This window comes from Phycodurus eques, chromosome 14, assembly GCF_024500275.1.
Source record: "Phycodurus eques isolate BA_2022a chromosome 14, UOR_Pequ_1.1, whole genome shotgun sequence".
Classification (NCBI taxonomy): domain Eukaryota; kingdom Metazoa; phylum Chordata; class Actinopteri; order Syngnathiformes; family Syngnathidae; genus Phycodurus; species Phycodurus eques.
Window position 1 is genome coordinate 22,025,649 of NC_084538.1, and position 53,557 is coordinate 22,079,205.

The window sequence follows — 53,557 nt, forward strand, 5'->3', positions numbered from 1 at the left end:
ATTCACATTTCCATTGTTTATATGTTATGTAATACTTGCACGTAACTTCCAGCAAGTTTTCAATGATAGTTAAGTTAAAAATGAGGTTTTTATCACATGTATTGAGCAATCCCCGAACATACCCGAAGTTCAAGAAACCGGGGTGTGGTTACTCTATCCACCACAAGGGCTACCAGAAGTGATGTTGTAATTGCCAAACACAGTGCGCTACTCTCTATACGCAATGGCGAGCAACGTGTTGGAATATGTGGAGGAGGAGGATTTTGACGTACAGGAGCACCCAACCCCTCCTTGAGCCGTCACCTTGTCGTGGTGGAGGGGTTTGTGTGTCCCAGTGATCCTAGGAGCTAAATTGTCTGGGGCTTTATACCCCTGGCAGGGTCACCCATGACAAACAGGTCCGAGGTGAGGGACCAGACAAAGCACGGCTCAAAGACCCCTAATGATGACGACAAACAATGGACTTCGTTTTCCCTTGCCCGGACGCGGGTCACCGGGGCCCCCCCACTGGAGCCAGGCCTGGTGGTAGGGCTCGAAGACGAGCGCCTGGTGGCACAGCCCGAAAGGGTAACGTGGGTCCCCCTTCCCATGGGCTCACCACCTGTGGGAGGGGCCATAGTTGTCGGGTGCAGTGTGAGCTGGGCGGTGGCCGAAGGCGGGGACCTTGGCGATCCGATCCCCGGCTACAGAAGCTGGCTCTAGGGACGTGGAATGTCACCTCTGTGGCAGGGAAGGAGCCCGAGCTGGTGTGTGAGGTCGAGAAGTTCCGACTAGATATAATCGGACTCGCCTCCACACACAGCTTGGGCTCTGGTACCAGTCCTCTCAAGAGGGGTTGGACTCTTCCACTCTGGAGTTGCCCACGGTGAGAGGCGCCGAGCAGGTGTGGGTATACTTATTGCCCCTCGGCTCGGCGCCTGTACGTTGGGGTTCACCCCGGTGGACGAGAGGGTAGCCTCCCTCCGCCTTCGGGTGGGGGGACGGGTCCTGACTGTTGTTTGTGCCTATGCACCAAACAGCAGTTCAGAGTACCCACCCGTTTTGGAGTCCTTGGAGGGGGTGCTGGAGAGCGCTCCCGCTGGGGACTCCATTGTTCTGTTGGGGGACTTCAATGCTCACGTGGGCAATGACAGTGAGACCTGGAAGGGCGTGATTGGGAGGAACAGCCCCCCCGATCAGAACTCGAGCGGTGTACTGTTATCGGACTTCTGTCCTCGTCACAACGGACTTGCGGCCACATGTCTTGAACACTCTGGTGAAGAGAGGGGCGGAGTTGTCAACTGATCACCACCTGGTGCTGAGTTGGCTCCGATGGTGGGGGAAGATGCCGGTCCAACGTGGCAGACCCAAACGTATTGTGAGGGTCTGCTGGGAACGTCTGGCAGAATCCCCTGTCCGAAGGAGTTTCAACTCCCACCTCTGACAGCACTTTGCTCATGTTCCGGGAGAGGCGGGGGACATCGCGGCCGAGCGGAGCTGTGGCCGTAAGGTGGTCTGTGTCTGTCGTGGTGGCAATCCCCGAACCCGTTGGTGGACACCAACGGTGAGGGATGCCGTCAAGCTGAAGAAGGAGTCCTATCGGGCCTTTTTGGCCTGTGGGACTCCTGAGGAAGCTGATGGGTACCGGCTGGCCAAGCGGAATGCAGCTTTGGTGGTCACTGAAGCAAAAACTCGGGCATGGGAGGAGTTCGGTGAGGCCATGGAGAAAGACTACCGGACGGCTTCGAGGAAATTCTGGTCCACCATCCGGCGTCTCAGGAGGGGGAAGCAGTGCACCACCAACACGGTGTATAGTGGGGATGGGGCGCTGCTGACCTCGACTCGGGACGTTGTGAGTCGGTGGGGAGAATACTTCGAAGACCTCCTCAATTCCACCGACACGCCTTTCCATGAGGAAGCAGAGTGTGGGTTCTCTGAGGCAGGCTCTCCTATCTCTGGGTTTGAGGTCACTGAGGTAGTTAAAAAGCTCCTCGGTGGCAAGGCCCCGGGGGTGGATGAGATTCGCCCGGAGTTCCTAAAGGCTCTGGATGTTGTGGGGCTGTGCTGGTTGACACGCCTCTGCAACATCGCGTGGACATCGGGGACAGTGCCTCTGGATTGGCAGACTGGGGTGGTGGTCCCCCCTTTTTAAGAAGGGGGACCGGAGGGTGTGTTCCAACTACAGGGGGATCACACTGCTCAGCCTCCCTGGTAAAGTCTATTCAGGGAGGCTGGAGAGGAGGGTCCGTCGGGAAGTCGAATCTCAGGTTCAGGAGAAGCAGTGTGGTTTTCGTCCTGGCCGTGGAACAGTGGACCAGCTCTACACCCTCGGCAGGGTCCTCGAGGGTCCATGGGAGTTCGCCCAACAAGTCTACATGTGTTTTGTGGACTTGAAGAAGGCGTTCGACCGTGTCCCTCGGGAGTTTCCTGTGGAGGGTGCTTCGGGAGTATGGGGTACCGAACCCCCTGATACGGGCTGTTCGGTCCCTGTACGACCGGAGTCAGAGTTTGGTCCGCATATCCGGCAGTAAGTCGGACTCGTTCCCGGTGAGGGTTGGACTCCGCCAAGGCTGCCCTTTGTTGCCGATTCTGTTCATAACTTTTATGGAGAGAATTTCTAGGCGCAGCCAAGGCGGAGAGGGGGTCCTCAGTATTGCATCTCTGCTTTTTGCAGATGATGTGGTTCTGTTGGCGTCATCAAGCCGTGACCTCCAACTCTCACTGGAGCAGTTCGCAGCCGAGTGTGAAGCGGCTGGGATGAGAATCAGCACCTCCAAATCTGAGACCATGGTCCTCAGTCGGAAAAGGGTGGCGTGCCCTCTCCAGGTCGGGGATGAGATCCTGCCACAAGTGGAGGAGTTCAAGTATCTTGGGGTCTTTTTCACAAGTGAGGGAAGAATGGAACGGGAGATCGACAGGCGGATTGGTGCAGCGTCTGCAGTGATGCGGACTTTGTATTGGTCCGTTGTGGTAAAGAAGGAGCTAAGCCGAAAGGCGAAGCTCTCAATTTACCGGTCGATCTTCGTTCCTACCCTCACCTATGGTCATGAGATGTGGGTCGTGACCGAAAGAACAAGATCCCGGATACAAGCGGCCGAAATTAGTTTCCTCCGCAGGGTGTCCGGGCTCTCCCTTAGAGAGAGGGTGAGAAGCTCGGTCATCCGGGAGGATCTCGGAGTAGAGCCGCTGCTCCTCCGCATTGAGAGGAGCCAGATGAGGTGGCTGGGGCATCTGATTCGGGTGCCTCCTCGGTGAGGTGTTCCGGGCACGTCCCACCGGGAGGAGACCCCGGGGACGACCCAGAACACGCTGGAGAGACTACGTCCTTCGGCTGGCCTGGGAACGGCTCGGGATCCCCCTGGAAGAGCTGGATGAAGTGGCTGGGGAGAGGGACGTCTGGGCGTCCCTGCTAAAGCTACTGCCCCCGCGACCCGACCCGGATAACCGGTAGAAAATGGATGGATGGAAGGAGCACCCAACTGAACTTGGCATGGTCACACTGTACATGTTTGAGCCGATCAGAAGGTCGGAACCTGACAGTGACGACAACGAGCAGCCATGTAGCAGCTGTACAACCGAAAAAGAGAGTGGCCATTGGGTCCATGTGACGGTATGTTAAAAGCATGTCTTTTTATCCAGTCATGGCTTGAAATAATGCCACCCCAGGAATGCCAATATTTTTGATGCAGAGACAACATGACCTCGTGGGCAACTTGATACTAGTGAACGGGGCAGTGCCCACTCTCTTAACTACCTGGGCCCGCTGTCGTCAGGTGCCGTGTTCGGCTTTGACATTATGTCGACAACGAGGGTAAGTTGACTTTATTTATTTTTATTCATGATTATAGTCCACAATAACCATTCAATTTTGAAATTGAGCCTCCTAACGTGATTTGACATCATATAAGCTGTCACCCCCTCAGTATGTTTGGTTCCATTTGGCGCATCCATTTGACACGCCTACAGCATCTGAGAGCTGGGAGGTACCCCTTATTATTCAAGTTTTGAAGCTTGAGTTTATATACTTTGTGATTTTTTTTTTTCCCTTTTTTCTTCAAAAGTAGAAGGCTCATTAACATTACTCTTCTCTGTGGTGTGTCAAATTTACATGACATTTTTTGGGCCCGTTTAGTACCACTTTAAGTTGACTTTATTTATAACTAGATTTGTTTTAACTCCACCAGTCCACCAAAGGCTGCACTGTTGGAAATTGGTGGTGCTATATGGTGGTGCAGGTGCTATAGCTTTAAAAATGTAAAGGGTATAACATGTAACCCAATACTAATTCTGATACAACATATTCATACGCATGTGGAGGCAATGCACATTGACCCCAACTGTCAGCAGAGGGCATAGTGCCGTTACAAAGTGTTATCAGAAAGTCCTGATTCATAAATTCCTGATAAATAGTGTCATTGTTTTAGTTGTAATGCCTCAGTCATCATTATGAAATGATCTATTAAATACAGTATACTTAGTTGTTTCTTTTTAACCAAACTATTGTTGGCTTACATTCGCATTGGCATACAATAAATGCAAGTTTTCTTTTAGGGGGCAGTGAGTCTAACAAACAATCCATATGTGCAGACTCAAATGGCTAGTACAGGAAAGACTACTCGCAAGTACAGAAATGAAAGTGATAACATCTTGGAGCAACCACGCAGAAGTAGCCTTTAGTATTTTAAAAATCATCACAGGTGTGCTATTTGAGTAGAAGTCACTGATCGGTGCATTTTGAATATATCTGACTAGCCAGGACAGTATAAATTCAATCTGTCCGTTTATACTGTAGTCACATTGGCAGATAGCTGATTCATGTCTGTCAAAAGATCATAAAATTCCACAACTTGATGACAACTTCACAGATACGCAACTGGACAATCCACATGTGGGGGAAAAAACTGAATGGGGTCATTTGGACCATGTGGTGGATATGGAGTCGTAAAAGAGTGTTTTAAAATCAAATCTGTGCGTGTGTATTTCCCTGCTCCTTCTGCATTCCAGCCAGTGAGTTCCATGGCTGTACTGGTGCTTTCCAACACATACAGTGGTAAGTTCAACCAACTCATTATGGTCGACTTTAAAAACATTATCTATCCAGATCAACTATATTTGAATTATTTGTTCCATGGTCCTCTTCATAATATATATATATATATATATATATATATGCTATTTACTACTAATACTTAACTTTATTTCAGTAACATTTGTGGAACAGTATGACCATCTGCTAGAAGTTTGCCCAGTATCATCACACCATCCAACCACATTAATTCATCGAAACTGTGGGTTAAGTGTCTTGGCCAGGAACACAACAACATGCACCCGTGTGGTGATATGAACCGGTGCTCCTCCGAGTTGCAGGGCGTACATTTATCCTCTGCAACCCTGCCCACTTTTTTGAGTGAATCTGTTGGCTGTCTGACAGAAGTTTAACATTTAAGTTTGTTGTCATATAATAAACTTCAACGCTACATTTCTGCTGAGAAGGGAAACATGCAGATCACAGTGATTTTTCATTCAATAAATATTAAGTTTGACCCGCGACACCCCTGTTCTAGAACTTTCTCCCATCTCCTGACTGCATCTCTGAACCTCAGCCACAGTGATCTTTGGGTTCTTCTTTACCTCTCTCACCAAGGCTGTTCTTCGCCGATTGCTCAGTTTGGCCAGACAGCCAGCTCTAGGAAGCGTTCTGGTCCTCCCAAACATCTTCCATTTAAGGATTATGGAGGCCACTGTGCTCTTAGGAACCTTAAGTGCAGCAGACCTTAGCCAGATCTGTAACCTTAGCCAGATCTGTGCCTTGCCACAATTCTGTCTCTGACCTTTTCAGGCAGTTCCTTTGACCTCACGATTCTCATTTGCTCTGACATGCACTGTGAACTGTAAGGTCTTATATAGGCAGGTGTGTGACTTTCCTAATCAAGTCCAATCAGTATAATCAGACACCGCTGGAGTCCAATGAAGGTGTAGAACCATCTCAAGAATGATCAGAAGAAATGGACGGCACACGATTGAAATATGAGTGTCACAGCAAAGGGTCTGAATACTTACGGGTGTGTGATATTTTAGTTTTTCTTTTTTAATAAATCTGCAAAGATTTCAACAATTCCGTTTTTTTGTCAATATGGGGTGCAGTGTGTACATTAATGAGGACAAAAATTAACTTGAATGATTTTAGCAAATGGCTGCAATGTAACAAAGTGAAAAATTTAAGGGGGTTTGAATACTTTCTTTCTGCTGTACGGGGGGCGCAGGTGGTGTTACTTGTGACATCAAGGTGCATGGTGGAGGGGCGGAGGGCCGTGCAGGTACACCCCTCTGTGTGAGACTTTTCCTTCTCCTCTTTTTTTGTTTTGTTTTTTGCACTGTCTGCTGCAATTTGGAGGCGGCCACCAGTTGATAAAATCTGATCTGATATTTTGCCATTGCCAACACAAAGGCCTTGTTCTTGAAACGCATTTTTGTTTGTTTCACATTCTTTCCGCAGCTCCTGTTCTTTTGTTGCAAATATATATATATATATATATATATATATATATATATATATATATATATATATTTTTTTTTTTTGTTTGTTTTCTTTTTTTCCCTCCGTTTTCTGCAGGGTTCAAAACCCTGGTCGATCCGACGGTGGGAACCGCCTTAGTACTATCAGAATCAAAATCATCTTTATTTGCCAAGTATGTCCGAAAAACACACAAGGAATTTGTCTCCGGTAATTGGAGCCGCTCTAGTACGACAATAGACAGTCAATTGACAGAAAACACTTTTGAGACATACAGATATTGAGAAAAACAGTCACTGAGCAATAATGGGTTGCTAGTTATCTGGTAATGCCGGTACATTTAAAACATTTTTTTTTTTTTTGACAATTGTGCAAAAAGATGCAGAGTCCTCTAGTACTTAGAGCAGTTTGAATGACTAATATTGCAATAGTCCGGTGCCATGACCATTGTGCAAATGGAGCCGAGACTTCAAGCGAGTGGTACGATAGTCTGGGACAATGTTCATTGTGCAAATGTTGCAGATACTCCTCAGTCAGTGTGCAAATGGAGCAGATGCTACTCTGGCATGAGTGGCCAGTGTTGGTCAACAACAGATATGCAAATAGTGCAGCGTGGTGAGACTACTACAGTGAGTGCACGAGTAATATATAATTGGCCCGACAGAAATGTGACAACAAACTCAAGACAAAAAGACAAAGAAATTGCCAGCATGTTGCAATGGAATTGTAAGTTAGGTGTTTAAGAAGTTGATTGCAAGAGGGAAGAAGCTGTTGGAATGTCTGCTAGTTCTAGTTTGCATTGATTGGTAGCGCCTACCTGAGGGAAGGAGCTGGAAGAGCTGGTGACCGGGATGTGGAGGTTCCGAGAGGATTTTGCTCGCTCTTGTCTTAGTTCTGGCAGCGTGCAAGTCCTCAAGGGTGGGTAGGGGCGTACTGACAATCCTTTCACCAGTTTTGATTGTCCGTTGCAGTTGGACTTTGTCCTTTTTTGTGGCAGCACCAAACCAGACTGTGATGGAAGAACACAGGACTGATTTGATGACCGCTGTGTAGAACTGCCTTAGCAGCTCCTGTGACAGGCCGTGCTTTCTCAGAAGCTGCAGGAAGTACATCCTCTGTTGGGCCTTTTTGAGGACGGAGTTGATGTTGATCGCCCACTTCAGGTCCTCCTGAGAGACTGTAATTCCCAGGAACCTGAAGGTCTCGACGGTTGACACAAGGCAGCTTGACAGCGTGAGGGGCAGCTGTGGCGAAGGATGCCTCCTGAAGTCCACAATCATCTCGACAGTCTTGAGCATGTTCAGCTCCAGGTTGTGTCGGCCGCAACACAGCTCCAGCCGCTCCACTTCCTGTCAATATACAGACTCGTCACAGTCCTTGATGAGGCCGATGACATTGGTGTCATCTGTAAACTTCAGGAGTTTGACATCCGGGTGCATTGAGGTGCAGTCGTTCGTGTGGAGAGAGAAGAGCAGCAGAGAGAGGACACATCCTTGGGGCGCCTCAGTGCTGATGCTGCGTGTGGATGAGGTGGCCACCCCCAGCCTCACCTGCTGTGTCCTGCCCGTCAGGAAGCTGTAAATCCACTGGCAGATGGCAGGTGAGACGCTGAGCTGGAGAAGCTTGGAGGAAAGGAGTTCAGGGATGATGGTGTTGAACGCTGAGCTGAAGTCCACGAACAGGATCGTCGCGTAGGTCCCTGCACTGTCGAGGTGTTCTAGGATGAAGTGCAGTCCCATGTTGACTGCATCATCCGCAGACCTCTTTGCTCGGTAGGCAAACTGCAGGGGGTTCAGCAGGGGGCCTGTGACGCTCTTGAGGTGGTCCAGCATGCAACGTTCAAAGGCCTTCATGACCATAGATGTCAAGGCGACAGGCCTGTAGTCATTTAGACCCGAGATTGCAGGTTTCTTGGGGACTGGAATGATGGTGGAGCGTTTGAAACAGGATGGTACTTCGCACAGTTTCAGAGATCTATTGAAGACTGGAGCGAGCTGGTCCACGCAGACTTTGAGGCAGGATGGGGACACATTGTCTGGGCCTGCCGCTTTGTTAATCTTGTGTTGTTTGAAGATGCGTCTCACATCCTGTTTGCGGATGGTTAACGCAGAAGTCGGTGATGTGATAGTGGTCGGTGGTGCGGCTGGGTGGGTTTGGGGTGTGAAAGTGTCCTTTTCAAATCTTTTGTTTTGGTGACCCCACACCGTGATTAAAGTCACATTTGTTGGTTTGTAGTCCAGTCACAGCGCAATAACAGTCTCAAACATAAGTCTACGAAATTAGGATTTGACGTCCTTTGAGAGACAAAATTAGGCTACGTCACATAATAAAATATTCGCGCTGAATTACAGGAGTATTAAAAGCAGAAAAAAAAAAAGGTTTCAAATCCGAAGAATATAATTTACAGTGGGTACGGAAAGTATTCAGACCTCCTTAAAGTTTTCACTCTTTGTTATATTGCAGCCATTTGCTAAAATCATTCAAGTTAAGTTTTTTCCTCATTAATGTACACACTGTACCATATTGACAGAAAAAAACGGAATTGTTGAAATTTTTGTAGATTTATTAAAAATGAAAAACTGAAAGATCACACGGCCATAAGTATTCAGACCCTTTGCTGTGAGACTCAGGTGCTGCCCATTTCTTCTGATCATCCTTGAGATGGTTCGACACCTTCCTTGCAGTCCAGCTGTGTTTGATTATACTGACTGGACCTGATTAGGAAAGCCACACACCTGTCTTACATAAGACCTTACAGGTCACAGTGCATGTCAGACCAAATGAGAATCATGAGGTCAAAGGAACTGCCTTAAGAGCTCGGAGACAGAATTGTGGCAAGGCACAGAGCTGGCCAAGGTTAAAAAAAAAAAAACATCTGTTACACTTAAGGTTCCTAAGAGCACAGTGGTCTCCATAATCCTTAAATGGAAGCCGCTTGGGATGACCAGAACCCGACGGAAACCTCTCCTCAGTGCAAGACACATGAAAGGCCGCATGGGGTTTGCTAAAAAACACGTGAAGGACTCCAAAATAGTGAGAAACAAGATTCTCTGGTCTGATGAGACCAAGATAGAACTTGTTGGCCTTAATTCTAAGCGGTATGTGTGGAGAAAACCAGGCATTCCTCATCCCCTGTCCAATACAGTCCCAACAGTGAAGCATGGTGGTGGGAGCATCATGCTGTCGGTGTGCAGTGACAGGACGATTGGTTGCAATCGAAGGAAAGATGAATGCGCCCAAGTACAGGGATATCCCGGATGAAAACCTTCTCCAGAGTGCTCAGGACCTCAGACTGGGCCGAAGGTTCACCTTCCAACAAGACAATGACCCTAAGCACACAGCTAAAATAATGATATGATAATGATAATGGCTGTGTATTTCAGTTTTTATTTTTTCATAAATCTGCACAAATTTCAACAATTCTGTTTTTTTCTGTCAATATGGGGTGCTATGTGTGCATTAATGAGGAACAAAATTAACTTAAATGATTTTAGCAAATGGCTGCAATATAACAAAGAGTGAAAAATTTAAGTGGGTCTGAATACTTTCCGTACCCACTGTATTAATTTTCCAAAAACCAGCATAAAATCGTTAGAAGTCCAGCCATCCATCCATTTTCTGAGCCCCTTATCCTCACAAGTGTCGCGGGAGTGCAGGAGCCTATCCCAGCTATCATCGGGCAGGAGGCAGGGTTTACCCTGAACTGGTTGCCAGCCAATCGCATAAACATAAACAAACATTTAGTTTGTTTATGTTTAGAGTCTTCTTAGTTTGTTTATGTTTAGAGTCTTCAATTAACCTACCATGAATGTTTTTTGGGATGTGGGAGGAAACCAGAGTGCCCGCAGAAACCGGAGTGCCCGCAGAAAACCCACGCCGCAGGCATGGGGAGAACATGCAAACTCCACACATTCGGGGCCTGGGTTTGAACCCCGGTCCTCAGAACTGTGAGGCAGACGCTCTAACCAGTCTCTCACCGTGCCGCCTCGTTAGAAGTTGATAGACAATTAAAATAAATAATTAGGTCCTTACAGAAAGCAGAAAATAGGGGTTTTGTGAAATAGTGAGCGATATATATACTCACACATATTATACTCACATGTCCCGTTCGGGAGGTTGCGAGTGGCAGAGGAAGGGCCCTCCCTCGTCTCTCGGAACAAAAGCCCATGGACCCTTTTAACGGACGTGTGAAAAAATCACAGAAAGGGAAGGGGTGTACCACCCCTCCCCCGTACCAACGTGGGCTATATGCCCTAGTCATAGAAGTATTGACTCAGGCTGAAAATAAGAGCAGCAAATCAGCAAGTGCTAATCCATATTAAAGAAGGTGTCTAAGAGACTCATCTACAGACGTAGAGAAAGCCAGTGTAATTTTTAAAACTCTAGTGTGTGCAATAGAAGAGAGAAACAACACAGAAAAAGAAAAAATAGAAGAAAAGATAAGAAAATTAGAAGACAAACTTGTGAAAGAGACAGCAATATTGGCAGAAGAATTTAACCGAAAAACAGTGACAAATGGGGTTAAAGGGGAGAAGAAAAAACAGTGGCGGAGGGGAACAGTGAAGATAGCGAAGACAGCGTAAAGGAAAGGAGGGTTACAGTTGTTAGAAACAAGAAGGGACTAAGATCCAAAGCCCGTAATAACCCAGAATTAACAAACTATGCTACCAAAATGTATGATTTAAGATTACGTCCGAGAACGAATCCAAACTATGCAATGCCTCTCCGTAAGACTTCTCCGTAAGACCCATGACAAGGTTGGACAGGTAACACACCTATTCATTGACAATTTCTGCATTTTTTGGGAGCGCAGACATCTTTACAAGGCAGATGGTTTCTGTCTAAATAGACAAGGGGTTAAGTTATTGGCTGACAAAATTTTTTACTGTGTACGTCATTCGGCGGCCCAAAAAGAAAACACTGGCCTTGGTGACACAGCTGAAGGACAAAACGATACAGTTGTTCACAAACAATCGAAGGAACAGGAGAGAAGGTGACACGAGGCGCGGACGGATTCATCGGGGTCATCCAAACAATCGGAGGAGTGAATGACAAATGAAATGAGCCAGCACATTGAATCTCCCAAACCCATCCCTGCCCCATTCAAGCAAAGCCCAACGGAAAACTCACTCTACTAGCCTAAATTCTCTGCTAGGTGTGACGGACAGGATGAAGACGATTGTCAATATTGGAATCCAACGCACACCACGCCAAGATCTTCCTCCCATCCCCCCTTGCCTGAAACCACCGTCCACTAAGATGCGAAGGGCCCCTCCTCCACCCATGAAGCTCCGTATCTGTGAATCTGACTGATATCTGCGGGGTCTTTTCCAGAATAAGTCAGACCCCAATGGAAATCAGGCATTTTTCATCTCTGTAATTACAAGGGACAGAAAGTTGGTCAAAGAAATTTAGCAAAAAAAAAGTAGAACTACAAACTTAGTGAGGATAAAATCTTATCTATATTTGAATCTATAAAACCATTGTCTCCAGTTATCACTGCAAGACTAGCTCTTTTCAATATCAGGTCACGGTGTAGTAAATCAATGTTGATTAATGACATCATTACAACCTATGAGCTGGACTTTTTGTTACTAAATGAAACGTGGTTAACAGAAAGTAGCTGCAATACCGTTTTAAATGAGGCAACACCAGCAAATTTTTATTTTATGAACAAGTGTCGAATAGGGAAAAAGGGCGGTGGTATTGCTGTTATTTTTAAGTCATTATTTCAGTATAAAGAAATTATACTGGGTGATTTTTACCTCTTTTGAATATCTCTGTTTTATAGTTAAAGGTGACCCAAAGGTTATTGTTTTAATAATTTATAGGCCTCCAAGATACAATAGAAAATTTATGGAGGACTTTTCAGAACTGCTGCCAGTTATTTGTACTGACAACAACTATTTTGTCATAACGGGAGACTTTGACATTCATGTTGACAATAACATGGGAAAAAAAATCTAAAGAACTCTCTGCGATACAAGACAGATTTGACCTCTCTCAACATATTAAGAGTCCAACCCACACTCAAGGTCACATCTTAGACCTGGTCATCTGTAAGGATGTTGAAATTCTATCAATTGACATTAAGGATATGGCTATTTCTGACCATTTTTGTGTATTCTTTGAATTACAGATTCTTCCTAAAAGTCAGACAACCTCTATGTTTATTAAGAAAAGGTACATAAATGAGAGCACTGCCACTAAGTTTATAGAGACCATTGCTGTGACACAAACTGAATGCTGAGACAGTTGATGAACTTTTGGATAATTTCATCTGTAAAATCTCAAATGACACAAATGCTTTCGCTCCTATGAAAACTAAGACAGTCTTGAGGCGACATAGAACACAGTGGAGGAGCAGAATAATGGTAAAGACCTCTAAATCAAAGTTTAGGAAAGCAGAACGTAAGTGAAGAAAAACTAAACTCCAAATGTTTTAACCATGTGTATTTCATGTGTTTTATGAAATTGCATTGTCCCCTTTCAAATAAACTGATTAATAATAAATTGACTATGACCTCTACAGGCAAAGTAATTTTAACCAAGAGTTAGTCAGGGCTAGACAGCAACACTTCTGAAATCATCAGTAAGAACTTCAATACTCGCACTCTGTTTGCTATGGTTGACAAGCTCATAACCCCCCGAATCAGATAAAGAGCAGATAAATGCAATGAATTTGCTTATTTTAGTGAAAAAACACAATCCATCAGGTTAAATATTAGCACAAATCAGCAAAATAATGATACATCTGAAGCCACCCAGGAAAAACGCAATTACCATCTCAGAATTTGAAAAAGACTGTAGAGAAAACGGTTCAGAAGCTGAAACAATCTACGAGCTGTCTTGACTCAATACCATCAGACTTTTTCAAAGCTATTGCGAAGTCTGTGCTTGCTGATTTGCAGCAAATAATAAATTGCTCACTTCAATCAGGCGAGTTTCCTAAAGCTCTTAAAGTAGCTGCAATTAAGCCTCTGCTAAAAAAAAATAGAACGCTGGACGCTTCCATGTTAGCAAGCTATCGACCTATCTCAAATCTCCCTTTCATAGCCAAGATTGTTGAGAATGTTATTTTTAATCAACTCAGCAATTTCTTGAACTTAAATGGACTTTTTGACAAATCTCAATCAGGTTTCCGAACTCATCACGGTACAGAATCTGCTCTTATCAAAGTGCTAAATGATATAAGGTTGAATACTGACTCGGGAAAGGTGTGATATGGTAGATCATAATATACTGCTGAACAGGTTGGAAACGTGGGTAGGACTAAATGGAACAGTCCTTAAATGGTTCAGGTCCTACCTGGAGGAAATGAGTTATTTTCTAACCATTGGAAGTGTTCAATCTCATCGAATGGCAATGACCTATAGGGTCCCTCAAGGGTCAGTTCTTGGGCCCCTCCTGTTCAGTCTGTATATACTTCCCTTCGGTCAAATTCTTCAGAACTTTAATTTTGACTATCCTAGCTATTCAGATAACACACAGTTATATCTAGCAGTGTCTCCAGATGACTACAGTTCAATTGTGGTGTTGTGTCACTGTCTAAAACAGATCAATATCTGGATGAGCCCAAATTTTCTTCAATTAAACCACAACATAACTGAGATAATTGTTTTTGGCAATAAAGAAAAGAGAATTGCTGTTAGTAAATACCTGGAGTCACTCTCTTTCGATTCCGACCTGACTTTCAACAGTCATATCAATTACTAAACTGCCTTGTACCATCTGAGGAACATATCCAGAGTGAAGGCTTGCATGTGTCAAGCAGACCAGGAGAAGCTCATCCATGCTTTTATCTCAAGTAGACTTGACTATTGTAATGGTCTCCTGACTGGACTACCTAAAAAGAGCATTAAACAGCTGCAGCGCATTCAGAATGCTGCAGCTCGCTTTCTGACCAGAACAAAGAGGTCAGAGCATATTACTCCAATTCTAAAATCTTTTCACTGTCTTCCAGTCAGCTTTAGAATAGATTTTAAAGTTCTGCAACTGGTCTATAAATCACTAAACGGTTTAGGTCCTGAATACATGTAAAAAATGGAATATAAACCCAGAAGGGTATATTCAGGTCAAATAGTGGAGCACAGAGTCCAAAGCAAACATGGTGAAGCAGCATTGAGCTATTATGCTGCACACAAATGGAATAAGTCGCTAACGGAAGTGACGTCAGCCCCAAGTGTGCATGTTTTTAAGTCTAGGTTAAAAACTCTTCTTTTTCCCCCATACTTTTTAGAACATTTCTACTTTTAAATGTATGCTGTTTTAATTGTAGTTACATTTTATTTTTATTTTTTCTCTTTGTTTTAAATGTTTATAAGCTGTTTTTCTTTGTTTTAAAATTATTTTATTCATGTAAAGCACATTGAGTTACTTTGTGTATGAAATGCACTATATAAATAAATTTGCTTTGCTAAATGTCCACCCTCGTTTCATTTTCATCATCCTAGTAGATGGCTGCAGATTTTTCTCAAGAATGTCTCTGTACATTTGCCCATTCATCCTCCCTTCAATAATGTGAAGTTTACCAGTACCATTTGCTGAAAAGGAGCCCCACACCATCATGTTCCCACCTCTGAACCTCACTGTTGGAATGGTGTCTTTAGGGATATGTGCAGTGCCAAATGTGGTGTGTATTCTGGCATCCGTCCATCCATCCATCCTCTACCGCTTATCTAAGGTTGGGTCGCGGGGGCAGTAGCTTTAGCAGGGACGCCCTGACTTCCCTCTCCCCAGCCACTTCATCCAGCTCTTCCGGGAGTATTCAGAGGCGTTCCCAGGCCAGCCGAGAGACGTAGTCTCTCCAGTGTGTCCTGGGTCGTCCCCGGGGTCTCCTCCGAGTGGGACGTGCCCGGAACACCTCACAAGGGAGGCGTCCGGGAGGCATCCGAATCAGATGCCCCAACCACCTCATCTGACTCATCTCAACATGGAGGAGCAGTGGCTCTACTCTGAGCTCCTCCCGGATGACCGAGCTTATCAGATAGTACAAAGTACTCAGTACAGCCTGAAGTTAAGATTACATAACCATCGAATCAGTAACTGGTGGTACAAGTCCCAGTGTGTCAAAACCACACCACCGACAGAACAAACACTACGTGAGATTAGAGAACATATAGCGAGAATAAATGTCGGCTGACAAAATAAAGAAAGAATAAGAATAAAGAAAGCTGAGAAGATTCAGTCCCAACCTCAGTGGTGTGGATGTTAACAGATTCAGAGCCGTTTTCTTTTTATTTTTTTATTTATTATTTTTATTTTACCAAATTAGGGGTCAATTACCACCGGTTGCTTGATGAGGTATGAAACACAACACTTGAAAGCTAGAGACAATGTAATTAGAGTCCATAAAAATACGATTGTTGGAAAATCAACGGATGAATGCTTGAGAAAATATGGCAGCAGTGAAGAATTAAATTACACTCCAGGAACAGACCAAACCTTTCAATGAGACTTGTGTGATGTCCTTGACTGCAGCCATTATAGCTATCGGGCGGAAGAAATCTCTCTATGACTACGACCAATCAGATTGCGACGATTAGGATGCAGTGGTGGCTTACACAGGACCCTGGACACCGTGGAATGGTTGGAGGAAATTGTATACTTGGCAAGAGGTGAAATAGTAACGCCAACCAAACTCATCCGAGAATGGGACCAACCAGATGGTCAAGACACAGGATGGCTATAAGGCCGGCACGGAGGCACACTAGCTACTCGATGGGGCGGATGTTTCCGGTTCAGACCCTTTGGGCTTGATTAAGGTGAATATACAGAATTTGGCTCAAGGCAGACCAAACCTACCACCCCAAAGCCACCGAGTGAGGGTTTTTGAGACTTCTGAGGGTAGCCTCCAGACTCACCCAGAAAAACTCTTGGTTAAGAATGATGAGGACGGCAGCGCTTGATGCCAAAAGAACAAATTGTATAGTATGATGCACGTCCAGTAGACGAAACCTAGTACCGATCCCCACTGTGATAGAACAAAGGGGTATTTCCACTAATATGTCCGATGCCCTCACATGTTTGGTGCCTGTTATGTCCCAGGAAAACCCACCAGAGCAATGTTCTGGTTGGGACCAGATTTACCCTTTGGCCCCAAATGGTGATACACCCCCAATTTTCTCACCACACTTTAATCTTAACGTTACCTGCGTTTAAAAAAAAGATGCATCTACCTATCCATTTAATGTTGGCGAAATTAATTCAAAGAACTGTGTCTGAACCATTGATCTGTCAGCCCCCACTTCTGCCTCTCAATTGTGGCTAGAGCCGAAGTGTGGTGGTTCTGTGGAGGTCAATCGGCAGCCAATAACTTAACCCCTTGTCTATTTAGACAGAAACTGTGCAAAGATGTTTGCGTTACCAAAAAACGCAAAAATTGTCAATGAACTCATGGATAGTGCAGTACACACTCCTTTGAGCCACTTATTTAATTGACTGAGTCAACTGAAATGTTCATCTCCAAATCGTACCATTGGGAGAGGTCCACCTCAGCATCCAAACATTGCACTTTTGTTAGGAGATCAATGAAATCTTGCTTCAGTACCTCTGATTGCTGCTTGACAACATCCAGCCACCCTGTGTGTATAATGACAGATTTCACAGTTGGGTGCTCATTCGTGATCTCCAGGATTTTTTTTTAGATAGCAGACACCATGTCCTCGGTAAAACACAGTAGTTTGGTGTTCTTCTCACTGCAAAAACGTTTCACATTCTTGACAGCTCCATCACCAACTACTAATGTTTGGGGTGCCATTTTCTTTTTTGTCTGATTTAGTTTCATACCTTTCAGTGGTGGTGGTGGATGAGCATTATTGGCCAGGGTCTTGTAAAAGTGGCTCAAATCTATTTTTAAGTCTGACGTCAATGTTTTGCATTGACTTGCATCCTCTTTTCTTGCCCTTCGTTGTAGTCGGCTCGGGGTTGAAGAAGCACGCAACGCAGGCCAGCAGGATTCCTCGGTAATCTGCTGGTATTGTGTCCTCCCTTTTAGTCCCATATATTTGGGCTTTGCTTCCAGTAAATTCCACGGAGAACTGCTGGATGATCCATTTCCGTTTCCACAGTCCACATCTGTCCTCTTTGTTGAGCTAAGTGGCTGTCTGTTAGCACGCTTCTGCTCACCATTTTGAGACATCCGGAGACTGGTTTAATTCCCTGACTGTCTATTTACATCCACATACACTTCAAGACGGTGGTTTTCATTTTTGGGACCACCATCTTCTCTAGCAGTTTGTGATAGTATTCAGTGGAAAAGGGAGACATCTTGTTGCTGGTCTCGCTGCTAATAGCAGGCTTGTGCTAATTAGCAGGCAGCGCTCACGTAATTGTAAGGGAGTATAAAAACATATTTGAATATGGATACTGACTGTATCTACAAAAAAAAAGTGCAGTCCCACAAGTTAAAAAATATCCAGGAGGCGCTTCTTCTAATTTCTTTGGAAGAAGAAAAACAAGCTAATCAGCAAGGAAACTGTAAATAGAGGCGAAGCAAGCAGCGAGCAGAAAAGCGTCTTGACTGTATGAGAGTGTCTGTAGATATAAAAAGATAAAGATAAGATTAAAGATTAAGATGAAATACTGTTGATTATCTGAAAGAGGAAACCAAATAGTCTTTCATTAGTAATTGAGATGTCTCATTTTCTGTTGTGTATTCATAATTGCTCTTTAACCAAGCAAAAATACATTTATCCTTACTGTATATTTGAGTATTCCGACAGAATTGTCACCAGAACACCCGATTACTAATTGGAGCACTATTCATTCATTCATCTTCCGTTCCGCTTATCCTCACCAGGGTCGCGGGCGTGCTGGACGTAGGTATGAGTGTGAGTGCGAATGATTGTTTGTTTATATGTGCCCTGCAATTAGCTACTGGATGCAAATTCTTGTTTGTTACAGGTCTGTTTCATGTCACTACAGAAATGAAACGAGAAAAAGCAAGCATAGCATTTTCATAGAATAACTGAAAACGTACTATCGATCGGTTTTGAAGGGGCAATGAACTAAGCGCCTCTCTTAATGATTGGTTTTGAAGGTGCAAAAATCTTGTTCAGCCCCCTAGTTTTCTTATAAAGGTTCAATACTGCTGTTTATCAATAGGCTTTACACTATCAGGCGATTGTCGGTAACCCCCTACCCACCATTGAGGACTTGCACGCTGCCAGAACTAAGACAAGGGCGTGCAAAATCCTCTCGGACCGTCTGCACCCCGGTCACCAGCTCTTCCAGCTCCTTCCCTCAGGTAGGCGCTACCGATCAACGCTAACTAGAACTAGTAGACATTCCAACAGCTTCTTCCCTCTTGCGATCAACTTCTTAAACACCTAACCTATAATTCCATTACAACAAGCTGGCAATTTTTTGACTTGAGTTCGTTGTCACATTTCTGTGGGGCCAATTATTTATTTTATTTGAGTAGCATCTGCTCCATTTGCACACTGATTGAGGAGTATCTGTAACATTTGCACAACCGACATTGTCCCAGATGATCGCACTACTTGTCACTTTAAACCGCATACACTCCTTGAAGTCTCAGCGCCCTTTGCACAATGGTCATTGCACCGGACTATTGCAATATTAGTCGTTCGAACTGCTCTAAGTGCTAGAGGACTCTGCATCTTTTTGCACAATTGTTTTTTGTCAATGTCTTTATGTCCCCAAAGTGTTCTGTAAATTGACTGTTTGTTGTACTAGAGCGGCTCCAACTACCGGAGACAAATTCCTTGTGTGTTTTGGACATACTTGGCAAATAAAGATGATTCTGATTCTGATTCTGATCAGGATTTTTGGGGCCGATCACCGATCAGTGAGTTTAAAAAAACGATAACCGATCACCGATCCGATCACAAGATAGAGTAATGTGTCTATTTAAATGACTTTTTCATTCACTGTATATACTTGTGAACTGTATACTGAGTATCTTCAAAAGTATTCTCTATTCAGGTCATGTATTCTAATCAGTCAGGTCAAACCAACATTAGAACATGACAGAAATAATGGGTGCTAACCTACTGTAATGAAATTACTTCACACACACCACAACTTTAGAGTATGATTCGACAGAACGCCAGCATGTTTATGTAAAACCGTTAGTGCTAGCACTAGCTTGCTCGGCTACATAAAGTTTTGTTGCCTGCTTGCGAGGAGTATCGTATTGAAAGTATGTGAGCATACCTCTCGCAATCCTTTAATTAAAGTCCTCTCCCGGGCACCGGTGACCACCAGCACACGTTTTCCCCCAATTTGTTCTTATAATACACAGGACGCGATCCATTGTTGTTGTTGTCACCATGGTAACGAGTGCATCCGGTCGCGTTTGCGTTGACAAAATGAAACGCAGTGATCGTAAAAGGCGGGATGCGGTGGTATCGGAATACAAGATTTTATTGCAGTAGTCTGACAGTGCAATAGTGAAAGACCAAATTTGTCTTGTTGTCTGATCCGGGCATTACGTGTTGTCGGTCCCACACCCGCGACATGTTTTTTTTGTTTTTTTTAATACCCTTATTGGCGGTCAGATATTTACAGTACTACGTCAAAAAACACGCGACGAGGCTAAAAATAAAGTAGCTTTTGGATTCAAATATACTGGACACGACGCAGAGTAAAGTTTTTTTGCGGAGCTGATCAATGATGTCATTGACGGCGAATTGTGACATTAAAGCCAATCAGCTGATCAGCATAAAATGCTAATTATCAGCCGATACCGATCCAGCCGATCTCTCAAATTCGTTTTGATGAATAAATATGGATTTGAAAATATATTAAATATATAAATGCAGTATATAATATATACATCATAATTATTATGTATATATTATATTTAATTCTAATTAAACAAATATATATATTAAAATATATTTTTATTTTGTTGGTAAAATGCCTCGAAAGGACTGGAAACTCAAAGTGTAGAACTTGCGACTTGACTCGGGAGTTCAGGGCAATAGACTTACTTGTGATTTGCAAAGCAATGAGTTATTCCCACCTCTGGATCATGGATTGTATATTTAAAACAAGAAATATACAACTAATTAAAAGTATTTAAACACATTTTATTTACAAGATACATCCATGGTTCAATTATGTCATTCTCAGAGGTTTGTCCGGTATTCCAGCACTGGCTCGTGTCCCTCCAATCTTGATCGGGCAGTATCCTTCAGAAAGAATATCGCATCTAGATAACTATTAAATGCATTTCACACACAACCCTAAATGCTATTTTTTTATTCTTTTTTTTTTTTTTTTACAGGTTTTGACAGACATGAACAAGAAATAAAATTTAATACAAATAGACAAAAAAAGTTATGACTCAGTAATGTCATGAAGCATGGATATTTATAATTACATTATACATATTCGTACGTTATTATTTGTTGAGACAGCCATAAGATTGACATAAAACTCACCTTGGCCTCTGCTGCGTTGAGTTTGCAACACCTGAGTAGATCACAAGGCCTTAGTTGTTGTAATCTGCGACAGGCTATTGGTGGCAGAGAACCTGTAAATCCATTTTATTTTTATTAGTTTATTTGTAAGGGACAAGAACAAAGGCAAATTGATGTGTTGTACTGTACCTTTTGCTCCCTATCATACTCTGAATTTGTGAGCTTTACGGTAACAATTCCACCTCTGCAGTGGATCTGAGTAAAAAAATGGACAAAGAGTCAAGTAGTGTGCTCATACTGATGAACAACAGTTATTCAATTAACGCAGACTTACGAAGCCACAACGAGTTTAGGTGAACAAGTGAGCCGAGGACAAAAATCTATTTCACAAATATTTCTGGTCAGTTAACAAGTTTGCTGGCTTGTTTTTATAAAACACCAAACCACAGCGATATGTTGGTATATTTTTTAATTTAAATTTTTTTTTTTAAAAAAAAAACCCACATCTATTGGCAAACGTAATACATTATGTAATTGTCATTGCTGTTATTGCTGTTGCCCAATCCATGAACTCCATCTTCTGAGAAATCCTTATCTCTAAACATAATGTCAGAAGCAGCTTTTATGACATGGTACTTTTTTTTTTATCTTTAAAGAGCCATTTAGAATAGAAAAGACTCCAACACACAATCTAGCCTCCCTTTTTTCACTGATTATTTGAAATTCTTCTGTCTGGAATATTAAATAATTTGATGCAATTCAAAAGAAAAAAAATACACTTCTGCTTCCTTGCTTGACAGCAAAAATGTGTATATACACATGACAATTAGGAGATGATTTTTTTTTCCTTTTTACTCATAAGCAAGTATTTTAGACCAAAATGTTCTTGTTTGCATAGTTAGACAAATGTATTCTTTATATCTCAGTCCAATGGTGAAAGGGTTTAGTTTGAAAAATGAGATGATGAGAGACAGGACAGGGCTGTAGCAAGATTACTTGGACATGCTAGTTCACATGCAGGGCAAATCGATATTAATATTCACCATTGACCGGTGTGCGAGACTCTCTCCTGTAACAATTGTTGAAACCGCAGGAGACGGTGGTCTCAGGTAACTTTTTTTTTTTTTTTTTCCAAAGGCATTGGGCTTGATGGATTCTTGCACAACTACAAAACAAGCACAAAAACTAAAGTTAATCACAGAAGGAAAAAACTAATCTCGATATATCCTGTAACATACTGTAAATGAATATGTATCAGGAAAAATACATGAGAACGATCCCAAAATGATCTGTCATCAAAAATATGCCACGCTGACATTGTCAATATAATAATAATCCATTAGTCATGGAAGTGCTTTTAAATTTTTATTTGGAGCTGCACTTTGAAGTCAAAACAACTACAATGTGTTACATTTTCCAGCTGTGCAGAAGCAAGCAGTTTTGCAGCATCATCTGGGATTTTTAACCACACTTCCTCTACAACAAAGTGAAACATAGTTTGCAGCAATGTGGCTTTCAGACATGGCCCGAGTTAGCCTTGTTCACTTTTGCTTTGTCTCATCATAAAGTCAACGCATGTGGTGGATTTCCTGGTCTGTGTAGCACGCTCACCCAGACAAATGGCGCTTATGTCAAGCAGGAACAAAGGAATACTTCGACACACAGGCTTTTGGGCTAAATTAGGTTTATTGAGAAGCCTAAAGTAGCCCAAAAGCCAATGTCTCGAAGTATTCTTTTGTTCCTGTTCAACATAAGCACCGTTCGTCCAGGTGAGGGCGCTACACAGACCCGGAAATCCACCGCATTTAGCATCACGGACAGTTCTCTTTACTTTGCTTATTGTTTGTCTTTACTGCGGGGCCGTCTCGGATTTCATGCCGGCTATGAGGTGAGCATTTTCTCACATTTGAATCTGGCGGGGAGGCACGGTGGATGGCAACCAGTTCAGGGTGTACCCCGACTTCCTGCCCGATGATAGCTGGGATAGGCTCCGGCACGCCCGCGACCCTAGTGAGGAGAAGCGGCTCAGAAAATGGATGGATGGATGGATGAATCTGGCGGCCACGCAGTGTCCCCCCGAAAGCGGGAGCCATATGCGGTAGTGCATGGACGGTGCACGTGGAGTCTGTGAGTTGAGTGGGACTTTGGATACTTGAACTAAATTTGTTATTGTTAAGTTATAAGAATAAAAGGGGGGATTGGAGGCTCTCTTATTTTGAAATGAGGTGTTTGATGAGCATTCCTCAACTTTCTCACTCTTTTTTGCCACCTGTCCCAGCATTTTTGGAACGTGTTGCAGGCATAAAATTCTAAGTGAATGATTATTTGCTAAAAACAATCAAGTTTATCAGTTTGAACATGAAATATCTTGTCTTTGTAGTGTATTCAATTAAATATAGGTTGAACATGATTTGCATTATATATATATATGTATATATATATATACACACACACACACAGTGAGTACGGTAAGTATTCAGACCCCCTTAAATGTTCTACCTCTTTGTTACATTTCAACCATTTGCTAAAATCATTTAAGTTAATACTTTTTTTCTCATTAATGTAAACACAGCACCCCATATTGACAGAAAAAAACGTAATTGTTGAAATTTTTGCAGATTTATTAAAAAAGAAAAACTGAAATATCATACAGCCATAAGTATTCAGACCCTTTGCTGTGACACTCATATATTTAACTCGGGTGTTGTCTGATCATCATTAAAATGGTTTTGCACCTTCATCGGAGTCCAGCTGTGTTTGATTATACTGATTAGACTTGATTAGGAAAGCCACACCCCTGCCTATATAAGACCTTACAGCTCACAGTCCATATCAGAGCAAATGAGAATCATTAGGTCAAAAGGAACTGCCTAAAGAGCTCAGAGACAGAATTGTGGCAAGGCACAGATCTGGCCAAGGTTATAAAAAAAAAATTGTACAGTGGCCTCCATAATCCTTAATTGGAAGACGTTTGGGATGACCAGAACCCTTCCTTGAGCTGGCTGTCCGGCCAAACTGAGCAATCGGGGGAGAAGAGCCTTGGTGAGAGAGGTAAAGAAGAACCCAAAGATCACTGTGGCTGAGCTCCAGAGATGCAGTCGGGAGATAGGAGAAAGTTCTAGAAAGTCAACCATCACTACAGCCCTCCACCAGTCAGAGCTTGATGGCAGAGAAGCCCGACGGAAGCCTCTCCTCAGTGCAAGACACATTAAAGCCCACATGGAGTTTGCTAAAAAACACCTGAAGGACTCCTAGATGGTGAGAAATAATATTCTCTGTTCTGAATATACCAAGATAAAACTTTTTGGCCTTAATTCTAAGCGGTATGTGTGGAGAAAACCAGGCACTCCTCATCACCTGTCCAAGGTACACATTCTGTAATTTACATTTACTTCAAGAGCCATTTATTTTACATTACTTCAACATGGCATCGCATCTGCTGCAACATGACATTAAAACATCTAAAGCAAATATACACACAACATAACATGTTTTGTGCTTGAAAGTGCATTAAAGAACAAAAACAAAGTAGAGCTCCAGAAAGAGAAAAACAAAAAAGAATATTAAGAATCTAGTCATTCGCATACTGAAATGATAACCTAACTGTCCACATATTGAACACATGCTGAACACCCTTGGGCTAATAATGTATTTTTTCAATTGTTGCGGTGAACACTCTGGGCCTCATCTGGACGTGTTATGAAAAAGAAGGGTCTTTCTCATATGCGCAGGAACTCTGTGCTTCCATACTTCCTTCTGAGTTTTTGTTCTTGGGTAACATTTTGACTTCTCTGGCCTCACGGACAAACTATTGCACCGTTTTCGATATTTTTCTTTTTTCAGTTCAAGTTATTTCATCTTCAGATCAAGGGTCTTTATTTGTCTGTGGACACACATTGCAGAACGTCTCTTATTAGTCTCACTAGAAGTGTGGGGAAGGTGAAGAGGCGTGGGAGAAGACATGGCAGATGGTGTGTCAGATGGTGTGGGAGGTGGCGTGGAAGCCGTGCACAATCTCTCCAACTCTCTTTGAAACTACCAATAGCCTGTCTTTATCGCCATGATCTTCTGACCTACCTTTGCTTCCTGTCAGATAAATCACTGATGGAGTTGACATTTCCTTCTTCCTTTCGTTTCTGGTTTCGTTCTCTTTCCTCCTTTAAATATTCTTCGTACTTCTCTGGGTCTTTCCTCAATCTTTTTCTGTATTCTCTCACCCTCTCTGCTCCATTCTTTTTATGTTCTTTTGGCATTGCTGCTTGCTTTCTCCCAGCTTAGCTGTATAATGTCAAATATAAATCGACAATATCTTCATGTTTTATTATATCATACATTATTTAGCACTCTGAGATTCTTAAGAATGAAATGGGCTTTAAAATCAAATATAATATAATAACATTATTATTATGTTTTAAGAGTATAATGTAATAATAATGACCAAACATAGCCTTAAATATGTGGAACATTACATGTTGTCACTATCGTAATGATTATCACAACCGAAACGTTACAATTTGTTACGGTTGTGACATTTTAAGCTAATTCCTAGCATAACTCAAACATGCTAACAAGTAAATGGCTAGCAACAGATGTTTGAACAGTGGTACACACAACAAAACATACTATTTTGCTTTGAGCCCCCAAAGGTGCACTTACTTGCAGATAACATATGTACGGTTGTGACAATTATTAATGTAACATACTGATTTTCAGACTTTGGAACACATTTCCTTAAAAATGATGAGAGGTAATCACTCACCATGCAGCCATGAGGGACAGGAATGCAGTGTCAATTACTGGTCAGAAATGAAGGTGTGTGGCTAAAACCACCCATGTGGTAAAACGACTCGTGTTACGGTTGGGACATGAAAGTGTGGGAAAGCATTTTTTAAAGCATGTTTTGTAATTAAAAAAAAAAAAAAAAAAAACTTCTAAATGAATCTAAATATTTTACATTCTGTTTAAAATAAACAAATACAATTTAAAAGACACCAATGGAAAAAAAATGACAAAATTCTTTAAAGTATTATTTTCATGGATTGAAATTTAGGGCGTAGATATTGGGACAACTACTTCCCAATAGAAAGTACATAGGAAGGTGGCATAAATAATGATTTTATATATATTTAACTCAATTAGTTAAAGATCATAACATCTTAATCTTGAATAATATTGAAGGTCTGAAATCTTCTATTCTAAAAAAATCTATTTTATTGTGGGACAGCAATTTGCACAAATTCAGTAGAATGGCCCATACACACGCACACACACACACACACAGCGGGTGAAATAAGAATTTAACATGTCAGCATTTCTTTCATTAAATATATTTCCAAAGGTGCTATTGACATTTCACCAGATGTTGGGAACAACCCAAGTAATCCATACATACAAAGAAAGTAGAACTAATAACATCACAAATTAAGTTGTGTGTAATAATGTGACCCCTCCTTGAGCCGTCACCCTATCGTGGGGGAGGGGTTTGTGTATCCCAATGATTTTAGAGGTTCTGGGGCTTTATACATCCTGGCAGGGTCACCCTTATGAGCAGGGCTTAGATATTGGGCAGCCGTGGCCCAATGGTTAAGATCATTGCCTGCCACCGTGGGCGACCCAGGTTCAAGACCCCAACTGGACCATCCGCCAACATCCCCGGACTCACGGCTGTGGTGTCCTTGAGCAAGACACTGATACTCCAAAATGCTCCCCGGGTGCTTCAGCTGCCCCCTGCTCCTGTGTGTCCCACTAACATGTGTATGTGTTCACTGTGATGGGTTAAATGCAGAGAACAAATTTCATGTGTATTCATGACAATAAAAGGTGATTATTCTTCTTATTCTTAGGATGATGAAAAATATTGGATCTCGTTTTCCCTCGCCCGGACGCAGGTCACCGGGCCCCCCTTTTGGAGCCAGGCCTGGAGGTGGGGCTCGAAGGCAAGTGCCCGGTGGCCGAGCCAGCACCCACGGGGCCTGGCTGGACACAGCCCGAAAGGGTAACGTGGTTCCCCCTGCCCATGGGCTCACCACCTTTGGGAGGGGCCATAGGGGTCGGGTGCAATGTGAGCTGGGCGGTGGCTGAAGGTAGGGACCTTGGCGATCCTCGTGGACCATGTTCCGCACCTCCATTGCTGAGGCGGCCGTCTGGAGCTGTGGCTGTAAGGTGGTTGCTGGAGGGTCCCTCAGGAAGTAAAATCTCTGATTCAGGAGAAGCAATGTGGGTTTTGTCCTGGCTGTGGAACAGTGGACCAGCTCTACACCCTCAGTAGGGTCCTCGAGGGTGCATGGGAGTTCACCCAACCACTCTTCATGTGTTTTGTGGACTTGGAGAAGCCGTTGGACCGTGTCCCTCGGGGAGTCCTGTGGTGGGTGCTTCGGGAGTATGGGTACCGAACCCACTGATACGGGTTGTTCGGTACTTGAACGACCGGTGTTAGAGTTTGGGTCGCATTGCCGGGATTAAGTTGGATTCGTTTCCGGTGAGGGTTGGACTTTGCCAAGGCTGCCCTTTGTCACCGATTATGTTCATAACTTTATGGACAGAATCTCTAGGCTCAGCCAAGGCGTAGAGGGGGTCTGGTTTGGTGGCCTCAGTGTTGCATCTCTGCTTTTTGCAGATGATGTGGTCCTGTTGGCTTCATCAAGCCGTGACCTCCAACTCTCACTGGAGCGCTTCGCAGCCAACTGTGAAACGGTTGGGATGAAAATCAGCACCTCCAAATCTGAGACGATGGTCCTCAGTTGGGAAAAGGGTGGAGTGCCCTATCTGGGTCAGGGATCCTTCCCCAAGTGGAGGAGTTCAAGTATCTTGGGGTCTTGTTCACCAGTGAGGGAAGAATGGAACGGGAGCTCAACAGGCAGATCGATGCAGCATCTGCAGTGATCAGACTTTGTATCGGTCCATTGTGGTGATGAAGGAGCTAAGCCGAAAAGCAAAGCTCTCAATTTATCGGTCGATCTACGTTCCTACCCTCACCTACGGTCACATTCGCTGAAGAACATTTTGAGAAGCCAGTTAAATACTGGGAGAATATAGTCTCGTCTGATGGGAGCAAAATTGAACTCTGGATACCATAATGCACACCACATTTGGAGGAGAAATGGCACTGGACATCACCCTAAAATCACCATACCAACAGTAACATTTTCAGAACATGATGGTGTGGGGCTGCTTTTCAGCAACTGGTAATATTTAACTTGGCCATTCTTGACAAAATGGCCATTCTCGACAAAAATCTGCGGCCATCTACAAGGATGATGAAAATTAAACGAGGGTGGACAATTCAGCAGGATAATGATCCAAAACATACTGTAAAGGAAACTCTCAATAGGTTTCAAAGAAAAAAAATGAAGTTGCTAGAAGGGCCCAGTCGATCACCTGACTTGAATGCAATCAAAAATGTATGGAAAGAAACTCAAGGTCCATAACAGAAGCCCACGGAAGCCTCAAGATTTGCAGACTGCTTGTGTGGAGGAATAGGCCCAAATCACACCAGAGCAATGCATGTCACTAGTTTCTCCATACAGGAGGCGTCTTGAAGCTGTCATTGCAAACAGGTTTTTGTACAAACTGTTAAATAAATACCAATTGGCATGTTCAATAGTTTTTCCCTGTGTCATTTCACATTATGATATGGAACTTAATTTCTGATCTTATTTGTTCAAATTTCTTTGTATGTATGGATTACTTGGGTTGCTCCCAACATCTGGTAAGATTTTCGTCAATAGCACCTTTGGAAATATATTTAGTGAGAAAAATGGTGGCGTGTTAAATATTTCAGCCGCGGCATATATATAAAAAAATGTTAATCAGTTCTAAACTCAAATCACTGCCATCATAAAATCCTTATTAACTGTACATGGAATGCAACATAATATTGTTAACCATCGTACAAGTACAAAAGTTAACCACTTGTAAAACACCGTTAACCCTCACCAATCAATTTTGTGAGGCACAATAAAAGCATTGCTGAGCGTGCAGACAGAGGAAGGATATCAGTCACCTTGCATATACACAGGTGACATTATAGTGTATTTTCATTTCCTCCTTTATTATTATTGTTGACTTAGCCAAATATTTTCAGCAGTCTTTAACATGATTTGACAATAAAATACAATTTTGACAAGTCAAAAATGACAGAAGAGGTAATTGTATGCAGAAATGTGTGCACCTTTCAGTGTAATTTACATTAGATTTTTTATTGTTTCCTCAAATACAAAGTACCCACATACAGTTTTACAGTATATTATATTGCTACAAAGTCTGATTGTCAGACTAGAACACACTGAAGCCACTGCAGACAGTGGATGAACTCTTATCAAACTAAGCTCTTATGTAACATTATATAAGGTTATGCCACTTGCACGGCCTTACCCATTGTTACATATTTGCCAAGTCAAGGTTTTAGGTGATGAAGGCTGATGAAACAGGCTGGGACGCAGAGCCACATGTATTGATCCTGCATGTTATATTTTCAAAGTTTAGGATAAATAATAGATACTTCGTTTCTCCAGTGGAGTTTGTTCGCAAAACACCATATTACCATTGACTCAAGTAACTGGTGTATGTGTATATATATGTAATTTCACTTGGTAAATAAATGATGCAATAATTCTGTGCCATTATGTGCCACTCAGTAATATGTTGAAATGAATCAATGCTATCCCCCTCAAACTTCAGCATACTGATTTATTTTTGTGGCAGCCACAGCTTCAAGTTAACACTCTAAAAGGATTTCTGGGTCAGTAACTCATGTTTGAGTGTTAGACAAAATCTTCCACAAAACCACAAATCTGTGGAAGAAGACTACTGTTCAATCTTAAAATTTCTGTTTGATACTGGCATGGAAAAAAATGATGCTACCTTAATGATGGTACTTAATATTTTGTTGCACAACCTTTTGAGGAAATTACTGCCATCAAACAATTTTAACTCTCAGTGAGACTTCTCAACAAGTATTTCGGGCACCTTCTCATGAATGAACTTCTCCAACTATTTCAGGTTTGAAAGGTGCCTTCCCCAGTACAATACTATAATTAATTTAGATTAGGGTTTTTCAGATGTTTTGTTCTTAGCGATTTTTGGTATGTGTGTTTTGGTTCATTCTGTCCATTGCAAAATTGTTGGACAAACAATTTGAAATCAAACTCAGTGACGCACAGCCGATAGAACAAGCGGGTTTTCGTTTACAACGATTCTTCAAGTTCAATACAAATTGATGATGAAAGAGTGCCAATACGTCTAGGAAAAGGGGTCAGGCAAGGCGACACAGTTTCCGAAGCTATTTACAGTTTGCCTTGAAGAAATATTTAAAAAGCTCAATTGGGAAAAAGAAGGACTAAAAATTAACAGCGCTTATTTGTGCCATCTTCGTTTTGCAGACGACATCATTTTATTCCCCTACGAAACTGAACAACTACAGCGTCGTATTCAAGAATTAGACTTAGAAAGTGGTCGCCCAGGTCTCAAAATGAACAAAAACAAAACGGTCATGTTCTATCGTTACTGTCCACAAAAAGATGTCAAAATAGACGACTATGTCCTAGATGCCGTTGACAACTACATCTATTTAGGCCAACTTGTAACAATGAATGGAAATGGAAGCACTGAAGTTGAACGCTGCATAAAGCTTGCCTGGCAGGCTTATGTAAGGCTGAGTGTTATGGTAAATGGAGTGCACTTATATAGCGCTTTATCTACACCATCACAGTGCCCAAAGCGCTTTACAAAGCCTCACATTTACAAGAACAATCTTCCCACGTTATGCAAAGGCTCCGTGTAACCCAAAAGGAACGTGGAACGCCAAATGTTGAAAATAAGTATTCGCGTCAAGAAAAGATGCAGTTGGATAAGACAGCAGATGTGAGTTACCGACATCGTTCAAAAAATAAAAGCCTGAAATGGAAATGGACTGGCCACGTTGCCCGAACAGCTGACAAAAGGTGGACCACAGAAACTATCAATTGGATACCACTGGACACAAAGCGACCACGGCGAAGACCTAAAAGTAGATGGATAGATGAAATTATTAAACACACCGGAATACACTGGCAACAAAAGCCAAACTGCAGTAGTAGTAGGAAACGTGAAGAAGAGGACTTCATCCTGCACTGGATAGAAAATGGCTGCTGCTGATGATGATATATACAGAGGTGGGTACTAACACGCTACATTTATTCCGTTAAATTTACTCAAGTAACATTTTTGATAAACTGTACTTGTTAGAGTACTTTAAATGCACCGTACTTTTTACTTTTACATAAGTATTTTTGTGAAGGATTGATACTTTTACTCTGTTACAATGATCGACATGCCGTTCGCTCCTTTTATTTATTCATTCTTGCGCGTACGCATCTAATTTTAGACTCCATCTTCGACCGCCGCATAGGGCGCCCGTCACGTCAATGACTAATGTCATCATAATCAGACGACACAAGCCAGTCACATGACCACGCATGATGCTTTCGCGAGCCAATAAAAATTACTAATTTAAAAAAAACAAAAAAACAGCAGCTCGTGTGTTTACATACTCCAAAACACAACAGCTCTGTCATGTAGTTCTCAAATTGTGACTGCCCAAATTTGGATATTTCAGCCCACTTCTAACTTGAGAAAACACCTTGTGGTAAGTTGCAGATGTTTCTATTGTTGTATTGGCAGTGATGTGGCAAAATTAGCCATGTCATATGGTGTCGCACACGCATACACGATCACTAAGTCCGTTTGCCAACGGCTTCTTCATCAAGTCATTTCGGGGAATAAAGCAAATAATGTTTCTGTATGGCCCAATGCATGTGTTGTTGGTTTTTGGGCAGTTAAAAATTTTAATGGTGGCAGGTCCGTGTCGACTCCCATATATTATTATTTTATTTTATTTTATTGGATGCTCATGCTCTGATTTAAAAAAATAATAATAATAATAAATCAGAAGTTACTCATAAGGTACTCCTTGAGTATTTTTTTTCATTGACTACTTTCTCAAGTAAATATTTGGATGACTACTTTTTACTTTGGTCATATTATTCTAAAGAAACAGTATTCGTACTTGAGTACAATATTTGGCTACTCTACCCACCTATGGATATATATAATATACACAGTATATACACAGTATATACAGTATATATGTGGAACTTTTCAAAAATCCAAAGAAGCAAAAATAAAAATATTCCACACTTTTATTCCATCATTGTGAAATGCACTGACAGGCACATGACAAGTATGGTAAGTTGGGTAAAAATGCCGCGATAAATTAATTGTGGTTACTTTTTTTTTTTTTTTTTTTTTTATACAGAGGAGAAAACTATATCCTCCCTTCAAAATGCATCATAAATGAAAAGAAAGATATGAGGCTGAACCATTAGTTTATGAAATGATGACCTATCGCAGGAAGGCGTAGCCATGGTTAGGTGCTGAACCTAAATGTCACCCTGGTGGTCGGGCTGGGAAATAGCTTGTCCTGGACCATTGTCTCTCATTTTTTTGATGTGCCAAAGCTAAACTTGTTTGACACAGTGCATCGGATGTGTGACACAATCCTGTCATCCCTGAACAGAGTGGTCTACTTCCCACGCTGGCACAGGGTGCATTTGTTGGCCACGGTTCTCAATACCTTGCCAACAGCCCGGCTTTCAGCCACTATTTGTGAGCCATGCATTGATGCCATGTCTGCAATATGGCTCTCCATAGTCCACTTGCACAAGAATACACAAACAGGAAACCTCTACTTTCCGGCTTCGGGAACTCCGAGACTGAACGTAAATATCGGGGGATATACTATTTGGTTCAGATCAGCGGTTGTCAAGCTTAAATACCCAAAGAGCCATTTGGATTATCTCCCACAGAAAAAAAAAAAACCAAAACCCACTTGAAGACACAAAACACTTTTGACATTTAAAGTGAGCATAAAACTGTGTATGTTCTTTTTCTTTTTACTTGTATGTATAAATACTATAGTGTTTTGCATTTATGAAATCCCTTAACTGCTAAAGAGAACACCAAAATTGTATTTCTGCATGTAATACAAACTCTGTAAAAAGACGCTTGGTTGAAGCTTACTTTCAATGTTTATTTGAGTTTTCCTTGGACAGTATTTATGAAATTATGCTTCTGTGTTAGCTCATCATTTTATCACGTATAGTAGGGCTGGGCATTGTTAAGAATCTGACGATTCCATTTAATTAGCTTGTGATTCTATTCAATATAAATTCTTTAGGGTTGCAGTTCAATTTAATATAGATTTAAATGCTCCGATATTGATTCAGTAAGAAGTAGAAATGCACAAATAAGAGTATATTTTGACGATTTTGAAATTTGTATTTTTGATGCCATTAGGGCTTTGAAAAAAAAAATGGCTACCTCGGCTAATTTGACCACAAATATTTGGTTGACTCAAAACGTTCTGCCTCGAGGCAATAAAACGTATTAATACAGCATAAGCATATTTGCACCGACCAGAACCTATTTGCGCCGCCCGGAACTATTTGGCCACTGTCCATGTTTACCACATGGACATTTGTTGCACACATATGCACTGTTGGGCGAGGTGAGGGACCAGACAAAGCACGGCTCCCAAAACCCCAATGACGAGTACAATTAATGGATTCAGGTTTCCCTTGCCCGGACTCGGGTCACCGGGGCCCCCTCTGGAGCCAGGCCTGAAGGTGGGGCTCGAAGGCGAGCGCCTGGTGGCCGGGCCTGCACCCATGGCCTGCCGGGCCTGCACCCATGGCGCAACCCGAAAGGGTAACGTGGGTCCCCCTTCCCATGGGCTCACCACCTGTGGGAGGGGCCATAGGGGTCGGGTGCAGTGCGAGCTGGGCGGTGGCCGAAGGCGGGGACCTTGGTGATCCGATCCCCGGCTACAGAAGCTGGCTCTAGGGACGTGGAATGTCACCTTTCTGGCAGGGAAGGAGCCCGAGCTGGTGTGTGAGGTCGAGAAGTTCCGACTAGATATAGTCGGACTTGCCTCCACGCACAGCTTGGGCTCTGGTACTAGTCCTCTCGAGAGGGGTTGGACTCCCTTCCACTCTGGAGTTGTCCACGGTGAGAGGCACCGAGCAGGTGTGGGTATACTTATTGCTCCCCGGCTCGGGGCCTGTACGTTGGGGTTCACCCCGGTGGACGAGAGGGTAGCCTCCCTCCGCCTTCGGGTGGGGGGACGGGTCCTGACTGTTGTTTGTGCCTATGCACGAAACAACAGTTCAGAGTACCCACCATTTTTGGAGTCCTTGGAGGGGGTGCTGGAGAGCACTCCCACTGGGGACTCCATCGTTCTGCTGGGGGCCATCAATGCTCACGTGGGCAATGACAGTGAGACCTGGAAGGGCGTGATTGGGAGAAACGGCCACCCCAATCAGAACCCGAGCGGTGTTCTGTTATTGGACTTCTGTGCTCATCACGGATTGTCCATAACGAACACCATGTTCAAGCATAAGGGTGCCCACACGTGCACTTGGCACCAGGACACCCTAGGTCGCAGTTCGATGATCGACTTTGTGGTCGTGTCATCGGACTTGTGGCCGCATATCTTGGACACTCGGGTAAAGAGAGAAGCGGAGCTGTCAACTGATCACCACCTGGTGGTGAGTTGGCGCCGATGGTGGAGCAAGATGCCGGTCCGACGTGGCAGGCCCAAACGTATTGTGAGGGTCTGCTGGGAACGTCTGGCGGAATCCCCTGTCAGAAGGAGTTTCAACTCCCACCTCCGACAGAACTTTGCTCATGTTCCGAAGGAGGCGGGGGACATCGAGTCCGAGTGGACCATGTTCCGCGCCTCCATTGCTGAGGCGGCCGACCGGAGCTGTGGTCATAAGGTGGTTGGTGCCTGTCGTGGTGGCAATCCCCGAACCCGTTGGTGGACACCAACGGTGAGGGATGCCGTCAAGCTGAAGAAGGAGTCCTATCGGGCCTTTTTGGCTTGTGGGACTCCTGAGGCAGCTGATGGGTACCGGCTGGCCAAGCGGAATGCAACTTTGGTGGTCACTGAAACAAAAACTCGGGCATGGGAGGAGTTCGGTGAGGCCATGGAGAAAGACCTCCGGACGGCTTCGAGGAAATTCTGGTCCACCATCCGGCGTCTCAGGAGGGGGAAGCAGTGCACCACCAACACTGTGTATAGTGGGGATAGGGCTCTGCTGACCTCGACTCGGGACGTTGTGAGCCGGTGGGGAAAATACTTCGAAGACCTCCTCAATTGGGTTCTCCTATCTCTGGGGTTGAGGTCACCGAGGAGGTTTTTAACCACCTCGGTGACCTCAACCACCCCCGGGGCAAAGCCCCCGGGGGTGGATGAGATTCGTCCGGAGTTCCTCAAGGCTCTGGATGTTGTATTACTGTCCTGGTTGACACGCCTCTGCAACATCGCGTGGACATCGGGCACAGTGCCTCTGGATTGGCAGACTGGGGTGGTGGTCCCCCTTTTTAAGAAAGGGGACCGAAGGGTGTGTTCCAACTACAGTGGGATCACACTCCTCAGCCTCCCTGGTAAGGTCTATTCAGGGGTGCTGGAGAGGAGGGTCCGTTGGGAAGTCGAATCTCAGATTCAGGAGAAGCAGTGTGGTTTTCATCCTGGCCGTGGAACAGTGGACCAGCTCTACACCCTTGGCAGGGTCCTCGAGGGTGCATGGGAGTTCGCCCAACCAGTCTACATGTGTTTTGTGCACTTGGAGAAGGCGTTCGACCGTGTCCCTCGGGTGGTCCTGTGGGGAGTGCTTCGGGACTATGGGGTACAGAACCCCCTGATACGGGCTGTTCGGTCCCTGTACGATCGGAGTCAGAGTTTGGTCCGCATATCCGGCAGTGAGTCGGACTCGTTTCCGGTGAGGGTTGGACTCCGCCAAGGCTGCCTTTTGTCACCGATTCTGTTCATAACCTTTATGGACAGAATTTCTAGGCGCAGCCGAGGCGTAGAGGGGCTCCGGTTTGGTGGCCTCAGTATTGCATCTCTGTTTTTCGCAGATGATGTGGTTCTGTTGGCTTCATCAAGCCATGACCTCCAACTCTCACTAGAGCAATTCGCAGCCGAGTGTGAAGCGGCTGGGATGAGAATCAGCACCTCCAAATCTGAGACCATGGTCCTCAGTCAGAAAAGGGTGGCGTGCCCTCTTCAGGTCGGGGGTGAGATCCTGCCCCAAGTGGAGGAGTTCAAGTATCTTGGGGTCTTGTTCACGAGTGAGGGAAGAATTGAATGGGAGATCGACAGGCAGGTGGATCGGTGCAGCGTCTGCACAATACAAATACTTAATAAGTTATATTGGCTTACTTGGCACCAGGACACACACCCTAGGTCGCAGTTCGATGATCGACTTTGTGGTCATGTATTCCAGGTTGGACACTAAAGAAGGAGAAAAGGATCTATACGGGTTGGCCAGACAGAGGGATAGAGATGGGAAGGATGTGCAGCAGGTTAGGGTGATTAAGTAAATATGATTAAGTAAATATAAATATGTTGACTGGTGCCAGTAGTGTGCTAGATAGATGGAAAAAATACTTTGAGGAGTTGATTAATGAGGAAAATGAGAGAGAAGAGGCAAGTGTGGTGGGCCAGGAAGTGGCAATGATTAGTAAGGCATTAAAGAGGATGAAAAATGGAAATGCAGTGGGTCCAGATGACAGTCCTGTGGAGGTATGGAAGCATCTAGGAGAGGTAGCTGTGGAGTTTTTGACCAGCTTGTTCAATAGAATTCTCGTGCGTGAGAAGATGCCTGAGGAATGGAGGAAAAGTGTGCTAGTGCCCATTTTTAAGAACAAGGGTGATGTGCAGAGCTGTGGGAACTATAGAGGAATAAAGTTGATGAGCCACACAATGAAGTTATGGGAAAGAGTAGTGGAGGCTAGACTAGTATTTGCGAGCAACAGTATGGTTTCATGCCTAGATAGAGTACCACAGATACCTTATTTGCCTTGAGGATGTTGATGGAAAAGTACAGAGAAGGTCAGAAGGAGCTACATTGTGTCTTTGAAGATCTAGAGAAAGCAGATGATACAGTACCAAGAGAGGAACTGTGGTACTGCATGCGGAGGTCTGGAGTGGTCGAGAAGTATGTTAGAATAATACAGGACATGTACGAGGGCAGCAGAACAGTGGTGAGGTGTACTCTAGGTGTAACAGACGAATTTAAGGTGGAGGTGGGACTGCATCAGGAATCAGCCCTGAGGCCCTTCCTGTTTGCAGTGGTGATGGATAGGCTGAGAGATGAGGTTAGACTGGAATCCCCGTCGATCATTATATTTGCAGATGACATTGTGATCTGCAGTGAAAGCAGGGAGCAGGTGGAAGAACAGTTAGAAAGAAGGAGGCATGCACTGGAAAGAAGATTAGCCGAAGTAAAACAGAATATATGTGCATGAATGAGAGGGGTGGTGGGGGAAGAGTGAGGCTACAGGGAGAAGAGATAGCAAGGGTGGAGGACTTTAAATACTTGGGGTCAACTGTCCAGAGCAATGGTGAGTGTGGTCAGGAAGTGAAGAAACGGGTCCAAGCAGGTTGGAACGGGTGGAGGAAGGTGTCAGGTGTGTTATGTGACAGAAGAGTCTCTGCTCGGATGAACGGCAAACTTTATAAAACAGTGGTGAGGCCAGCCATGATGTATGGATTAGAGACAGTGGCACTGAAGAAACAACAGGAAGCAGAGGTGGAGGTGGCGGAAATTAAGATGTTGAGGTTTGCTCTCGGAGTGACCAGGTTGGATAAAATTAGAAATGAGCTCATCAGAGGGACACCCAAGGTTCGATGTGTTGGAGACAAAGTTGGAGAGAGCAGACTTCTCCCCAATGGATGTATCTGTTTATTGCTCACTGCCTAGTGTGTCCTAACTAAGCCTTGTTGTTTAAGCCTGCTCTAATGAGAGGCGAAACGTCTTCGAGGACAAACAGAAGAGTCCAGTTGCGATTTATTCAATGCCCTGAGAATCAGGGGCCTCACTTATCAATGCTGCGTATGCACAAAATCGGGCGTGAAAGATACATACGCAAGTTCCTGTGCAAAGTATATGACCAATCAAAAAAACTTGATGGGAAAAAGTGCAAGCAGGCCTCACTTATTAATGTTGCATATACACAAAGTGGGGCCTGAAAGATTCATATGCAGGTTCCTGTGCAAAGTTATGTGACCGATCAAAAAAAACAAAACTTGATGGGGAAAAAGTGCAAGCAGGGCTCACTTATTAATGCTGCATATGCACAAAATGGGGCCTGAAAGATTCAAGTCCAAGTGTCAAGTCCCAAGTCGAGACAGGCAAGTCCCAAGTCAAGTTGCAGGTCCGAGACTTTGTGATTCAAAATCTAGGACTTGCGACTTGACTTTGAGTTCGAGGTCTAGGATTTTCGACTTGACTGCAACTTTAAGTCAAGACAGGCAAGTTCTAAGTCAAGTCACAAGTCCTGTTTCAAAGTCTAGGACTTGCGACTTGACTATCTCGACTTGGGACTTGACTCGGAACTTGAGGCCAAAGAATTGAGACTTACTTGTGACTTGCAAGGCAATACTTGGTTCCACCTCTGCTAGAGTTGAGATAAAGTTTCATCACAGTTCACACAGAAGCCTCCGTGATATTAAAAACCACACAGTGGTAGTCAGACACAGCCAAGTTGACAATTGAGTTATGTGGGGACCCACACACTACAACACCGAGTGAGGCACTGACATATTAAATGACCCTGCCATTAGCTCATTACCTCAGTAACCCACATTTTCAGCACTTTTCTACCAACATACTGCATTTAATCTACTGTGGAACCTCAATTTAACAGATGTAGAACCAACGGACTTCGCATTTCACGGACAGAACATAGCGTCGGGTTGGGACTCAAAACGCCCCTTTGGAGCGGACAAAGTCCGTTAGTTCCAGAATGGCCTCTGTTCTTTACTGGCGCCATCAAGAGGCAGAGACTGGAACCCGTATTTTCTGGGTTGTGCCGCTTTTGACACATATGAAGAGTAGATTTGCAGTCCAGCTAACTGTCATGCCTACATGTTTGTAGGAGCAGCTTTCCCATCGAAGGCAACGCGTGGACATTAGCATAGCGTTGCTGTAGGAATGCAGTCAAACCTTTTGTTGAAATCACCTGCATTAATTGTTCCAAACAATATTTTTGGAGGGGGTTTGTTTCTTCATCTACAACAAGTACCTTAATTTCAGAGAAATTCCTTTTCTTCTTCCTCTTTTTTGGACAGGGAAGTAGTTCATTCGTGCGCTCTTAAAGGGATTGCTGCTACGATATATGGTCAATTGAAGGCGTTTCTCAATGCAGATGAGGCTAAACGTGCGCGATTGTGGCAGTTTAGAGGGGAGGTTTTATACTTCAGAAGGTTTTAAAAGTATCGGGCTAATTTTTAAAATGTAAGGAGTAGGAAATACAAATAAAACAGTAAGGAGTAAAAGTAAAAAGTTACCAGAAAAATAAATACTCAAGTAAAGTACAGATACCTGAAAATCTACTTAAGTGCAGTAACAAAGTATAAGTATTTTGGTATTTCCCACCTCTGCTTCTCAGTGCATAGGCATAATCATGTGATTAACTAGGCCCTGTCTGGTGCCATAGCTATGACTTTTGACCTAAAATATACACTTGCTGCTATCAAAACTCTGAAAATGCTTATGGCAGGATATCCTCATTTATTCAAAAATTTATTGGTGATTTTTTTTCCTCCTCCAATTTAATTAAAATGGGCATCAATTATCCGCGGATTTCTGCTATTTGCGGTTGGGCCCGGTCCATATCCCCCACGAATAGCAGGGTCCATTGTAAATGTATTTATCCATGAAGAAAACAAAATTTTAGCAAGTTCAGCTTCGAACAATCTTGTCATCAACCTGTAGTTATGCTCATTAGCGCAGCATACACAGAAAGTCCCCAAGCCTGTTTTCCAGATTTGGTCATGTGTTGGTCTGTATATAGTGGATTCACTCGTACTTACTTCCGTATTGGCTGTGATGACATGTCAATAACGTTTCTTCAAAGCAAGTACAGCACAAGAAAATCATTTTAAAAGGCATGTACTGTATATGAATGCATATTGGGTTAACATTATGCAACATTATTAAACACACTTAAGTTCCCAGAAGTGTTTGTTTATGAATATTGGTAATACTGGTCCCTCCTTGAGCCGTCACCTTATCGTGGTGGAAGGGTTTGTGTGGCCCAATGATCCTAGGAGTTAAGTTGTCTGGGGATTCATGCCCCTGGCAGGGCCACCCATGGCAAACAGGTCCTAGGTGAGGGACCAGACAAAGCACGTCTCCAAAAACCCCTATGACGAGTACAAGAAATTGATTCAGGTTTCCCTTGCCCAGACGTGGGTCACTGGGGCCCCCCTCTGGAGCCAGGCCTGGAGGTGGGGCTCGAAGGAGAGTGCCTGGTGGCCGGGCCTGCACCCATGGGGCCCAGCCACGCACAGCCCGAAAGGGTAACGTGCGTCCCCCTCCCCATGGGCTCACCACCTGTGGGAGGGGCCATAGGGGTCGAGTGGAGTGCGAGCTGGGCGGTGGCCGAAGGCGGGGACCTTGGCGAGCCGATCCCCGGCTACAGAAGCTGGCTCTAGGGAGGTGGAATGTCACCTCTCTGGCAGGGAAGGAGCCCGAGCTGGTGTGTGAGGTCGAGAAGTTCCGACTAGATATAGTTGGACTCGCCTCCACGCACAGCTTGGGCTCCGGTACCAGTACTCTCGAGAGGGTTTGGACTCTTCCACTCTGGAGTTGCACACGGTGAAAGGCGCCGAGCAGGTGTGGGTATACTTATTGCTCCCCGGCTTGGCGCCTGTACGTTGGGGTTCACCCCGGTGGACGAGATGGTAGCCTCCCTTCGCCTTCGGGTGGGGGGACGGGTCCTGACTGTTGTTTGTGCCTATTGGCCAAACAGCAGTTCAGAGTCCCCACCCTTTTTGGAGTACTTGGAGGGGGTGCTGGAGAGCGCTCCCGTTGGGGACTCCATCGTTCTGCTGGGGGACTTCAATGCTCACGTGGGCAATGACAGTGAGACCTGGAAGGGCGTGATTGGGGGGACAGCCCCCCCGATCAGAACCCGAGCGGTGTTCTGTTATTGGACTTCTGTGCTCATCACGGATTGTCCATAACGAACACCATGTTCAAGCATAAGGGTGTCCACACGTGCACTTGGTACCAGGACACCCTAGGTCGCAGTTCGATGATCGACTTTGTGGTCGTGTCATCGGACTTGCGGCCGCATGCCTTGGACACTCGTGTAAAGAGAGGGGCGGAGCTGTCAACTGATCACCACCTGGTGGTGAGTTGGCTCCGATGGTGGGGGAAGATGCCGGTCCAACCTGTCAGACCCAAACATATTGTGCGGGTCTGCTGGGAACGTCTGGCAGAATCCCCTGTCAGAAGGAGTTTCAACTCCCACCTCTGACAGATCTTTACTCATATTCCGGGTGAGGCGGGGGACATCGAGTCCGAGTGGACCATGTTCCACGCCTCCATTGCTGAGGCGGCCGCCCAGAGCTGTGGTCGTAAGGTGGTTGGTGCCTGTCGTGGCGGCAATCCCCGAACCCGTTGGTGGACACCAACGGTGAGAGATGCCGTCATGCTGAAGAAGGAGTCCTATCGGGCCTTTTTGGCCTGTGTGACTCCTGAGGCAGCTGATGGGTACCGGCTGGCCAAGTGGAATGCAGCTTTGGTGGTCGCTGAAGCAAAAACTCGGGCATGGGAGGAGTTCGGTGAGGACATGGAGAAAGATTTCCGGACGGCTTCGAGGAAATTCTGGTCCACCATCCGGCGTCTCAGGAGGGGGAAGCAGTGCACCACCAACACTGTGTATAGTGGGGATGGGGCGCTGCTGACCTCGACTCGGGACGTTGTGAGCCGGTGGGGAGAATACTTCGAAGACCTCCTCAATTCCACCGACACGCCTTCCCATGAGGGAGCAGAGTCTGGGTTCTCTGAGGCAGGCTCTCCTATCTCTGGGGTTGAGGTCACCGAGGTGGTTAAAAAGCTCCTCGGTGGCAAGGCCCCGGGGGTGGATGAGATTCGCCCGGAGTTCCTCAAGGCTCTGGATGTTGTAGGGCTGTCCTGGTTGACACGCCTCTGCATTGCCTTCACCACATTTCCTCAAGTTCTTCGTTCAGTCCTTGATATTTTTCCAGCTTTTTGTGTTCCATTCTCCTGATGTTGCTATCACTCTGGATTGCTCCATCTATCACAACTGTTGTCTTCTGATGTTAATCCATCACCACAGGGCTGGCCCAAGTCAATGTGGCGCCCTAGGCGAGATTTTATTTGCCCCCCCCCCCCCCCCATTTATTTGTGATTTGTGACAAAGTCTGTGCAGTCTAAACAGCTCTGAAGTTCCATCTTGGCTTCATTGGTCCACTTTTTGACTGTTTTCACTGTAGGCTTCGCACATTTAAGTTCTTGCCTGTACGTCGGTATTAAGTGAATTAAGCAGTGATCAGACGAGCCCAGGGCTGCACGAGGTATAGCACGGTATGCGTTTTTTACCGTAGAGTAGCAGTGGTTTAAAGTATTATTTTCCTTGGTAGGACAGTCGATGTGCTGCTTGTATTTAGGGAGTTCGTGGTTGAGTTTAGCTTTGTTAAAGTCCCCGAGAATAATGAGGGGCGAGTCCGGGTGTTTTTTTTCCCAATTTCGTTGACTTGTTCAGCGAGCGTTAGCAGTGCGGCGTTCGTGTTAGCTTGAGGTGGAATATAGGCGCCGACCAGAATGAATGATGCGAACTCACTCGGTGAGTAGAATGGCTTACAGTTCAAAAACAGCGACTCCAAATGCGGGCTGCAGTGTGTGCTGAGCTCCGTGACGTCCGTACACCATTTTTCGTTGATATAGAAGCATATCCTGCCGCCTTTTGTTTTCCCCGATGATTCCATGTCGCGGTCTGCTCGGTGAATATGGAAGCCGGGAAGCATGACGGCGCCATCGGGTACAGTGTCGCAAAGCCAGGTCTCTGTGAAGCACATGGCGGCGGAACGTCCGAAGTCTTTATCAGGAGATGAAGCTCATCCATTTTGTTCGGTAGGGAGCGTACATTCGCGAGGTGGATCGACGGGAACGACAATCTGTATCCTGTCTTGCGGAGTTTCACCTGGATGCCGGCTCGCTTCCCTCTGTGGCGTTGGATCAGTTTCCATGCGCCGAGGACCGCGGTCGCTGCTCCGGTGATTAACTCGGGGGGACTGAGCGGATTTGCGAAAGTTGGTGAAAGAAAGTCCGGAGTAGCCTCCCTGATGGATAGCAAATCTCCCCTTGTGTAAGTGAGTCGTGTAATGTTGCCAAAGATGAACGAAAAACAAAAAAGCAATACTAGAGAGCGCGTAACCGAGGCGACCACACTGGTAGGCACCATCTTGGATTCTATGCGGCTCACCGAGAGGCATCCGTTGAGAGGGGGATACTGTCATGAACTGCCCTGCAGTACTCTTGTTGGAGTCAGGGTGGCGCTTTGCGCCCTCTCGCACCCCTCCCCTCTCTCTTTCCAGCACCTTCCTCTAGCCGCGCACATGTCACCAATCAGCCCTCGTCACCACCTGCATATAAGCCTGCCTGATCCCGGAAATCCTCGCCAAAGTATTGCAGCGTCTCCATGCGGTACCACGGCCCACCTGCCTCACGAAAGCCAAACTATTCCTTGTCTCCTTTAATGACTCCTGTGTCTATCCTCCTTCTCAGTGTTTCCCCCGTGTTCCTGATCTACGTCTTTCCTGCCAGCCCGCCGCCAAGCCAGCCACCTGTCCTCGCCACTGCCTGCCAACGCACCGAGGACCACCTCCATTACCTTCCATAATAAACTGTTCATCATAACCTATCTGCCTCCACCTTGGGTCCAGCTCCTCTTCATTCGTGACAGCTTAGTTAATGTTTGACCAGCTATCAGTAAACTAGCAGTGAAGTTAGCGTAGCTTACCTGCGTGCACCTGCAGTTTCATTGTGATGGATGATGGTAGACGTCATAGTTGCTGTGAGACATCTTTGAATAGGATGTTGCCACTCCCTTGTTCCCTATTTTGTTAAAAAAAAAAAAAAAATCCATGAATTTTAATGTAATCTGCTCCATGATACATTCTATGAGGCGCTGCAGGAGTGCAGGGGCGGATTAACTTAGTTGTGGGTTGCCATGATTACGGTGTCTAGCCCTCCCAAAAAGAATACAGTAATTACTTTTCTTTCAAAAACAAGTCACACTCTCATGAAAATTGCTTATGTTTTGTCATTTGTTGTAATATTAATTGGACATTAGTTTACATCTGTATCTGTCAGTGTCATCATTTTAAGAATTAATAGCAATAACTAGTTTTAATATAATTACAGTATATTAAAGATGATTTTTTTTCCCGGTTTTGTGGCGACCCCTGAAACCATGGTACCCTTAACATTCACCTATTCTGGCCATGCATCACCATTATGTCACACTGGTCCTGCTACCTGTTTATGGGCAGCTGTGGCTCAGTAGGTAGAGCTGGTCGTCCTATTGACCGAAGGGTAACTGGTTCGAATCCCGGCTACGACTGTCCGTATGTCGAAGTCTCCATGGGCAAGACACTGAACCCTAATTTGCTCCCAGTGGGCATGGCAGCAGTTGCTCACTGGTGTATGAATGCGGGTGAATGTGAGGCTTTGTAAAGCACTTTGGCCACTGTGATGGTGTAGATAGAGCGCTATATACAGTAATTGCAGTCCATTTACGCCACTCAATGTATACCTTGCCTGCCAGGATCTTACACCCTGCTGTGATGTGCTGCACTCAGAGGTGGGACCAAGTCATTGCTTTGCAAGTCACGAGGCTCAAAGTCTTTACCTTCCGAGCCAAGTCCCAAGTCGAGACAAGCAAGTCTCGAGTCAAATCACACGTTTTAAACGTTGAGTTTCGAGTCATTTCGGGTAATTTTAACAACAAAGTAATAATATATTTTAATACACGGGTCATTCCAACTGAGGTGGTACACAATTTGTGACATGTAAGAAAAATTTAAGAACTAGAATAATTTTGTTGAAAATATGTTAGTAAAATGTCTTTGAAGTATACCAGTTACATTTAGGGGTTCATGGGATAAAAACATACATAGTTTACTGAATAGGACCATTATTTGACCAGTGGTCGCTTGTAACACTGACTCTAGATATGAACATGGAAAGCTGTTGATTGTATGAAAACCTTGGGAATTTTTCACACAAATATTAGGGTTAGAGTAGGTTTATGTCCAACTTGTTATTGAACCGCAAAGTATCGGGTAAAATATTTACTTAGGGCAAATATAGATGTGTGTAACATTGACTAAAAATACAAAATGGAAAATGAAGGACCTGACAGGTATAAGTGAATGAATTCAGTGGATATCAGAACTTAATAGCACTGGTGAATTTTTCAATATCAGTTTCCTTACTTGGTATGATACCCTTGACAGTTAGACCATCAACTTGAGGTTTGACTGCAGGCCTTTATAATCGAACCAAATCCAAGTATAATAATAAGGAATAAAGTATGCGCATAATCATGACCACATCCTCAACGGTCGAAATTCACCAATCATTTCTATTTCGACGACTCAAACAAGAAACCATCTAATTCTATACAAACTCGATTTTCATCATTGCTAGTAACTTGACCGTTTGAGATCGAAGCTTGTAACATTTTGATATAATTTTCTTGAAAGCACTTACCAGGTTCTTCCAGCCACTCCATGGTCCCGTCAAGCTCAAATGCTGCCGTACGCTGGTCCTATGTAAGCCGAAAATGGTTCTGGGTGATCGATGTCGCAAAATAGTCGAACCGTTTTTGTTATTTTATCCAAGTCGCTCAAACGAAAATATGACCAACACTTAAAAACGTAAGTCAATATTGTCTCCTACTCCTTCTGAAGCAATTGATTGAGCCTTGTATGATTATTTGTGGAAATTATTGCATCAATTCCAAATAGCTGTCGTAAAATGGTCGTTGTTTGTTTCCAGTTATGAAAGTGAGTGGCCGCTTACTCGTAACGTGTTTTGACCGACGATGCCTATTTCTAATAAGTGCCTCTAAGAAATCTCGCCGTGGAATGTCATTAACTTCTGTTGAGGCGCACAATATTTTAGCAAATATTGGCGAAGCGGTTGCATGATTTTGCTGATATTTTTCACACTGTGCCTATTTCCGTCGATGGCTGCTTAAATGTCACAATTGGGCGCTGGTCAAAAACCAGAAAAATGCTTTTGACATGGTTTATTGCAAAATAATTGGAGGTGGAAAATTCTTGATGTAATATTCTTTTATACCTACATGTTGACACCTGATTACAGACGATACTGCTGTGTGTTAATATTTGATGCCTTTCAATGTAATTTGCCATTAATAATTGCTCGTAACATTTCACCACATCCGTGGAATGACCCATAGAGCTATTGAATTAATATTTCATCTCTCCATTTTCCATCGCGCTTATCCTCACTAGGGTCATGGGCATGCCGAAGCCTATCCCAGCTGACTCTGGGCGAGAGGCAGGGTGCACCCTGCGATGGTCGCCAGCCAATCGCAGGGAACATATAGACAAACAATCATTCGCACTCACATTCACACCTACGGACAATTTAGAGTCCTAAATTAACCTACCATGCATGGAGGAAACCGGAGTACCACGCAGGCATGGGGGAGAACATGCAAACTCCACACAGGCGAGGCCGGATTTGAACCCAGGTCCTCAAAACTGTGAGGCAGATGTGCTAACCAGTTGTACACTGTGCCGCCACTGAATTAATATTTGATGTATAATATTTATTTATATATTATTTAATACATTTAAAAATACACAAGTCCACTGAACATTTACAAAAAAAACTCGGGCACTGAGCAAAACATTTGCACCTTCAAAACAGATCGATAGTACGTTTTCAGTTCTTCTATTCTTTATTTCAGAAGGGACATTAAACACACCTGTCGCAAATGAGAATTTGTATCCAGTAGTGCTACAATTAGTAAATGAGTATCCAACTGACAATTCGATCGAATAATCAAGTATTCGGATAAAATATGCATTTTCTTTTGGGGTTCAAGAGCAATTATGAATGAGAATGAGGAAATGAGCCATCACACTGAATAATGACCGACCAATTGATATCCTCTTTTAGGTAGTCAACAGTTTTTTTTTCCTCAAATTCTATCTCGGCAGATGACTTCACGAGCATTCTTCCCAAGTGATACAAGTCAGTTAATGTGACAATAACCACGTGGGAGGTAGAACAATGCTTCCTATAAGATACTGTGTCAAAATTAAACTCTGGAATTTGTTCCAGAGTAAGAAAACGGATAAACATGATCATCAATCATAAAATAGATCAGCTGTAGCCAGAACTACAATTGAGATTTTATTCTTTTCAATTATTTTATTAAATGTTAGAACGGGGGGGAAGCAATGGGTGCTGGATGGTAAAATTGCAGAGAACATAAACAGCACTCTGAAAAATAGGGGGGGGGGGGGGAGACATGGCCGCCCCTGTACCCCAGGCCAAGTTACACCGATGGTTATTAGAGTGAAAGGATTTAAGCAGTGAAAGATGCTGTGTAGCAATCGCTAAGTTAGCGTGATCATGATAATAAAATAAAATAGGAAATATGCTGTCACATGATGCCCACACGTAACATTCCCGCGTGCCCCCTCAAGTATGCATTCCTAGAACCGGCCCTGAGTGCCAGAGTGTGCGCATGTCTCTATGTCTGTCTGTCTCTCTGTCTCTCTCTTTTTCTCTCTCTCGCCTTCTCTCTCTCTCTCTCTCTCTCTCCCCTCCCTCCCTCCCTCCCTCCCTCTCTCTCTCTCTCTCTCTCCCCTCCCTCCCCCTCTGTCTCTCTCTCTCTCTCTCTCGCTCTCTCTCTCTCTCCCCCCCCATCTCTCTCTCTCTCTCTCTCTCTCTCTCTCCCCCTCTCTCTCGACCAGAGAGAGAGAGAAATACAGGCTGAGTTGAGATTTGTAATCTTGTGATGGGTTAGTGGCCAGTGCTCACCTGTCCTGTGCATGAAGTTGGTAGCCTGGACGGGGCTGTGCTGCAAGCATGTGGGCAGTGACTGAGCTGCACCACAGTGCGTTCATGCGTCGCGCAATGACAGGCAACTTGTAGCAGCTGCGAGCGATTGCGTGCAAAGACACAAAATGGGGATGGCCAGCGAAGATCTGCTAGTGACACTCCAAATATTACCTGGTTTCTTTTCAAACTGTCTCTTCCTGGCGCTGTACGACTCCATGGTGCTCGTGAAGCGCATTGTTTCGCTTTTGAGTTGCTCCAGGTCCGCCGGCTCGGGAGAGTGGCGTCGCATGTTGACGACGGCGGGGCTCCGCTCCATCTGGAATAGTTTCTTGCTGGACGCCTACAAAAAGGTAAGGCACTGACGGCGGTTCAAATACTCACTGCGGTTCCGTGCAATGCACCGTTAAAGCCTGCACGTGCCTGTAATTTAAATATGGGATTAAATATTTATATATATATATATATATGTTGGAGGGTTTTTTGTTTGTTTGTATGTTTGTTTGTTTTTCCCCCTTGACGCAATGCTCTTTCACATGCAGTATACAAACAAATAATGCCATTAACTTTAAGGTCTATTTCCCCCCCCCTCCCTCCATTTTATTTAATTCAGTCAAATCACGTGGTGACTATTGCATGATCAACTCAGCTGCACGTGTCAGTAAACATGCCCTGTGTAATCATATTTCATTGTCGCTCAGCAGAACTAGAAATAACATGTCAGGCCAAACGAGAACAACTGTGTCCTAGCTTGCTGCATTAAAGTGCAGTTTGGAAAGTGCCAGTGAGAAGCGACATGGCAGATTTGAAGCCAAAGGATTTTTTTAATTTTTTTTTTGTAATTGTTTTTAATTTGTAACAGTGTATGTCAGTTAGAATGAAAAGCAGGGTTCACTTTGGAGCCCCAGTAAGGGTGTAGGTCGAGAGATTCTGGTTTTCATGAATCAAGACACAATTTAAAGTAAACAGTGACATGATGTTCTCCAATTGTAAATATTTGACCAAAGCCATAAACCCTCCACAGCTAATCTAGTCACTGACTGTTAACCCATACCTGAAATGACAGAATCTCATTCAAGAGATCAAAAGAGGTCATAATGGAGAGCCACAGTACAACATGTACCACCACTAAAAGTAGGCTAATACATGATATGGACAAAGCTCATTGCATCTGGCGTGCGCACACAAACACACGCACACACACAAAGAAGTAATCCGTCACATTTAATATCTTAGCTTTGATTCATAAAAAATGATTCGTTTAGTGTATCCTGAAAGTTTAACCTGAAAGTTTTTTTTTTATTTCTTGTAAACCATTTCTGAATGTTGGAACAAACATTGCCAGTGTTTGCCAAAAAGTTAGCTCTTTCCAATTGATCTTAGTTTAGTTTAGAAGCACACAGCAGCAAGTTTCAATGCTCATACATCTGCACGTACTCGTACAAGCTTGACACGAGGCAAGGCTTTTACTGTTACTGTTTAAAAATGTTTTTTTTTTTTTTTTTGTTTAGCATCTTTTTGGTTTATCTGAGAGAAATACAGTGGATCCCCACATACTCGTGGTTCAGTACCAGCCGATTCACCTATTCGCAGATGTTTCTCCAATTATTATAATTTTTTTTTCCATTTGTTTTCCAATTTTTTTTTTTTTTTTTTTTTTTTTTTTTCCAAAAATGTTAACATCCTCAGTTAGTCAAGAAATGATGGCTTTCAAAACAAAACATTTTTTTGTTTTTTAAATGAAATTATAATGCCTGTCAACTGGAGATTTTCGTGGCCCCTATCCCCCGCGATTAGTGCCGGTCCACTGGCTATACGTTGAAGCAGTAGCTCCTTCTGTCCCCTTTTAGGCTCCAGTCTACCTGTCCTGCACTCTCCGGACAATATTTGAAGATTTGAGGGCCGATTATTATAATGTAGTATAATAGTATTTGATATATATTTATGTAGTGTTATAATAAATGACAGATACATGGTTAAAAACATAATTGACTTTAAACCAACAGTAATGTTACCAAAATGCAAATTTTTATTAATTTTTCTTACCAATGTCTACATCACTCCTCCCGTCCATCCACCCATCCATTCTCTACACTTCTTATCCTGTTCAGGGTCATGGGGTGCTGGAGCCTATCCCAACTGTCTCAGGGTGAAAGGCGGACTACGTCCTGAACTGGTCACCAGCCAGTCGCTGGGCACACATAGAGCAACAACTATTCAAACTCACATTCCCACCGTCACTGAGTGGGAACTGAACCTTCGCGACCCGCACCGAAGTCAGACCAATGTACCGCTACACCGTCAGTGACTCTTAAAGAAAATCCTTTGTTCAAAATTAAACACTTCAGTTTTGTGCCCTGCAATGCAGTACATTGAAATGAAAAGAAAATCCATTTCCATCACTTAAAAGGAGCAAAGTAATATTTTTCAACATTTTGAATTTACAAAAAAAATGAATGACAGCTTTGTTGTACTTTTTTTCAGCGCAGGTAAATGTCAATGCTTCTTGTTACTTCTTAGGTCAAACTTGGCTGTGAGGCACCTAACTCCAAAGTTGTGAAGGTGTCGGGTAGTCCTCAGTGGATCAACAAGGTTCAGACTATACCTAATGAGCAACAAGGAGCAAGGGTCCGAAATCGGGATGAATGCCGACTCCTGGATTTTGAGTCATCCGATCGCCCTCTGGTGGTCAACTTTGGCTCAGTCACATGACCCCCCTTCATCAGCCACCTGCCAGCTTTCCGGCGGTTGGTGGAAGACTTTAGTGATGTTGCTGACTTTCTGCTGGTGTACATTGATGAGGCTCATCCATCTGACGGTTGGGTGGCCCCACCTATGGGCCCTTGCTCTTTCAATGTACGGAAGCATCAGAGTTTAGAAGAAAGGCTGGGAGCGGCACGCAAACTAATTGATCACTTTTCTCTGCCACCACAGTGTCAGCTGGTAGCTGACTGTATGGACAACAATGCTAATGTGGCTTACGGTGTGTCCAATGAACGCGTGTGTATAGTACAACACAGAAAGGTTAGCTATCTGGGTGGCAAGGGGCCTTTTTTTTACAATCTGAAGGATGTGAGGCAGTGGCTGGAACAAAGCTACGGTAAACGGTAGAAAAACTCCAAGGCAGGTAAAGAAGACCAAATACAGTATCCTGCTTTTTTGCTCTTAACAATAACCTTGGTTTTTCTTTGTGCATGTGAGACAAGACGAATACGTAATTGACTGAATAAACTTCAATGTGTAGTTTTACCGATGACGAAACCCATTCTATGCTGCTAACACTTCTGTTGAGTCCTGAAATTAAAGACTGAGAGAGCAATTATATATATATTTAATAATATATATACCAATATATTTGTACTGTATATTAAGGAGGTTGTATGGGTCTTAAAATGTGTTTTCCAACTATATTCTAAATTAATAATTTCACAGATACTTTTATGTTACCCTCTTATCGACGTGACCATTCTTACTGCATACGGTACTATGAAAAAGTGTTTGGCCCCTTCTCAAAATTGTATTTGGTTTATTATGATTATGGTTGTATTTAGCTATAGTTTCCCCACTTTGATGTTTAAGCTCATCAAACAAATTTAAATATCAGACAAATCTAACCCAAATACACCTAAATAATGAGATTATTTATTAAGGGTAATAAATCTCTTCAGAGCTACCTTGCCCTGTGTGGAAAAAGTAATTGCTCCTCCAGTTCAAGCATGAATTAACTGTAGCTAATCACATTTTTGGGAAAGCTGAGTTTGTTTTCATTGACCACACCCCAGCCTGACAACCTCCAGAGCTGTTCAATCACGAAATCACTTAAATCGAACCTGTCTACCAAAATGAAGACGGCCAAAAGATCTCAAAAAGCTGCAACAAAATACCACGATCCAAACTAATTCAACAACAGATGGTAAAGTAACTGACATCTTATCAGTCTGGAAAGGGTTACAAAGCCATGTCTAAAGCTTTATGACTCGAGCAAATCACGGTGAGAGCCATTATCCACGAATGGAGAAAACATGAAACAGTGGTGAAACTTCCCGGGTGTGACAGGCATACGAAAATTACTCTTAAGAGCATAGCAACGATTCATCCACGAGGTCACAAAGGAACCCAGGAAAACATCTAATGAAGTGCAGGCCTTCCTTGCCTCAGTTAAGGTCAGTGTTCATGACTTAACAATAAGGATCCATCCATGGCAGAGTTCCAAGGGGAAAACCACTGGTGATCAAAAAGAACATTAAGCCCTGTCTTACTTTTGCAAATACAAAACAAAACAAAACAAAACAGAACCCCCCCCCCCCCCCAAAAAAATGAAGATTTTGGAGTGGCCTCGTCAAAGGGACTTGAATCAGATTGAAATGCTGTGGTGTGACTTAAAAAAAAAAAAAGCCTTTCATGGTCAAAAAAACCCTCCAGTATTGCTGAATTGAAGCAATTTTGCAAGGAAGAGGGGCCCGCAAATCCACACAGATGTGAAAGACTCACTGCCAGTCATAGAAAATGTTTGATTTCAGTTGTTGCTGCTGAAGGTGGCCCAACCAGTTATTAAGTTTGGGAGGCAATTACTTCTTCACACAGGCGAGATTGCATTGAATCATTTTCTTTCTCCCTAAAAATTAAAATCACCATTTTAAAACTGCCTTTTATGTTTACTTGGGTTATCTTTTGTCTGATAATTATTATTATTTTGTAATGCCCACAACCCGAGTGAGGATAAGCGGTACAGAAAATGGATGGATGGATAATGATTTTAAACATTAGAGTGGGGAAACTAAATAAAATTTAATTTGAGAAGGAGCCTAATTCCTTTTCCTTTGTATGTGATAGTCAATATTGTCAATATTTCAAGCTGCGCATGAAGATTTTCCAGTATACTGAACAATGAGTTTTTTTACTATCCCAAACTAAAAAGGTCATTATGCCAAATTAAAAAGATGAACTGCATCGGTTGGTCAAATTAGGTCACTGTAATATTTCCCTTTTTGTTTCTCCATTCACTGCCACATTAAAAGAGTTTGCAAATGAGCAGTCCAGACCCGAATTCACAATTACATCTGAGCAAGCCATGCCTGTTACCATTTTCTGGGACCATTTCTAAAGACACTATTTTTGTCTTCCACCTTCTCATCAACTTATGATATGTAAAGCATCCGGAACAACTGCTCTATACGGTCTCTTCAGTTGTGTAGCTTCATGCACGCTCAGTTAGCTTGTGAGCTCAGCCTATTCCTGGCACAGCGACAACTTAACTTTGTTTCGAATGCTTTAATTTCCATTTCTACTCTTTCTACAGGGGTAGTTGAACCTCAATAAATTGCCCTAACACAGTAAAACTACATTTATATTCTTCAAACCTACAATGGGGACAAGAGTCATTTGAAAGCCAATATAATATAAATACATATATTATAGGCAACCCAATATAAATACATTTCCTGATAATCAGAAAATCTCTTTTAACCTCCACATAAATTAATATAGTACAACATTCATGTTGTACTTGATCCCATTATTATGTTGTTATTTTTTTCCCTTCAAAATGTGTAGGAGCAAACCTTTAGGAGCAAGGACTCTAACTGTTGTAGTTTTGAAATTAAATGATTTAACATTCTTGCTTTACGACTTAAGGTGCTCAACAGTCTGAAGTCATGTTGTAACAGGAGTTTTGCCAAACAGATAATGATGTGTCATTCCTATTAAAAAGC

At 43.7% G+C, this 53,557-nt stretch overlaps 1 protein-coding gene and 1 long non-coding RNA gene across 2 annotated transcripts; one reads left to right on the top strand and one right to left on the bottom strand.

Moving 5' to 3' along the window:
* Positions 1-20,567: 20,567 nt before the first annotated feature.
* On the bottom strand, positions 20,568-48,395 carry LOC133412957 (uncharacterized). Its single transcript, XR_009769811.1, has 6 exons — positions 48,021-48,395; positions 43,762-43,856; positions 21,927-22,048; positions 21,073-21,138; positions 20,905-20,996; positions 20,568-20,652 (listed from the first exon to the last, which is right to left on the bottom strand). It is a non-coding gene; the product is annotated as an uncharacterized LOC133412957 (long non-coding RNA).
* dio2 (iodothyronine deiodinase 2) lies at positions 47,716-52,152 on the top strand. Its single transcript, XM_061696763.1, has 2 exons — positions 47,716-48,199; positions 50,367-52,152. The coding sequence occupies exons 1-2, from the start codon at positions 47,975-47,977 to the stop codon at positions 50,955-50,957; spliced, it is 816 nt and encodes a 271-aa protein (XP_061552747.1). The 5' UTR covers positions 47,716-47,974; the 3' UTR covers positions 50,958-52,152.
* Positions 52,153-53,557: the final 1,405 nt, after the last annotated feature.